The following is a 71,112-nucleotide window of genomic DNA, read 5'->3' on the forward strand; positions in this document are numbered from 1 at the left end:
AAGTTTAGGAGCATGTAACAGCAAAAGTTCGTCCCGTTAGAGAAACAACTGCACCATAGCATGCTGAGTTGCATCCACTAATGCACGCGCTCCTTAAATGCATTCGATCAAAACCCTTTTTTCCCTTTTCTTTTCGTACTGCCTGGGACCTGGGGCGCATATATATCAGTATATCATTAACAAGAAAAGCAAGTCGCAAATACTAGCCCACCAATACCGAACAACAACAAAGACAATATCGATAGTCGTTACTCACTAGAGTACCAGTTTTTTTTTCTTCTGTTATCTTGGCTATGTGCTTTTTATATAGAGATCAGAAGTAGGTTCATAACTATTGTATTAACTCTATATGTAACCGTCTTGAATCAATAAAAGTCTTCCTTAGTAAGAAAACGACTTAACGAAAAACAAGACTAGCTTTCCACTATCCAATGTAGCATCCGAAAACTGATTTTTTTTTCTATATTCATGATGTATCAAACAGAGAGGTAGAGACCCCAAGCGCAATTCTATATAAGACTAGAAGCTAACAGCTTTATCCTAGGTCACTTTCACCACACTAGTACTGCTAGTTTTATTGCCCACACGCACCCTCGCAATAGGAGGCACGCCTCTACCCTCCATAGGCCGCGCTCTTTCTCTCCTGCAGACCTAAAACAGAACCAGCCTTCTCGTGGTCGCAGTGCCTCCCATCCCCTCTCCGGCAACCCTCTACTCTTCCGTCAGTACCACAGAGCTGCGCCAACCTACCACACTACTCTCGACTCTCTGCCTCTGCTACCGTGAAGCTGACCTCCGCACGGATGTTCATGGCCTCATTTCCGCAGCTAGCCCGCTAGAGCTCTAACACCACCATATACATATCTCACGCTCCGATCTCGTGTGTCCCCCCCCCACATCTCTACCCCTCTCTCGCCTCGCTTTGCCTTCCCTCTCTAACACTGAAGCAAAATGGCCTCTCCCTGTCTCGCCAATGCCATACATCTTCTCCTACCGATGATCTTGGCCACAAGCTCTTGCTGCCACGCACAGCCACGTGGCGTCTGCCGGCGCTGCAATGTTAGAGCTGCGTCGCAAGGTCCGACTCCAAGGCGATGGGGGAGGTGACCACCTCGCCAATCTGCTTATGCATAATTTTCGCAAGCACCTATCCGGTATCGATGTCACTCTTGGAGGAAATCTAGTCAGTGACAAGATTGGGAGAGCAAGACCCCGCTGGCCGAACCAGGGGGTCATGCCTCCCAACACAGTAGAAAAGGTTTTAATACCCCTATAAATAGTTTAATTTACAACAGAAAAAGACATTAAATATATTTATCACACTTAAACATGTTATTATATTTGTCCGGTCCTTTTAATCAAAATTACTGGTTCCGTCCACTGCCCCAGATGCACTCGTTTCCATCTTCATTATTAGTTGCTAACCTGCTAATTAATAAGGCAGGGCGAGATCGTTGTGTATGTGCAGGTTGTACTTCACCGAGCTCAAGCTCGGCATGCTAGGAAATGCGTGTCATCTTCAAGTGGACATTGGGACGGGGAGAATGAGTATCAATTGTTTCAACTGCGATACGTGCCAAGCAAAAATGGGTTTGGGGTATACCGCCTATCCCTGTCTTAATGGGTGAGGGTCGTTGTTGTTATACTTGGAGCTAGCATGTACAATTGATAACGAGGGAGCGGACCCAGTACACAAGGAGCGGGGGCACGTGGCCCCCTCAAATTCTAGGTCCATTATTTGTAGCTGTGGTACCAAACTAGCACAGGACCAAGCGCTTGATGGGATTCTTGGTTTTGGTCGATTTGATTCCGCAATTCTGTCGTAGCTCGCTCTTGCATGTAAAGCGAGGAAAATTTTTGCTCATTGTTTGGACACCACTAATGGTGGTGGAATTTTTGTTATCAGAAACGTGGTGCAACCTAACGGTTGCGAAGACGACGGGTTTAGTGCCTAACACGTACCTAATGCCAATTTATACTAGCTAGCAACTAGAACTATACTCTTCTTCTTGTTTTTCCCTCATATATGACACGTTGCCTACTTAGGGCTGATTTGGATCTCTCTCTTTTTAGAGTATGTGTGACACGTTGAAAATTTACCATGCATGTAGATCAAACTATGACGTAAACCTAAACTAATTGATGTTGGTGGAACTACCCTACTGCTACCTCTAGATATTTTTACTGGAAATGAGGTGACATCATTGATAGCGGCACTACATTGGTGCATCTCTCGAAGTTGTATACAAGGCTGTAGCGATAGCAGTATGAAATCTTGCATGCACCTGCATCAGTTCTCACACATATACGGAGTATATATGTGCTTATACAATGCAAATTTATTTTGGATATTATAGCTATTCGATTGACACAGTGATACATTATTATACAATTTTAAGGACTTTCAGTGTTTTCAGCATTTGAAAGGTAAGTTGGAAAGACTGACAAAGTTCTGTAACGTGTCTTTCAAACGGATTGACTTGTTAGATTTTGCGCTCTTTTTTCCACAAATTTTACTTTTGCAGAGTCGATGATGTGTTTCCTAAAATCACGTTCCATTTTGAGGGAGATCTTGAATTGAATAGTTATCCACATGACTACCTTTTGTCTAATGGGTAATAAGACTCGCCTGAATTAGGGGGCAGAAGTAGCACAAGATTTGAGTGACGGTTTTTTACTGAACTGACATCTACATCTATACAAAAGAAGACATATTTTCTTGTAAACCTAGAGTTTGAGTGGGGCACGTGCCCCTGCTCCTTATGTACTCGGGCCCGCCCCTGCATTGAGCAACTCAGTGTTGATATATATTACTCGGATATATAATCTTTGTCAGTGTACATGCACAGTTAATACCTATAACATTTTTCTCTCTGTAGAGTGACTGATATTGTGTGGGGCTTCAGAACGGAGTATCAGTCCAAGATAGGAAGGATATGGTGATATTGGGAGGTAGGAAGGAATTGATGGTTAATTTAACTACTTTTTTCTATTTATTACTTCCAACATTATAGTGTTTTTTCAGATTTAGTCCTGTCAAATAAGGTGGTTGTTTACAATCCGGAAACTCAAGTCATTGGATGGACAGAATACGACTATAAGCTTCTCACGATTTGAATTTTCTCATTTTTTTTCAAGACAATGACGTGCATGATGTCCATAGTTGTTTCTTGTACTGTGATGAATTCTTCGTTACTCCTTCCGTCCTGAACTATAAAGAATCTAAATTTATCTTAAAGTCAAACTATATTAAGTTAACATCTACCACATAAAAGAGGTATATTATAAAAAAAATACTTCAGAATATTTTTAGTTAAGCTAATTTGAAGTCATATGTGTTTTTCTTCTTTTTTATAAACTTGATCAGTGCTACTTATAGTTTTTTTTTACTTATGAAAATATAGATCCCTAATATTTCTTTTTTTGAAAGAAAAGAGCTTTTATATTAAGATATAGGATCATGTTTACAATCATGTTCTAAAACTGCCGACGCGCAGGCTGGACTGTTAGAATCGATGTGTGTACCTCTGTAACCATAGGATTGGGTAAGCTCCTTTACGTTTCTCCTTGCGGCACAGCAACGTAGACGCCGGTGCCGCGGTGTAGTAGGAGTCGTCCAACGCGGTGGAGAGAAGTCCAGTGGCGCCGGTGGTGACCCTGCAGGCGACGGTAGTGGTGGTGGCGGGCACATCCCGTCGCTGGCAGCACGGTCTTTAGATCGGTTTAGGGTTACTGTAGGTGGGTGTGGCGGCTCACGGCAAACCTCGTGGTCCAAGCCCTCACCCCCACCTTTCTTTTATGTGTGCTATGCGACAGGGGCCCGCCAACCGAATTAGGGTTGGGCTCCCCCGATCAGGGAGTAGAGATAGGGCCCAATAGGTCGTTGGGCCTATTGGTGGAGATCAACTAACATTCTCTCCCTTAATCTCATTCCATCTTTCACTTTCATATCATTTGCTTTTGTTCATTCCATTACAGATTAGCTCATAGAGCATGTCTCATCGTCACGGTCCATTGCCGATAGACTTAACAGCTACAACTCACTACTCTGTTCTGAAATAGATACTTATCTTTGGGCCTTCTTTTGTCCAGGAATATTTTAGGCTTTCCCTTAAACCCAAGCTAGCTACATGTTCTCTGAACACCATGTCCTCTGAACATGTTGGGTGGTAAGCCTTTTGTAAGCGGATCCGCGAGCATCCTTTCTTTACTTATATGCTCAAGATTTATGACTTGATTCCGGACTTTATCTTTCACAACATAATACTCCATGTCAATGTGTTTGGCAGCACCACTTGACTTATGTTGTGAGCATCATATACTGCCAGATTATAATCGCAGTATTACTTTAGTGGTCTATAGATGTCGTCAACCACCTTCAAACCGGGTATGAACTTCGTTAGTTAGTTCACCTGCCCGTTGCCTCATAACACGCTACAAACCGTCATACATTGTGGATGATGTAGTGACAGTTTGCTTTGAGCTTTTTCATGAAATAGCTCCCCTTTGCGAGATGATAGAAAATCCACGTCTGGATATGCATTTACTCTCGCATAATTAGAATCTAAATATCCCACCATGTGGAGTGAATTAGATCTTCTATATGTCATCATGAGGCCTTTTGTTCCTTGCAAATAACGCAAGAATTTCTTTATCAATTTCAGTGTTCTATTCCAAAATTCCTCTGGAATCTGCCAAGTAAAACCCGGTAACAAATGCCAAGTCAGGGCATGTTCATACTTGAGCATGTTGCAAGCTTTCGACAACTGAAGCATATGGAACCACTTTCACTTTATCGATTGAGCTCATATTGGTTCCTGGGGCATTTAAAATTCTCATATATGTCGCCCTTGACTATAGGAGCATGTGATAGACTATATTTGTGCATACCAAATTTCTTTAAGATGTTTTCCATGTATGCCTTTTGTGACAGTCCTTATACCATTTTTCTTCTATCTTGGTGAATCTCGATCCCTAGAACGAACGAGGCTTCGCCAAGATCTCTCATATCAAATTTCTTTGTTTTCAGTAGTAGACTGACATCACTACTAGCAAGTAAGATATCATCTACACACAGGACAAGGAAGATAAACCTCCCATTCTTAAACTTTGTATAGACACAATTGTCCTCTACCTTCTCTTTAAAACCAAAAACTCTTTATTGACTGATCAAACTTCAAGTATCACCATCTTGAAGCTTGCTTTAATCTATAAATAGATTTCTTTAGGCGGCATCCCATTCATTCTTTTCCTTCCATGACAAAACCTTTCGGTTGTGCCATATAAACATTTTCCTCCAAATCTCCGTTGAGAAATGCCGTCTTTACATCCATCTAATGTAATTTTCAATCGTAATGTGCCACTAATGCCATTATGATTCTGAAGGAAACTTTACATGAGACTGGAGAAAATGTCTTATTGTAATCAATCCCTTCTCTTTGCATATAGCCTTTTGCCACAAGTCGCGCTTTATATTTCTCTATATTCCTTTGAGAGCCAAGTTTTATTCTATAGACCCATTTATAGCCTACTGTTTTGACTCCTTTAGGAATTATTTCCAAATCCCAAACTTTATTGACATTCATTGTTTTCATTTCATCTTCCATGGCCTCAAGCCACTTTGATGAATGATCACTTCTCATGGCTTCTTCAAATGAGGTGGGATCATCCTCCATTTGAAATTCCTTAGTGTTGTACACTTCATAATCAGTAGGAATAGCTAATTTTCTAACTCTTTGAGACCTTTTAGGGGCCTCCACTTTTGGCACATCTTCTGTTTGAGGCTGTTGTTGCTCCCCCTCATGTGTGGCAATAGGTTCTATAGAATCCTAAAGAACAGGATCCTCATTTTCATTCATTGTTGCCATAGGTAAAATAACAACAGGTGCTGGCACCATAGTATCTAGCACTGTCGGTGCAGCTATAGCAAGTAGTGAGAAAAATAGCTCATGAATCATTGGAGTGGACACATACACCCATTCCACTTTAAGGATAATTTCTCGAGCTACCATGCCCCCCTCATCTTTTCATTCTCTAGAAAAACATCGTGTTTTGTTTCCACAAACTTTGTATGTCTCTCTGAACCGTGGAAAACGAAAACCTTTTGACTTTTCTGTGTTGCCAATGAAATGGCACCTTACTGTTTTGGGATCTAACTTTCCAATGTTTGGGTTAAATACTTTAGCCTCAGCAGGGCTCCCCCCCCACACACGCAAGTGTTTAGTGAGGGTACACTTTCTGTCCACAACTCATATGGTGTTTTGGGCACCGATTTACTTGGTACTCTTTTGAGAATATGAATGAGGTTTTTTAACGCCTCCATCCATAGGCTCAACTGTAAGGTGGGGTAACTTATCATACTGCCCATCATATCCATCAGGGTACGATTGATTCTTTTAGCTACTCTATTCTGCTGAGGTTCACCTAGTATAGAATACTGGGCTATTATGCCATTCTTTTAGGGTATGCCAGCCGTAGTACTCCCCCATGGTCAGACCTGACTATCTTAATCTTTAATATCTTAAATTTATTCAATGCTTCTGTTCTTTCTTTGATTGGATAAATATAGCCATAATGGGAGTAATCATCTGTGAATATTATGAACAAATCATTACCATCCACACTCTTTACAGGAAACTGACCACAGATGTCTGTGTGAATAATCTGTAGAATTCCTGCGCTTCGTTTGTCATCTTTTCTTAATTCTTTTTACATACTTTCCTTTTATGCATTCTCTGCATTGTTCTAAAACTGAGAGCTCTAATGGAGGAAGAATATCATTCTTAACTTGTCTTTCCATTCTTCCCCTCGAAATATGGCCTGAACGATAGTGTCATAATTTTGATAACACATCGTGAGCTCTCTTATCCACCATTTCCAGAGTAACACTCTGTCACCAGCTGCTTTATCAGCTGAGTAGCATATATCTTTGAAGAGCCAGTGAACTGACTCTTTAATCTATCGAGGTACTCAGTGACAGTGTCACACTCTGGGATTGAGTCCATAATTGCAGGTTCAATTATGTTCTTTATCACAGCCAAATATTTCTTGTTAACAGTGACACACTTCCTATGTTCAACAGTCATAGGACATCTTTTGGGATTTAAAATCCCTTTCTTTAGTTGCCCAAGTGGCATCATTCTCTTTTGTCTCCCTCATCGGTGCCACAATCTTAGTGGAACACGGTGAGGTGACTACTCAGTCCACCTTAGACAAGATAAAAAACCAGGTCAAAACTTTTCTTAATATACAACTATTCTTATACACTAATTCCACATCACCGTTGGGCAGAAATAGAATTAATGCATAAATCATTGACTTTCACAATTGTTCTTACACACTAATTCTACATCACCGTTGGACAGAAATAGAATTAATGCATAAATCATTAACTTTTACAACTATTCTCATACACTAATTCTACATCACCGTTGGGCAGAAATAGAATTAATGCATAAATCATTAACATTACAATATTGTTATTAACAATGTTGGTCAGAAAATAACAACATCGTAATTTATGACAAATCTCTTTTTCTCTAATTAAATACCACATTGGTTCAAAATAACTGGAGAATCAACAATTTCTTTAGCAGCGGAAAAACTTTCTTTTTCTCCAATTAAATATCACGTTGGTACAAATTAACTAGAGAATAAACAATTTCTTTGGCTGTGGAAAAACTCTCTTTTTCTTGAATTTTATCCACAGGGAAAAATGCTTTTTCTATTTTCTTTAATCCATTAATCAATTTCCAGGAAATAAACATTTACTGGAAAAACTTTCTTTTTCTCCAGTTAAATACCATGTCGGTTCAAAAACACTGGAGAATATACTTTTTCTTTAGCAGCGGAAAAACATATACTCAATTTCTTGAAATTTTACCCACAGGACAAAACTCTTTTCTATTTTTCTTTGAGCTATTTATCCATTTTCCAGGAAATAAAACCTTTACTAGAAAATGAAAAAAAACGAAAAATATGACTCAAATGTTTCACTGTTCTTTTGGCCCGGCCGCTAAAACAGCCCGGCCCCTCTGCTTTGATGTGAGTACTGTAGCTCCCAGGCTGCAACCTGGGCCTGGGCTGCCAAAGCTGCGCGGTCGCGCGCCCCCCCGTGGGCCGATCGCTGGCCCGTGCAATCTCGGCCGTCCGATGGAGATCGACGGCCGCGCGTCGATTTCGTGCGAACAAAATCACGGCCGCGTCCCTCGACCGAAAACCCTAGGCCATTCACACTCTCTGCTTCTCTCTCTTCTTTATCTCTCAGCGCCGCTCTCTTCTCTCTCAGCGTAACCAGCAGCGACCGAGAGGACACCGAGTGAGCGAGCGGGCGGTGGAGCGACCTTGGCGTCGTCGCCAGCCCCCTCGCCGGCGCGCGTGCTCCCCAACGGGTGAGCACGCCACCGTCGAGCGGCCTGGCCGCGGTGCCCCCTTTGCCGAGCTTGGCGAGCAGCAGCCCCGGTTTGACCTTTCTTCTCCCGCGCCGGCCAAGGGCCGGTTCGGGTGGGTTTCTTCTCCCTTCCCTTTCTCATTTCCCTATTTCCTTTCGATTTGGTTCTTCTCTCATCCGAACTGATGTGGGGAATAGGGTTAGGGTTAGGGTTCGTGTGCCGACCCTGCTCTTTTCCCCTTCCCCTTTCGGATTTGAATCTTGTTCCTCTTTTCCGAAGTGGTTATAGATCTAGGGTTCGGAATCCGACTTGTTATCTTTTCTGTTTTGTCTTTTCTTTCTTTTCTTTTGCTTTCATCCGAATGGGAAACCAGGGTTAGGGTTAGGGTTCCGACCCTTTTCTTCTTTCTTTGGAATTTTCTTTCTTTTCTCTTTTGGATTTATGGTTCGGCTCTGTTCGTCTTAAGGCCGAAACCTTTCTTTTTCCCTTCCTTTAACCCAATTAGGGTTAGGGTTAGGGAGTGTTCAGTTCTTTTCTGTTCTTGCCGTGCGCCGGTGTAGAACAACGGTGCGGCCATCTTTCCCCCCGCGCGGTGGCGGTGGATTTTCTTTCTTCTTTTACCCGGTTAGGGTTAGGGTTCAAGTGCCGAGGGCCCTTGATTTTCTTCTTCTCTGATCCGAACACGGATCTGTTCTCTTCTCCACACGCGGTGGCGGTGGTGACCGGTAGACAGTACCCCGGTCTCTCTCTTTTTGCTTTTACACGGTTAGGGTTAGGGTTACACACTTAGTAACATGTCTCTGGTACCATTGTTAGAATCGATATGTGTGTACCTCTGTAACCGTAGGATTGGGTAAGCTCCTTTACGTTTCTCCTTGCGGCACAGCAACGTAGACGCTGGTGCCGCGGTGTAGTAGGAGTTGTCCAGCGCGGTGGAGAGAAGTCCAGTGGCGTCGGCGGTGACCCTGCAGGCGACGACAATGGTGGCGGCGGGCACATCCCGTCACTGGCAGCACGGTCTTTAGATCGGTTTAGGGTTACTGTAGATGGGTGTGGCGGCTCACGGCAAACCTCGTGGTCCGAGCCCTCACCCTCACCCTCACCCCCACCTTCTTTTTATGTGTGCTGTGCGACAGGGGCCCACCAACCGAATTAGGGTTGGACTCCCCCGATCAAGGAGTAGAGATAGGGCCCAATAGGCCATTGGACCTATTGATGGAGATCAACTAACATGGACAGCTTCAGACAAAAAAAACCAGAAGAAAACTCTTTCCTACCATAAACTCCCAATTCATGGGTTACTCCATTAGCGTTTCGATGACATTTTGAGACTTTGAAACGCTGGAAGAGGCTCAGTGTTCTCTTAGTTCTTCTATGATGTAGCAGTTGGCAGACCGGTTTAAACAAATTTCTGTGATAGCCTGAACAACATTTAAGCAATCTGACTCCAATAAGGTAGGCCCCGAGGAGAATTGAAGGGCTTTGCCAATACCAGACAGTGCAGCTATGCATTCTGCCTCTTCGGCAGATCCACACAGGCTATCGCAGGACCAACCTGAGAAGACCGCATCACCCGCATGATTTCTAGCCACAAAACCTGTACCTGCTTGTCTTTTGATAAAGTCATAGCTGGCATCGACATTTAGTTTTATCCATCCAGGAGGAGGCGGCAACCAAGGAAATTCCTTTTCACAAGCTGGAGTATTTACAAGAGGGGCAAGCGGTTTTTCAGAGGTACAAGGTGATTTCCCTTTAGCTGAAACATCGGAGTCACTTGCCGCACTTGTGTTCAGGGAGACCAGGTAATTTTCCAGAAAAGCCACAGATACAGAAATAGTGGAATCACCTTTCCCAAACACAATATCGTTTCTGTGATGCCAAATCCTCCAGAAAAGAAGCATTAATTTTATCCTGGTATCTTTGTTAACTCTATTTAGCAAAACCAACAGCCAATCCGGCCCTGTGTAATTGAAAGCCGACTCACCAGGAAGGTCCCAAGACTAACGCAGGGCATATCTTAGAGCAGATGCTTTGGTACAGCGAACCATGGTATGATGCCCATTTTCAGGTTCTACTCCGCAGATCGAACAGGTTGCATCAGGAGTTATGTGGTGTTTCAGTCTGTTTGTTTGGACTCCCAAGGCATTAAGGGCCAATTTCCATGCAAAGATTTTTATTTTTTGTGGCACCAGGGTTTTCCAGATTGCGTCAAAAATGTTCTTGTTAGCTGATAGGCTTCTGCCACAAGTCTCAGGTGATTTGGACTCCGCTGCGAGTTTGTAGGCACTTCTGACAGAGAAGATGCCATTTTTCTCAAAGTGCCAAGCAAGGATATCTTCCCCCTCTAACTCTGGGATTCTAATGCCAAGGATTTCCTCTGCTTCATGGAAAAGGAAGGTCTGTCTTATGAGAGTTTCATTCCAGCCCCTGGGGTTTTGAGTCATCCGGTCTGCCACTCTTCTTACTCTAGAGTTCTTAACCGGACTTGAAATTTTTAAAGAGTCAGATCGGGGTATCCAGTTGTCTCTCCAAATTCGGATTCCTTGACCACAATTAACTCTCCAGATGACACCCTTTTTTAAGAGTTCAAGACCATGTTCAATGCCTTTCCAACATTGTGAGGAATTTTTTAGGAAACTGGTATCCAACAGATTGCCAAACGGGTAGTATTTTGCTTTCAGCACATTTGCACAGAGGCTGTTTGGGTATTGTAGTAGGCGCCAGGCTTGCCTAGCCAGGAGGGCTTGGTTGAAGCACCTGAGGTCTCTAAAGCCAATGCCTCCTCTCACTCTAGGTTTAGTAATTTTGTCCCAGGCTAGCCAATGTACCTTTTTTCTTTCATTTTCATCACCCCACCAGAAGTTTCTAATCATTTGTTCAAGATCATCACAGAGACTTGCAGAGAACTTAAAAACACTCATAGCATAGGTGGGAAGGCCCTGTAAAACTGATTTAATCAGAACCTCTTTACCCCCACTTGACAGGTATTTCTCTGACCAGTCATTGACTCTCTTGCTGAATCTTTCTTTCAAGCTTTTAAATTTGCCATTAACCATTCTTCCTTCCGGAACAGGTAGCCCAAGGTACTTTTCCTCAAAACTTCTAGCATGTGTATCCCAGCAGCTAGTGACTGCAGTGGCATTAACATTAGAAACATTGCGGCCAAACAGGATGCTACATTTGTTATTACTGATTAACTGTCCAGTGCCTGTCTCATAGGTATTCATATCTTTACAACCTAGGTGTCGACAAAAGATGCTCGGCAGTCCTCCGAGGGGTATCCCAAGTTAGATTGATCGGTGAGGGTGCGCGTGATAGGAACCGGATGGTGACACAAGGCGTAGAGACAGCAATTTAGATAGGTTCGGGTCGTCTGATCGACGTAATACCCTGTATCATTCTTCATTGCCAAGAAGTAGACTGATTTACCTATGCAAAGATCCATTCATAGGATAGGGCGATGTACTTTTCAAGTGTGTCAAAGGGCAATTGGCCACCAGCTGTGGATGCATGACCACCAACTCCACCTGAAGGAAGTGCCAGCGGCGTATCGTCGGACTCCGGAGGCACGGATGTTGGTTGGACGGAAAGTTCTCCCCCGGTGTCGGAGAAACCCTAGGGGAAGAGAGCAGCGGTAGATGAGCCGACCTAGAAGAGGAGAAAGATGGCGGGTTCTGCTTCCATCAAACTGGGCGGCATCTCGCTTGGCGATAATCAGACCAGTCGAACGCGAAGGACCGCTGTGTTTGACTGGTCGGATGACGATGAAGTTCCGAAGGATCCTCCACAGAGCACGAAAGAGCCTCCACGCAGCACTCCCACGGGGAATCAATCAAGGAGAGGCAAAGAAGTCCCTGAGCCACAGATGAGGGAAGTCCCCGAGCAGCGAGAGAGGGAAGATCCTACACAACAGACGACGGGAGTCCCTGCGGGGCAAACGACGGGAGTCCCTGAGCAACAAGCGGAGGGAAAACTGGAGCAGCAGGCGAAGAGGGCCCCAGAGCTCAGGCAAAACAGAGGTCGGCTATGGAGGAGCCAAGACCTCCATAGAATATGGGAGTCGATCCCACAACTGCGCCTAGGGGCTTGGGCAGGCACCGCCAGTTCAAGAAATTGAATCGGCAGACCAAACTGTAAGTATCCTTGCCTTGGAGTTAATTTGCTGTAAGTTCTTAACTTTTGTGACGATTGATGAGCTGACTCGATGTAGAGCAAGGCGTACGACGGATCTAGTCCCGTCCATCTAGACTACCGAGCAGCTGAAGGCTAGCTCCGAGACAGAGAGAATGCCAGTGGACACCATCCTGGAGTCCCCGGGTGCTCGTCAACACGTGGTGGAGCCAATTACCACCGTTGGTGGACTTGGCGGTGACGAACAGCTGCCGTTGACGACGAACGAGTCGGCGACTGTACCCATGGTGACGGGAGGTGACGCCATGTCCTCTAGAGTAGAAACTATAACTACTAGCATCGCGCCAGAATCTAGAGCGGAGAATCTTGCAGTGCCGAAGGAGCAGATGGCGCTCCCTGAGTCGTTGGAGGGCATAGTCGGACCCGCTATCTGGCCATCGAGCCCCCAGGTGGTGCCTTCAGCTGCAGTAGAGGAGGACGAGGTGGAGGAGATCGAGCGTGAGGAACCTCGACCCTAAGCTATCCGAATCCTCTAAAAGCACGGCGATGACATAGTAATTATCGAAGAGGAGGACACCACTAGGGAGTTCAGGAGACTAGAAACCGCCCTTGCTGGGGTGACGAAGCAAATCAAGGTTAGTACTGCATCTAAAATGCTCCTCTTTGACTTTTGTAATAGGATTTTGACATTGTCATTATGCATTTGCAGGAGATAACGTGGACTGCCGAGCAGCGCCGCCAGCTGATAAAGAGGATGGAGCCCCTCGCCGAGGAGAACAAAAAAACTCAAAGAGGCGGTGAATGTCTCAGAGAGAAACATCCAGAGGCCCTAGCGTGAATGAGACCTTGCAGAGTCCAACGCGCGGGACCTGGAATACTAGAAGGGGGTCCTGTCCAAGCGGCTGGCGGCTGTGTCTGAGCAGCTGCGGAGCCAGTCCGAGCAGCTGCAGAGCCAGTTTGAGCAGCTGGCTGCTGTCTTTGGACAACTGAGGAGTGTCTCTGAGCAGTTGGAACAGAAATCCGAAGAGCTCAGAAGTGTATCCGAGCAGAAAGCAGGTAGAGTATATCAACGAATGCACTTGGTATTGCTGAACAGCCATATTTTTTATGCTAACTGTTGCGCTTGTAGAGCAAGATGCGAAGCTCGGCCAACTGCGCTAGGCCATCGAACAACTTCATCAGGAGAAGGCAAAGGAGTCTGAGCGAGCAGACAAACTGGTCGAGGAGCTGAAAGGTGAATACCTCCTGGTCGGAATTACTGTCGAAGTAGTTTCCTTATATGATGGAACTATGTAACGTGTGTAGGCTACCGTCATAAAGCCAAGGCATAGTTTGATGTGCTGGTGCAGGAGGCCAGGACCCAAAGGGACAACTTCAACACTGTAGTCGCCGCAATTAAACCAGTGCTTGACTGCGTCAACCTGGACCCGGGTATTCAGCTCGACGGCAGGCGGCAACGTTCAGACACCATCATCCAGAGGTGCAAAGCAGCATGGGAGAACTTCAAGAGCTTCAACCGCGACACCGTTGTGTCCGTCGCTACTCATGTCCTTGCGGTGGTTCAGTCCTATTACCCAACCGTCGACCTTCAGGCAATAGGGGTGGGTTCACCGAAGGACTTAGCGATGCGGAGACCTAGAAGTTGGAGGATCAGGTGGAGGACGTAGCAAAAAAGCTGGTCGGCGATATAGACCTGTTCGGTGAGACGGATGGTGATGGTGGAGCTCGATGATCTGTTCAGAGATTATCATCTGTAATATCTTGACAGTGTAGTTAGAACGCGCGAAAGCGCAAAAAACAATTATGTATGTGAGGAATATTACAAGGTGCATGTGTATGCAGTTTGCTTGTAGTTTCGGCGAAAGAAAATCCTCATAGTGTTGACCATGACGTATTTATATGAAGTAAAAGTAGAGTCCGAGCAGTTAGTTCGATATTGACCCCTATGGCCTCAGCTAGCTCATAGTCCATAACATCGAGCGCGGAGCCCATGCACATGTAGGAGGAACAGGCGTGACCAAGGAACCGCAGCCGACCACCCATAACGCAGAGCGCGGAGCCCGTAGCACGTGTAGGGAGAGATTGGAGACTGGATCTTCTCCATAGAGAACAGAGTGAAACATGTGCTGCTCGGTGATTGTTGAAATAACTTGGAGATATAGGTAGTATAAACGGCGTTCGAGCAATTAGTTCTGTGCTGAACTCTCGGCCTTGGCTAGCCCAAAGTCGATAACGTCGAGCGCGGAGCCCATGGACGTGTAGGATGAACAGGCATGACCAAGGAACCACAGTCGACCGCCCATAACGCAGAGCACAGAGCCCATGGCATGTGTAGGGAGAGATCGAAGACTGGGTCTTCTCCGAAGAAAACAAAAAAGAAAGTTTGCTTCTCGCTATTCGGCGCAATATCTTGGAGATTTGGAGCAAAGTGTTCGGTGATTTGGAGAAGACTTATTTAGTGATTTTTGGTGAAAATGTGTTGGCGTTTTGGAGAAATCATTCGGCGACATTGGAGAGAACCGTTCGACGATATTGGAGAGAACCGTTCGGCGATAACGTTGGAGTTTTAGAGAAATGTGGTCGGCGCAGTTATGTCTATTTCGTATTGGAGATCATTATGAAGTAGTATAGAGCACGGCGACCGTGAGTGGGGGTTAAACCACAATGCAGAACAAGTGGAGACAAGTTATGGAGACCAAAACTTTATTCAGCATAAAGTGGAGAGTACATATCTAGAGCATTTCAAGGATAGAAACATATAAGGTGCTCGATATGCCACGAGTTGGGAACATCAATTCTGTCTAAGTCACATAGGCGATAAGACCCTGGTCGGGTGACCTCTTTAACGACGTAAGGCCCTTCTCAAGGGGAAGAGAACTTGTGCATCCCTTCGGTTTTTTGTTTTCTACGGAGAACGAGGTCGCCGACAGCAAATGAACGACCTTTGACGTTGCGGTTGTAGTATCTCCGCAAGCCTTCCAGATATTTGGCTGTGCGGACGCAGGTGATTAGGCATTCCTCCTCGGCCCTATCGACATCCTCTGTCCGAACAGCTGCAGCCTGCTCTTCATCAAAGTTTTCCACCCTAGGTGCTCGGAAGGCAATGTCTGTTGGTAGGATGGCTTCTGAGCCGTAGACCAAGAAGTATGGAGACACACCGGTGCTGCAACTAGCTTGAGTACGTTGTCCCCAGACTATAGCTAGTAGCTTCTTGAGCCATCTGCCTGGGTGCTTTTCTTCTTTCTTATATAGTCTCTTTTTAGGGCATCAAGGATCATGCCGTTCGCCCGTTCGACCTGTCCGTTGGCTCTAGGATGAGCAACGCAGATGTATTTGATGGAGATGCAACGGTCTTTGCAGAAGTCCCAAAAGTGATGGCCTATAAATGTAATTCCGAGGTCGGTGATGATACTGTTCGGGAGACCGAATCTGTGGATGATGTCTTCGAAGAGCTCAACTGCTTTTTTGCAGTAGCCGAGACGAGCGGTTTATACTCAATCCACTTGGAGAACTTATCAATGGTGACATATACGTACCGAAAGCCACCTGGCGCTGGCTTGAAAGGCCCAATCATATCTAGTCCCTAGCATGCGAAGGGCTAGGAAGCTGGGATGGTTTGCAGCTCTTATGCCGGCACGTGTATTTGCTTGGCAAAAAATTGACATCCTTCACAACGTCGTACAAGGTCTTCTGCATTGGAGATGGTTGTGGGCCAGTAGAAACCCGCTCGGAAAGCCTTACCGACCAATGTTCTCGAGGTCACGTGATTGCCGCAGGAACCAGAGTGAATTTCAAGAAGTAGCTTCACTCCCTCTTCTTGGGTGATGCATTTTTGCAGGATCCCTTCCTTGACACTTTTTCTCATCAAGTTGTCGTCTACCAGCACGTAATGCTTGCTTCGTCGAATTAGGCATTCGGTTTCAGTCTTGTTGGTGGGTACTTCGGCGCTGGTGAGGTACTTGATGAATTGTTCCTTCCAATCGGTGACCGGCGAAGGTACCGATAGTACCAGCTGCTCGGCGGGGAAACTTCTTATACTTCCTTATCTTCCTTAATGGACGGCGCCAGGAGATCTTGAACGAAGACCCCCAGTGGACTCGCAGCGCGAGAAGAGCCCAACTTGGATAAATGGTCGGCGAGTTGATTTTGGTCACGTACCACGTGGTGGTAGTCGATGCCGTAGAATTTTCCTTCAAGTTTCCTGACTTCGGCGCAATATGCGTCCATCTTCTCGCTAGAGCAAGACCAGTCTTTGTTAAGCTGGTTGATGACCAGCGCGGAGTCCCCGTATACCATGAGGCGTTTGACGCCGAGCTCAACGGCTATATGGAGTCCATGGAGACATGTTTCATATTCGGCGGCGTTGTTGGAGGCCGGAAAGTGTATCCGGAGAACGTATCGGAGCTTATTCTTTGTGGGCGTAATGAACAGAATGTCCGCACCAGCACCGTTGATGTTAAGGGCGCCATCGAAGTACATCACCTAGTGCTCGGGGCAAGTGGCGACGATGGGCTCTTGGATCTCGGTCCACTCAGCGACGAAATTAGTGAGCGGCTGAGACTTGATCGTAGGCCTGCTCCTGAATTCAATGGAGTAAGTGCCGAGCTCGACATCCCACTTGATGATACGGCCGTTAGCCTCTTTGTTACGGAGGATGTCCCCCATAGGGAATTCGGAGACCACAGCGACCTTGTAATACTCGAAGTAGTGGCGGAGCTTACGCGATGTAATCAAGATGACGTATAACAGCTTTTGGACCTGAGGATAACGAGTTTTGGGCTCGTTAAGGACCTCGCTGATGAAATATACCGGGCGTTGCACCTTATAGGTGTGCCCGGCCTCCTCGCGTTCGACCACAATGGCTGTGCTGACGACGCGGGAAGTAGCGGCGATGTAGATCAGGAGAGTTTCGTCTGGCCGTGGTGCCGTCATGATCGGAGGCTTTGTTAGGAACACCTTGAGCTGCTCGAAAGCTGTATCGGCCTCTTCCGACCAGCAAAAGCGCTCGGAGGCCTTGAGGAGTTTGAAGAACGGTAGCCCTTTTTCGCCAAGGCGCGATATGAAGCGGCTTAAAGTAGCCATGCTGAATAAACACTGCTGGATGGCTGAATGATCATCTTTCGCGCAGACCCCAATAAACCCAAACCTGCAAACCACCCAACCATCTGTTGCTAGAATTGTCCTTTTACTAGGGAGTAAGGAAGCATGTTTCATTCTTCTTTGCTCTGTGCTGGAGCTTCTCCACTTAGGCCTTGTTTGGATGTAGTCGGATTCGCATCAATTCACATGGGTTAGGGTGGATTGGAGTGGAACTTGAACTAAATTCCACTCCAATCGACCCCAATACATGTGGATTGGGGTGAATCCGACAACATCCAAACAAGGCCTTAAGAAGTAGAATCAGACAAGATCGAAAATGTCAATGCTTTAGTAATCCTTGTTGTTGGATGTTTTGGAAAGAAACAAATAACCAGAGTTTCAGAGGCATATGAACAGACATTGCAACTAGCACTTTAGACTAGGAGCTGCAAGAAGCCATTTGTCAACACAAATACACAATCTCAGGCATGGTATTCTAGTTTTTTCGTTATGATGTTGCCATTGATACCTTAGTTTTCATACATGACTAACTATATGGCGGCTCTTCAAACCTCAAAGCAATGTTTGTTTCTTCTTTAAATCATTAATTCTGAACTCAACCACATTGCATCACAGCCTGCCTCAAGCAAGGTTTTTGCCCACTGTTTGAACACAGTGGACTGCGTTGGCATTATTGCTATTGGAAATGTAGGGCAGCTTCAGAAGACAACTAGCTTGGTGAGGTATGTGATAATCTTATATAGAAGCACAGTTTGGTTATAGGGTTTTTGCCCACTGTTTGAACAATGAACACTGTGGATGGCTTTTGGGATGGATTTTTATCTCTACTTCAGTTAGAGCAATATACAGTTTAATTTGGACTAATCACGGTCCTAATATTCCAGTTTTGTTTATAGATGCTGTTTACTGTTCTCAGAGGTTGTTCTTTTTTGAATTTATACATGTAGGCCAAACTACATCGTGAATTTGAGTTCAGTAGCTGTGGCTGGCTCTACACTACAACTGCCTACAGATACTTTCTATGGTGATGGCAAAGGCGCCATGATTGATATCGGAACCACATCTATATATCTCCCGGAGGTTATGTACTAGGCTGTGATGATTGCGGTATAAAAGTCTATCCATGCATCAATTTATGAGCTAAAAGGAAATATGTTGACCAGTTTTTGTTGACCATTGTAGATTTTTTATAAGCATCCAGACACCTTATTCTGGAGTGTCCGGGATATTCTTTATATGAAACATCATGGAAGGTATGTAGTGCTTGCAGTGGGTTGTTAGGTACACTAGCATGTTGTAGTTCTAAAATTTCTGATTGTTTCCAATCCTTCTGTAGAGTGGATGATGTCTTCCCTAAGATCACCTTTCATTTTGACGGAGGCCTTGCATTGGATATCTATCCACACGATTACCTTCTGAACAACGGGGTAACATCTCGATCGCCTAGCTTTTGTTAACACTGCGCCTTGATGCAATTTATTGTCAATTTTCACAGTTAAGATTGCATTTTTCCCTGGCAGAGTGATTGGTGCTATGTTGTTCTGAGAAATGGAAGGTCACAGCCCGAATATATGAAGAACTTGGTGATTCTTGGAGGTAGGCAGTGTTTGTCATTACTACTACCCTTTTGTTTGTTCAATATTTTGATTCTAATTTTACTCGACCTTTGTTCAGACATAGTTTTCTCAAACAAGCTTGTTGTGTATGACCTGGAAAATCAGGTTATTGGATGGACAGACCATGACTGTGAGATACTCGCTTAACCCATTTACAATTTACAATTCCTATAAATTCATGTTCAATTGAGTACCTGTTACAGTGAACTTTCCAAAGTATTGATTTCCACAACCTGACACAATTGAGTATCACTTTTTACAGGTTCCTCCGGCAGTCCGGCGTTGACACCGAAGATGAGTGAGCTCTGAGCCAGTGGTGGTGTCTACATGTCATGAGTTTATTTCAGTATTGCTAGATGCTATAGGTGACGTACATAAAACTACTTTGTTAGATTTCCAGAATGAAGATGAACTGATGGTGACGTAGTTATGAGTTGGAAAGCGTTAATTGATTAGTCTATGTATAGCTTCTGCATTGCATCTGTTCGCGACTGTTCACTGCTGACAAGTAATATACTGTAGACGCCTGAAGAAGACGTTGAGACCATCCATAATTAAGCTGCGATAGGAGAGACCATTATCTGTTCGGATTCTTTTTCTTTTTTGCGAAGGGAAGATTGACTTATATTAAATCTTGGCACAGTACATCCCCAAATTACACATGAAAAAACCTAAAATAAAAAATACATAATAATCTATCTAGATTCTTCCATCGTCTTCTTTCCCAATGGCTTCCCTCGAACGCCGAAGCCAAAGTGCAGTCCTTCTGCCGAATCCGACGACCAACCCCACGACATTGGACATGACGCAAGATCCAATGCTTTGGAACCAGTACAAAACGCATCTAAATCACTGAAAGAATATCGGCAGTTCCATCATTGGGTATGACATAGGATGTAGATTCACCACCTCGGTACCTTGAATTTCTCTCCGCGACCATCGACGATGAGATCGATAACCTGGAGTCGCTTTCCTCGTAGGGGGCTCCTAGAAGCACCACTCCCCTTGCAGATAAAGGCCACAAATTGACCACCTGCCAATAAAATCAACGCCAGCAACAGCAATCTTGTCATGGCAATCACTGAAGTCATCGCAGAAAATACGATCCCGTCCGGAAATCATCAGATTTCGCCGAAAAAATTATTAGAACCAAACCCTAAGCAATTAGATATGAAACTGCAGGAGGATAGGTCATCTCTCCTTCTTATTCCCTAGCAGATGCACCGGAGAGGAAGAAGGAGAGAGGCTCTAGGGCGGCGGTGGCGGTTGGCGGCGGCAGCAGCGAGCTTCTCGGGTCGGCAATGCGTAGGCCTTGGAGGCCACTCCGCTAAGCGGTTAGTGGTTAGTTTAGCCATGTTCGGATTCTTCTTTTGAAGGCAAAGCCATCTGATCTGCGGTGCAATACCATTTAACATGAATTCTTCGATCGTGATGTGGGAGACATGTCAGCAACTGAATCAACCAATGGTTTCCTTTGGGTAAAAGTTTAGCCCTGTCACATCAAATCTGTGAATACCAGTTAGAAGTATTAAACATAGGCTAATTACAAAACTAATTACATAGATTAAGGCTAATTTACGAGACAAATCTATTAAGTCTAATTTGTCCATGATTTGACAACGTGGTGCTACAGTAAACATTTGTTAATTATGAATTAATTAGGCTTAATAGATTCGTCTCGCTAATTAGTCTACTCATGTGCAATTAGTTTTATAATTAGCTCATGTTTAGTCTTCCTAGTGCATCCGAATATCCAATATGACACGGCTAAACTTTAGCCCCTGAATCTGGACACCTCCTTACAGTTTATGAACGGAGAGAGGAATGGCAAGTACATGGAGGAGCAGGGAACGCTCGCATTAGTGATTCCTGTTCTCCTTCATCTGGATATAGATAGAATAGGAGTTACCAAACACTCCTTGCATGAAAACAAGTAATTGTGCGGTACGGATCCATTTGATGATCTGAACCCTTATTCATCAAAAAACAAGTAATTGTACGGTATTGATATGTTTGAACCCTGACTTGTCGAAGAGCCATCGGAAGCGAGACCACATTTGATCGAGTGGTAGGAGACAGTAGACAGACGAATAGCAAGAGTTGGGAGCACAGCACGACACATACACCAAAAAAATGGAAGCTGTTCGCCTGTTCCACACTGGCGCTGGGGCAAAAGTTTCCATTTGATTCCGTGATCCTCCAATCCTGTGCGTCACACTCACACATCAATGTGAATATGTGATGACCATCCTATGAAAGAACACAATGCGTTGAAGGGTTTGTTTGATTTATCAACTCAAAGCACTTTAGATAATGTTTGGCTTGCTATGAACTAGCCGATTATCCAATGCAACCGCTGAGGACTGAAGCCGTCTCAACTGATCCCGATGTAACTGAAATAACGGTTGCTCAGCTTTATTCAGTTTGTGAACTGCAAGAGGAATGGCCAAATACATGCGAAGGGAACAGAGGGTCACTTGACAAGGGAACGCCCACATTTCAGTGATTCCTTTCATCTTCATCCGAGATATTACACAGAAGATTGTGATATAGGCATTTGATCGCTGAGGATTTATACTGAACTGTATATATGACCCATGATCAGATTTCAAATCAACGATGACAGTTACGAAATAAAAATGTGGCTTGGCGATGGGGGGATTCTTATTGCTTGTTAATTCGGACCAATTTGGCCATCACTCGAGGCTTCCTGATTTGCAAACCTCAGGGTCAGCGGCGGGCAGGGCACACAACATTGGGTTATACTCTATCTGGATGCATGCGCGTCACAGCAAACGGAACACAATCATTGATCAGAGGCAGGGATTGCAAGAAGAAAAATAAGACGACGCACTAAAACAGAGGTATTCATGGAAGAACAAGAATTGCATAGATGTGCGCAAACAGCTAACATTCAAGTCATACAAACTCAGACGCAAACCACACAGGCTGCAGTCGCCACACAAATTCCAGATGCAACTCATCTCATCTCAGGAAATAGAAACGGAACGAATGGCTGTCCGGCGCTCACGACGCGGGCTCGGCGGCCTCGGCCTCGGGCGCGGCAGGGGCCTGGGCCTCCTCGGACGGCGGGTCGGCCTTGGCGTCCGCGGAGCGGGACTTGACGAAGTCGAGCAGGCGGCGGCTCACCTCCTTGGAGTAGAACTGCAGCGCCTCGATCCCCTCCTCCACGGAGGCGGCGGGGCCTCCCGTGGCGGCGGCGGCGTCGAAGGCCTCGGCCTCGATGGCGCGCGCCGCGGGGTCGGCGTCGGCGGCCGGCACAGCGCCGTAGCGCTTGCAGAGGATGGTGTCCCCCGCGAGCGTGTCCACGAGGCGCCGCACCACCGCGTCCCGGGTGCGCTGCGTCGGCGGCCAGATGCTGAACGAGAAGGCCGGGGATGGGGCGACGGCGGCCGGAGCGGGAGCGGGGGCGGGGGCGAGCTCGTCGGTGGCCATTTTTGGAAGCGTCCGGAAGAGTTGGATGGAAACCCTAGGGTCGGAGCCGGACGGAGAGTAGGACGGGGAGCGGGCGAGGTGGGGGAGCTCGATCCGTTCGGTGGCTGCGGGGATTTTAAAGCGGTGGCGTCGCTTCGGTGGACGGTGGTACATCGTTGTAATTGAGGATTTGTTCGGGTGTTGGTTGCGGTGGCTTCAAGAAAGGGAAGTGCGATGCGATGAGGTGGCACTTAACAACGAAACGGCTACCAATGTTCGGTCTGTTCACCGATTAGTTTCTGAGCTAGTTTAAATTAGCTGTTATTAATTTGTTATAAGAGAAAAACACTATTAATTGATTAGTTTAGGCTGGTCGAAATCAACAAGCGAACAGGCTGTCCTGTACTACCATTATCAGATCGGGTGGCGGGTCGTATATGCATGCTCATTTGCTTTGACCAATTGTTTCCCCCTTTTTTGCGATTTGAATTTGAATTCCAACGTCCAGATGAGGTCATCATCCGCCAGGAAATCGGAATGGTAGGAAGTGTGGATAAATGCCGGTGGATGCTACTACATTCAGTGTGGGATAGCAATGCATACTCTTGACTGTTCGATTCTCCTCGCTGTCATTTGAGTTCGAATTTGTAACGTTCCATCCGGGAACGGTAGGAAATCTGGATAAGGGTGTGTTTGGAACGCAGAAATTAAAAACACGGGAATAGAAAAAACGTATGAATGTGATGAGTGTGTAGTGGTAAAACAGAGGAAAGAAAAAACGCGGAAAATAACTAGAAGGGGTGTTTGGAACGCAGGAATTCATAACACAGGAAAAACACATAAAGTAACATTATTTTTTGTTTCTCTTCTCTTTCTGTCTCGATCTTCGTGAATCCATTGGTTTGGACTGGATGTTTTGTTTCCCGTGAAATGAATGGAGGTAGGAAACTTTCCTTTATTTTACTGTTGAAGTTTCCTTCATTCCAAACAGCATTGCTAGAAACATTTCCAAAGGAATGGATTCCTATAAATTTCCTTTAAAATTCCTTTGATCCAAACAAGACCTAGATGCGAGTAAATGCTGCATTGAGAGGGGTGGGCAGTAAAAGCACGGTGCTTTTGGATTCACGTCCATTCCATCATTTCCTTTCCGTTCTCGTTAGAGCAAGGATAGTCACCCCGTTCGCTTATTGGTTTTAGCCAGATTTATTCAACCAGCCAACAGTGTTTTCCTCTCACAACAAACCAGCATCAGCCAGCCCAAACCAGCCCAGAAACCAACCAGCAAACACGCCGAGTAATCTGTATTAGCCGGCTGAGACAAGTACACGTGAACAGAAAAAATGGCTACGTTGGAGAGAGATTACCGAGCGGGCGCTTCCCATCTCGCCGGTTGGAGCACAAGGTATGAGAAAATATTTACTCTCCCAGCCCGCGTATGAGCGAGAAACTGCCTGCACTTGATATGCATATGTAAATAATAAATATCGGCCCTGTTCATTTGGGCTGGTTTGGCTTATAAACCATGGTTGAAAGTACTATTGACGGGTTTGGTGTGAAAGAAAAATATTATTGCCAGATATGAGCAAGCGAGCAGGCTGCAAGTCTCCTCTACCGCCAGCTCTTACAGCTAGCCTATTATACAGTAGGCTGTTAGTAAAGGCTTCTTGTGACGTGGAATTGGTATAACGCCTTCTGCTGGCTGGCTTATTATCCTTGCTCTTAGGGTGTGTTTAGTTGAGGAGTTAAAATTTTTTGGGTGTAACATCGGATATGTCGGAATGATGTCGGGAGAAGTTTTTGGATACTAATAAAAAAACAAATTACAGAACCCATTAGAAAACTACGAGACGAATCCAATGATACAAATTAATCGGGCATTAGCACATGTGGGTTACTGTAGCACGTAAGGCTTTTCATAGGCTAATTAGGCTTAAAAGATTCGTCTCGTGATTTTGTCGAGAACTGTGCAATTAGTTTTTTTTTGTCTACATTAGTACTCTATGCATGTGCCCAAACATGCTCTTTTATTGTAGGAGACAAAAAAAAAAAAAAAAGAAACTAAAATGGGCCTTAGTCGTTGGCCTAGCAGGAGCGGCAACACGCGTAGGACTGCCTGGCTGTCAGCCGGCGGCGTGCTTGCTACGAGCCGAACCTTCCTGAACTGCACTTGGCCTCCTCTCGATGCCCCGCGCCGTCAGGATCCGATCACGGACTTCTCAGTACAGGCCGTGCAGCTCGCGAGCTGCATCAAAAATTGCCCGAACCGAACGGTCCATCGCTCATTCGCTCGCCTGCCGCGTCGGCCTTGCTAACCCACCCATGCGGCCACTGACCCAGCGCCACGCCACGCGCAGGCTGCAGCTGACGGAAGCGTCGAAGTTTTGTCCTGTGGTGGTGTCTTGGTGGCGCTTTGGCTCCGCGTTGAAGTACCTCTGCTGCTCCGGCATGAGACCGCATGAGCATGAGCATGAGCATGAGCATGAGCATGAGAGCATTACTATGCGCGTCCATATGTGTGTTCTCCGTTCTTGCTTGGGTTTGATGCTAACAAGTTTCTGTCACATTTTGTCCTCTTCGCTTGAACTTATCGGTCCGATTTATCAACCATACTATAATGGTTTTCTCTTACAACAAAACAGCATCAACCGAGTTATCAGCCGCAGAAACCTTCAGCCAAACAGCTTTGTCCGGCAAAGCTGAAGGTTCTGCTGGTTGCTTAGAGCATCCCAACGGTAGGCTCGCACTTGTCCAGAGGCACTCACATGAGCCGTGTCTCCTTCTCTCTGTGCACTTGCCTCGTGTGCAAATTCAGCGCAGTATGGTTGGCCGGTGGTGGGTCCCATGATTGCTTTCCAAGATACGTGTCCAAATATTTGATGTGACATGAATTTTAGGAGGTCCCGTAGAAACCAAACAGGCCCTCATATTGCTGGACGGATGAAAGCGTATTGGTAGCTAGAAGTGATGTGTACTTGTACTAGCTAGCAAGCTAGCTAGATTACTGGGGACGCCCTTAGCAGTGAGCATATTCCATGGGCTGCCGTGCTGGCCACCTGACCTATTATTGTAAAACATTTTGTTCGTGGGATCAGAGACAGACAAAACATATAGGAGCAGTGCAAACTTAAAATAGATGTAAACATACAAGCTCCTTTAAAAAGCATATAGTTCTATTATTTGAAAAAAAAAATAAAGAACATCCATAGTGCATCCTTATACTTCGGGATTCTCCATGAGAAGAATATCGACCGTATGGATATCAGGATACTGTATGAAGTGGCGAGTAAGAATAGAGCACATGAGATGTCTCTTTATGGAGAGATTGGAGACTCCATTAACACGAATCTTGACTTCAAACTTGATGATAATAAGAATACCAGGAAGGAGAAGATCGACCCAGGATGACTCAAGTGAAGAAGAGTAGGCGTATGCTCCCCCAAACTTGGCAAGAAGGATCATAACTACAACCCAAAAAGAACAAAATCAAACCAAGAAAGTTTATGTGAGAGGACAATGCTACAATTATGGTGAAGATCCTCAGTGATAGGGGCTCACATACCGACAGTAGGGGGCTCAACCCATGGGTGCCGGCGAAGATCATGCTTGTGTGGAGGTCGATGAGGTGGTTAGTGCCCCGCCACCATGGAGCTAGATCTTTCCATGGAGCTCGAACACGATGCTAGCATATGCCACATGGCCTTGGGAGAGAACTAACTAAAGTTGTGGCCTAGATCAACCACTATATTGATAACTCAAATGTCTTACAAAAGAAAAAAGAATACCATAGCTATGCTAGACTCCTAAATACTACTTTCGGAGCCCAAGCTTAGTTCGACTCAACTATAACTCCCAACTAAACTAGCATGAACTAAAGAGAGCTAATGAAAGTGATTCCTTCCTCTTTTTCTTGTATTATGTGTGGAGAGTAGCGCTCAGGCCCTCCATAGTGTTGGCTTAGAGTGGTGTTCTAAATGGACAGAGAGGGTTTAAGCACCACTTTGTACACTGCAACTACCAGTGCCCAAGCTAGAGAATTTGAGAGCGATGAATATACAAGCTTGACTAAACATATGAAAAATATGCATGGTTGTCGGGGTTATAACCCCGGGGTATCTCAAGGCATCGACTAGATGGCGGGCTACGTAGCTCACAACGCAACAGCAGACAAGGGCCCAAACGACCGAGGCCCAGCAAAAGCTGAACAGGCCAGGCCAGGCACTGAGGTCAGGGTTATCCACGACCCCTTCCACCTGCCTTGGTCTCACCACACTCGCAAGGCGTATGATCTCTCTCCATCGCAACCTCTGGTAGAGATAGAAAGAGGTCGCGTCTTGCCAAGCAAGCCTACCCTGACAGGGGCAAGCATGCCGCACTAACCCCGTAAGGACCAAGGTGGCAGTAGTCACCTCAGCCCGGTCAGACGCCAACCCTGCACCATGCTGCACGGACAAGACAACACCGCCTCGAGACGGTAATGACGGGTACGATGACCGTCGACCGGGTACGACCCACTAGGCAGGTATACGGCCCTATCCACCATCAAATGAAAGCCCCGACAGGGGTCTCAACGCAGAGGCCGACCATGCCGGATGAGCCCAACGATCGGGGTCGTGGCCCTCAGCCCCACGAAGCGACTAGGCAAGCAACGACCCAGAGACGGCTACCTACTACGGGTACGACGCCCCAGGGGGCCTGGAGATGACGGCAAAGACCATGACGGATGCCGCGTTGCACAGGACAGCTGACGAACAATCACCATGGCTACAGTGCTGCCACGACTAGCACAGTAGCACCATGTCAGCCTCTGCCACAACGTGGCCACAAAGACCATGACGATAGCCACGCCCGGGCAAGCATCAGAAGATGGCGTACCTTGCAAGCCAAGTTAGCTAGAATCTTCTTCAGGCCCTCGACCCTTCGGTCGGGGGAACCTCCTCTTTGTAACGAGCCTAGGCCCCAAACTCTATATAAGGGCAGTCAAGGCTCTCATCTTGGGACATTCTCATTCATCGTCCTCTACCACTCCATCCATTCACCATAGCAGTAGGGCTCCTAGAGCTTCTCTTCAGGCTGCCCCTCGACTAGCATAGGTTCTACACCTCTTTCATCATTCTTGCACCTCCCATTGTAAGAACTTTAGAGCATTCAAGCGAGGAACACTCACTTGATCTCTCTGAGACTGGACGTAGGACTCCGGTCTGAACCAGTATAAATCATCATATTTATTAGATGCTATTATCGTCTTTCTAGAGCAGCGCGACAATCGTATAAGTTTATTGGTCCGGTTTACGAAACACCGACAATGGTCTTGATCTCCCACTCTCTCGAGCCAACATTGCTGTTATTGTTTATCTATTTCACCTGTATCGTGGAATCTAGCCAGCAATATCTACCACTGCAGTTCAAAATGAGTGATGCGCATTCTCTTCTGTGGATCACTTTTTGTTTCAAGCATCGCTAACACAGTATAACACCCCTATTTTATTTATAGTGAATGGAGCAGAGATACTTACAGATAGATGAATGATTTTATTGGATTAAGAAGAAAAATATTTATATGCTTCCGCTTGAGACGTCCTTTTGGGCCACGTTTAGTTGCGCCCGGAATTGGCGCCGCCGGATGTCCAGTGACACTGCAGCGCGATGTAGCATTTCGTTTGTATTTGGTAATAATTGTCCAATCGTTGACTAATTAGGCTCAAAACGTTCGTCTCGCAAAGTACAACCAAACTGTGCAATTAGTTTTTGATTTCGTCAGCATTTAGTACTCCATGCATGTACCACAAGTTTGATGTGACGGGAAATCTTCTTTTTACATAGTGTCAAAGTTGAGAGTTGGGGTGAACTAAACATGACCTTAGCTTATAAGACAAGAAAAACAGTATTGGTCCCACTGCTGCAATTTTCTTTATGCCGAGAAAAATGTGTCATCGAGGGTCGTCTACAAATGGAGAACTTTTGCTTATCCAGGCCTTATTTAGTTGGCGAAATTTTTTGAAAAATGGTATTGTAGCACTTTCGTTGTTATTTGGTAATTAGTGTCCAATCATAGTCTAATTAGGCTTAAAAGATTCGTCTCGTGAATTTCGTCTAAACTGTGTAATTAGTTTTATTTTTTATTTATATTTAATGCTTCATGCATGCGTCCAAAAATTCGATGTGACGGGGAATCTTAAAATTTTTTGCAAACTAACGGCTTGTTCGGGAGGCCGTAAACGATCGTGGATTATTTACTACTGGCTGGTTTGATGTGAGAGGAAAACACTGTTTCCGACTGAAAATTAAGGCTGTAAACAGGCACCCAATGGTTACGGTTCCCAAGTGCCGCATCATCGCATGAATTCCTTGATCAAATCGTACAGTACTACCCAGATCCATCATGACAGCGTTTTTCCCTTCGTCCTAACACAGTACTCCGCCGGAATATCCTAAACTCCAGGCGGGATATTCCGTGCAAGCTCAGTCATCCGCCACGTTCCCTGACCGTTATTATCGGCACCCAGAAGGAAGCTACCGCTCTGCTGCTGCCCCTCGAGGCCTCGGCCACCGGTATCCGCGCCAATTCAGCCCCGCGCCCGCACCCCGGTGCGGCACGGATCCCACCGGGCGCGGCGCACGACCTCCACAAGTCAGAACGGCCACTGCCTGCCCGGAAGTCGCCCGCCTCCGCTCCGCTGCGCTCACCACCAACACACACGCTCCTCCCGCCTCGTTGCCCACCTCCTCCGACGTCTGATCGGCATCGCCTTCGCCTCCGCTAAAAAGACCCACGGTCCACGCTCCCCTCCAAATCCCATCCCATCGCCAATAAATCTCGCCACGCCGTCGCCCGCGCGCGTCTCTCCCTTGTCCCTTCCCCCCACCACTCCGCCACCGGCGCCGAAGCAGAGCAGCCATGGCCGGCTCCGAGCAGCGCATCGTCGCCGTCATCATGGTGGGCGGCCCCACCAAAGGTTAGTGCTGCTAGATCTGCCCGACACCCCCCCCCCCCCCCCAACCCCCCCCCCCCCCCCCCCCCCCCCCCCAAGAGAACCCCTCGGCCCTCTCGTCTGATCGGTTTGCTCTGGTGCTGGTGTCGGGTGCAGGGACGCGGTTCCGGCCGCTGTCGCTGAACGTGCCCAAGCCGCTCTTCCCTATCGCCGGCCAGCCCATGGTGCACCACCCCATCTCCGCCTGCAGCCGGGTAAGCCACCAATTCCTGCGCTCCCATCTCCTTTGTGGACGAATTGTGGTGTTTGTATGTTTCAGTCTGCGGCTCGTATGAAACAAGCTTTTGGATCCCATTGCTGCAGATCCCCAACCTGGTACAGATATACCTCATCGGGTTCTACGAGGAGCGGGAATTCGCGCTCTATGTCTCGTCTATCTCCAACGAGCTCAGGATCCCTGTCAGGTTTGTTTCGTGCCCTGATGATGTTTGCTTCTGCGGTGTTGGGCTGGGTGCGCTAGGGAGATTTCAGAGCCTCGCCATTGACAGGGTCTCGCCAATTTTAGGTACCTGCGAGAGGATAAGCCTCACGGGTCAGCTGGAGGGCTCTACAGCTTTAGAGATTACATCATGGAAGACAGTCCGGTAATGACTTAGTGCCATAGCCTGATTGTCAGCTTGAATTCTGAAATTGGATTAAGTTGGATATTTCTAAAGCTGCAGTAATGCAGTGGATTGCTTCATCCACATCTTTTTGAATAGTGTTTGCTTATTCAGAACACATTCAGTGGCTGGGTTTTGTAGGAAACTACTGCATTGCTATGTCGGTTGGATCAATAAAGTTTCATCCTCTAAAAGTCCGTTGCTGTTTTTGCTTGCCGTTTTGCAGTCACACATAGTTCTGCTGAACTGCGACGTCTGTTCTAGCTTCCCCCTTCCAGACATGCTGGGTAGGTTGCCAAGTGACTGAAGCATACTCTTCTATCTTGTTGGTTCGATTTATCAGTTTGGTGATGGTGTTTCATAATCTTAGACACAAGCATGGCTAGTGTAATAATTGAACATCATGAGGTTGTTCTTTGCTTTGTTGTTTAGAACGAATGATAGTGTGTCCACTTATCACTAGTTAGAGTAAGTGGAATGGAATTATGGAAGCGTAGTTGGTTGGTATTGAATCCAAAGCTGAGCTTGTCATTAGTAGCTTGTTTTTGTCATATTCTTGGGTTCAATCTTATAGAGATGCATCCGCCTCTAATGTACGGTATTGTACATAAGGTCACTAAAAATTATATCACACGCTGTTCAATTCGTGCTGTGACGGGTGTATACTTTAAAGTATTGTTAGTATAGTGCATAGGCAACAACGAAATGATCGACCATTATGTGAATCAATGGTAAATAAGTCTCTATCAATTTGAAGTGTTCTGTACATGGACGCTTCACTCCAAAAGAGTGTTTTAAGGATAATTTAGATGTGCCGATTTAATTTATCATTGGACAATAAGCTCTTTTTCACAAAAGGGTAGATTTTACATCTCCATTCATCCAAATTCTTGGGTTTCTATCTCTGACATAACTGAGAGTATGAAACAGATATTTTAGCTTCTGAGTTATTTTTTGAAATATTGATAGAAATCAACCGTTTATTCCCAGATACTTTGTCATTCCTTTTTTTTTCATTACCTTTCTATATTGCTGCACAATATGCATCTGAACTTTTTTTGATTTTCCACCTATAGTTTTGTTGATTAGAGAAATAGGAGATTTAAGTCAAACTTGCCCAACAATAGTAAGTGCTACACTTTTAATAAGCACCTTTTTGTTGTAAAATATTAAATAACTCCATCTGCATAGCTTCTTGTTGGATACTAACAGCTAAATGTATCACTGTTTTCATCATTGTAGAGGCCCATAACAAGTATGGAGGAATGGGTACTTTACTAGTCAACAAGGTATGCTAATACTATTCGCAGATTAATCTTGTCTTTCTCATGCATAATTTGTTACTCTTAACATCATCCCACCTTTAATATTCTATATGCTAATACTTGCAATCAGGTATCTGCAGAGTCAGCGAACCAGTTTGGCTGAGTTGGTAGCTGATCCTGAAACAAACGAACTGCTGCACTATACGGAAAAGCCAGAGACTTTTGTGAGTGCAGTTCTGCTCTTTGTTGCTTTATTTGCTCGTCTATATTTTCAGTTGAGACTTTGCATGCCATATTTGGCTCTGAAATCGATTGCAGTTTTCAGAAGTAATGGCTCTCAATGAGTAATTTGCATAGCTGATAGCAGTAATGCAGTTTATCTATTTGTAGGTGAGTGATCTCATAAATTGTGGAGTATATATATTTACTCCCAATATCTTTAGCGCCATTGAGGATGTCTTAAAACAGAAAAAAGACAGAGGTATTGTCCCCTGTTATATTACGACGTTTTTCCTTTGAAACATGTGTTATTGTTTAAAACAAAACATTCTTTGTTTATTCTATTGCTTCAAATGTCAACTTCTCTTAACTAAGTAGATGTAAATGCATTCTTTACTTTTGATACAAGTCACTTGGAAAAGTTTTATTTGCTTTGCCTGTATTCATATTCTTAATATTAATTCTGAAATGGATGCTCTAAAATGTATTACTTGTAGCCAGAGGCAAAGCTACAAGCAAAATTTACCCTAGTGCGCTGTCTAAATAGCATATACAATATTACCATAATATACAGTAAAGATGAGTCTACTAAGTAGTAAAAAACATTTTTACCATGGTGCCATGGCACCAGGGAACTTAAACGTGGCTTCGCCCCTGCTTGTAGCAGATATTCTAACTCGATCTTCTAGTTCCCTTGATTAACAGTTTATTTTACCAGCACAAGTTTAATCCCTTTAAATGCTACTTTTCAGCAAATTTGCGGCGTGTATCTAGCTTTGAAGCTCTTCATTCAGCAACCAAGTATGTATTTGTGTTATATTCTTCATGTTTTTTTACAAATCTTGTTTGGCCTGCAGTTATCCTCTTTCTCTTCACCATTATGTGGAGGTTCTTCCAGAAACTAGCCAGTATATAATTGATAGCACTTCTGTTAATTCAACTACAAAGTATTTATTATTATGTAGACCTTATAAGCTTAATATCAACAGGGCGCTTCCACCAGACTTTGTTAGGTTAGATCAAGACATTTTATCCCCTCGAGCAGGAAAGAAGGAGCTGTACACATACCAGACGCTTGATTTTTGGGAACAGATCAAAACCCCAGGGTATACAGATATTTTTTCATGTTTTTTGTAATATATTGGAATTTCTGACAAACTATTGCTTCATCTTGAGTAGGATGTCTTTGAGATGCTCTGGGTTATATCTTTCTCAGTTCCGCCATACCTCTCCTCATCTTTTAGCCTCAGGAGATGGCAAAAGAACTGCCACTATTGTTGGCGATGTGTATATCCATCCATCTGCCAAGGTGCATCCTACTTCAAAGGTAATGTCTGTTTCGTCTAACTATTTTGGTCAGATTATGATGGATCATATTCAGTTGGTTGTTGTTGACTGATAATGAAGTGCTTAAAACTTTTAAATAGGGGAATCTATTGAGAAACAAAATGTAACTAATCATGTAACTCTATAAACAGATTGGCCCCAATGTCTCTATATCAGCAAATGCACGCGTTGGAGCTGGTGCCAGGCTTATCAATTGCATAATTCTGGATGATGTTGAAATTATGGTTAGTTTTCTCTATCTCTGTATGAAGTGATAAACCTCATTTAGGAACATGAATATCTCATTGTTGTATTATTTCTTTCTTTTTCATTTGTGTATCAGGAAAATGCCGTTGTTATACATTCAATTGTGGGGTGGAAGTCATCCATTGGAAAATGGTCACGTGTGCAGGCAAGCTTTTCTCTTTACCATTTCATTTTTATTCATTTCAAATTTAATGAATTCTCATTCCATATGAAGCTTAAAAACTTCGCCTTAGGACTCTTTGTCAAGTTCAGTTCAAGCAGCATGATTGCATGAGCAATGTCCTAGTGTTACAGTGTTAATTCTTGCTCTGCCAAGGTTATGTTTCTGAAATCTGAACGGTTCAGCACATCTAGTATTCTTGAAACAACGTTTGGTAGTTCCAATTGCAAAGCTAATACATTCCACAGTGAGATTTGATTGCAAATAGTTTAGTTATGACAGTCAAAATTGGTGCGACTGTACATGCCTGCATGGTCTACTTTTTTTTCTTGGCCCATCAGCTGGCTTCATGTGATGAAACTTTTGTTCTGAATTCAGGGCGAAGGTGATCACAATGCCAAACTTGGCATTACTATTCTTGGTAAGACCCAAACTTAACGATTTGCTGTTGCTTTCCCACATAATTTTTTGTGATAATTTCGTTTCTGGAATTAACATCCTATCTTAACACAGGTGAAGCAGTTGATGTTGAAGATGAAGTAGTTGTAGTTAACAGCATCGTGCTCCCAAATAAAACTCTCAATGTCAGTGTCCAAGAGGAGATCATCCTATAATAGCCATCATTTTTTTTGTTTTATTCCAAATAAGGTCTCAGTACCAATCACTAGTTTATGCTTATTCGTTCTCACCATGTAATCTTGCATTAGATTGATATTATTAGTTTGTATCTATACCCATCTTGCAGCATGACACTGCACAATATTGACTTGCTATGCTGCTTTGGAAGCGAGCGTGGTGATGTAAAAAATGTACAAACAGGTGACACCAATTTTGTTGAGAATGACTTAATGAACACTTTACATCAAATGCGAGTTCAACTGCGTGTTGTATTTTTTTTAACGAAAGAGCATGAGAAGTTGAGCACTACTCTGTCACACAGGAGAAAGTTGTTGCAAACTCAAGGGGCTCAGGAAGTGAGCCTAGCTTCAAATTCTCTCTTCGGCTTACAACAATGTTGTGACTAGTGTTCGAACAATCGATGGCAGACACGGAATGACTTTCCGATTATGATAGGATTACATCAAGGGTCAGCTTTGAGTCCATATCTGTTTGTCCTTAGTGATGGATGAGCTCACAAGGGACATACAAGGGGACATCCCTTGGTGTATGCTTTTCACGGACGATGTAGTGCTAGTTGATGAAAGTCGGACATGAGTGAATCAGAAACTGGAGTTATGGCGGGAGACTTTGGAGTCCAAAGGTTTTAGACTCAGTAGAACTAAAACTGAGTATATGAGATGTGACTTTGACACTACTACTCGGGAGCAGGAAGATACTAGTTTGGAAGGTCAAGTAGTGCCTAGGAAGGATACCTTTCGATATTTATGATCAATGCTACAGAGAGACGAGAATATTGATGAAGATGTTAGCCATAGAATCAAAGCAGGGTGGATGAAGTGGCGCCAAGCATCTGGTGTCCTATGTGACAAAAGGGTACCACAGAAGCTAAAAGGCAAGTTTTATAGGACAGCGATTAAACCTGCTATGTTGTATGGTGCAGAATGTTGGCCTACGAAAAGACGACACGTTCAACAGATAAGTGTCGCGGAAATACGTATGTTGTGTTGGATTTGCGGTCATACAAGAAGGGATCGAGTTCGGAACGATGATATACGTGATAGATTAGGGGTAGCACCAATTGAAGAAAAGCTTGTCCAACACCGGTTGAGATGGTTTGGACATGTCCAACGGAGACCTCCAGAGGCACCGGTGCGTAGTGGAATCCTAAGTCAGGATAGTAACGTGAAGAGAGACAGAGGAAGACCGAAGTTGACTTAGATAGAGGCAATAAAAGGAGACTTGAAAGGATGGAATATACCCAAAGACTTAGCCTTAGATAGGAGTGCTTGGAAAATAGCTATTCACGTGCCTAAACCTTGATTGCTTCTGTTAGGTTTCAATTCTAACATACCCCAACTTGTTTGGGACTTAAAGGCTTTGCTGTTGTTGTCGTCTTGTCTTAGTGAAAAACTGCCTAGGGCTCAACATTTGAGCTTAGTACGGGTCTAAGACTGTCTCCAATGGATGATCCATATGAAGACCTAAACCCTAAAATGGGCCGTGGATGGTACTGTATCAGCCTCTAACAGAATACCTATATGCGAGGACCCATTTTGGGTCACAGCAGAGGCACAATCCCAAATATGAATATCCTCTCTCCTATAGACTCATTTACAGAAAGGGTTCTCTTTTTAGTCCTGTTGTTGGAGAACGACTAAAAATAGGATATTGAACTCTTTGCCTATAGCACTAATCGAAACGTAAAATGGATCTTATATTTTGGGATGATGTTGTCGGAGATAGTCATCTCTTATCTCTTTTGTAAGGACGAAGATCTATACCGGCGGTTGCAGTTTTTTCAATTGAAAAAAATCAGGCTGCTGTTTTGTGCTCTCATGGCGCAGCAAGGTCCTTGACCGGAACCTTGGCCGTATGGCTTGTCCAAGATCTCGGACTCAACAGGTAACATTATTTTCAGTCCTGCTACTATAATGTGAACTAGTACGTAGGCTAAGTTTACTTCCATTCAGATAAAAAAATGCTATACTGTTATCAGCGCTTTCAGAGCACTAATTGTTGGGTAAAACGTGCATACAATGCTAAGAAATAAGCTGGCTTGTATTATTATATATATAATTTACATGTCATGGGTTAGTGCTAACTGATAACCCCTGTACAAAAAGCCTTCAATTGCACATTGTACCAAAATACCAATGCACAGCATTGCCAATGGGATGGAAACTGAGACCAGTACCAGCAATCTACAACGCTGGGCATGGCACATTCCCGACCTATTTAAATTATCCTACCATCAAGCTAGTTTCTGCATCGCCTGCAGCATTCTTGCAAAAAACATTCTTCAGAGTCCAGACTTCACTTATGGCAATCTTCAAGGAAAGATGTAGGGATTTCTTGAGGTGAAGCCATTGTCGACACACGCCCAAACTGTAAAATGTTCAAGCAAACAGATTTTAACAGAATACAAATTGTAGATTATAGCAACAAAATGGAGAGAATGGATGTACCTTGGGGTCCTTGTACTTCTCTCTGATGGCTTCCTGCTCTGGGCACCTTATTGTCAACTGCAATTCATGTATGACATTAATGGATTTCTGCAGATCAAAGACTTTATACCCCGTGTTTTGTTCAAGTGTCAAGTTCTGCAGAATTACACACTAAAGTCAGAAAAGAGAACCATACACACTGATGTAAGAAAAGCCTACAGCTCAGATACACCCCCGGTCCCAAAAAATGTCATCCTAGCTATGAATCTGAGCAAATGTTTGTCTAGCTACTAGAATGATATTTTCTTGGGGGACGGAGGGTGTAGTTAGCAAGAAAGGCCATGTTGTCTTTACCCAAGGACGAGTCTTTGGTTGGATTGTGAATCTGGCTACAAACAGGCATGCAGCAGCAACTACTGAGGGTAGGTAGCTTATGCAGTCATAATCCAGCAAGCTCAATTCCGCAAGGTAGCTACACATGGACTCCAGTTTTCCTCTGTTTATACTCTGTATTTCAATTAAAAAAACAGATTATAAAAAAAAAACATTAAGAGAAGTAAATGCACGTGCTCCAAAGTACCACTTACATTGCCTCCACGACACGAAGCTATGAATTTCCTAAAACAGACAGTTATCTAGCATTAGACTCTGAACCTTTTTAAGTCCAATAGGGAAATAATTCTCATATGGTAAGCATTTTACATACAAAGGGAAGTTATGTCAAATGCTATTCTCGAAAAAAAACTGATAGAGAAGACATACCGTAGAAATGTTGTTACAGTGGGACCCCCCATCTCAAACCTAAGAGATTTCAGTAAGTCAGCCTCCATCTTCACCACCTGTGTTGCATACAGAATAGAAGTGTGTATCTATCTTCTACGGTCCAGGAGAAATAACTATGCAATTGAAAGTTCAGCTGAAGAAAGGCTACTTGTTGCTTGGTGTAAGTGTCATCCGTGATATCAGTGTATCTGTTCACCTTCATCTTAGAAGACTCAATTTCTTCATACTTGCTGCGACATTCGAAATATGCAACTCAAAGAGTAGTTTTAAAAGATGAACAAAAGGGAGGAAACAAACAGTTGAGTCCCCTACGCAGCAACGAGCATTGCAGTGACACCCAGTAGTTGCAGCTTGTCCCGGGTAACGACATTCATTGTGAGGAAGCGGTCGACATAGGAAACCGCAAGGTGAAGAGTTTCTGCGTGAAGCTTGAATTCCTCAGCCACCTCCACCAACCAGTCGACAAGGACAGCCCTCATTTTGGGGGAGATGTATTTCTGGACCTTCTGAAAATAGTCAGGGCTTGGCCTCCTCAACGGTTCAACCTAGCAGTTTCAGAAAGTTTAGAGACAAGTGGCACCTTAAAGGCTTAAACTCACACATCTCCATACAAAAGCTAAGATAATTGAATTGAGCTCCAAAGAGTCAGTTTTCTTTTGTGAAGGTGTCGCGACCTGTGAAACTAGCCATCACAAGTCCCGACTAAAATTAAAGAGTACACATGATCCCCACTAAAATCAAACTGGCCAAATCTCAGCACTCAAGCGTACAACGTGACCATGCCTACAAAATGGCCCCATTACAGGCATCGTCTACAACTACGATCACACATTCACACCCAAATCAACCAAACCCGAGAACTAAACACGCCCACGCGCAGGTTCCTAGACCCAGTGGAAAGGGTGAGATTCTCGAGATGGTTCTCACCTCCAGCGACCGGAGGTACCGGTCGATGTCCCCGACGTACGGCGCGACCGCCGCCTTCGCCGCTTCGGCGCCAGGCGGCCTCGGGTCCAGCGGTCGGCCCAAGTCGGCCCCGCGCGCGGCGTCTTCGGCCTCCCGCCGCTTCCTCGCCTCCTCCGCCTCGGCCTCCATCCGCGCCGCCGACCGCGTCCTCGGCTTCGACGGCCGCGGCGCCGAGCAGTGGTTTGTGTTCGGTCCGGTAGGACGTGGGGAGCTCGGCCAGGGCCTTGCGCTTGCCGCGTGGCCTATTGAGAGGCGGCGCCGAGTGCGCGGAGTTCTCCTTGCTCTCCATCGCCTCCGACTCCGGCCTCCGCCTCTGTACCCTCATGCTGCTGCCGACGGACGGAATGGACTTGCGGATCCGTTCCTCCGATTGCCTTGGCTAGTTTCCGCTGGGGTTTGCAGGGTTTGGTTCGGGTCGGGCGATGAGTGAAGAGCCGGCGTTCGTTTGGGGTCTTGGGGAAGCTTGACGCGGTTTGAATTTTGAGATGGCCTTAATGGCGGGCATCTGCAGGCCGAAATGCATTAGTATCACTATCACACACATGCAGTCACGTAGCCTAGTGTCACCGACTCGTGGGACCCCATACGAAGCAAATGCGAAGCGTGAAAGTTGTGGAGGGGTCCTGCAGTTTTTCCACCCGGAAATATCGATTTGACAGGTGCTAGTGCTACCGGCAGGTCCTGCAATTCTTCTTCGCATTTGTGCAAAACTGCAAACTCGGACGATACGTGTGGATGTGATCGTGTCCCCGTGTGCATCGCACTCCATGACACGAAGGAGATGGTGGACGTCCATGGAGATGCATTGAGGCTGTGCTTAGTTGTAGGAATTTGGATTTTGGGGCTACCGTAGCACGTTCGTTTTTATTTGACAAATAGTGTTCAAACATGGACTAATTAGGCTCAAAACGTTCGTCTCGTAATTTCCCACCAAACTGTGTAATTAGTTTTTCTTTTTGTCTACATTTAATGCTCCATGCACGAGCCGCAAACATTCAATGTGACAGGTACTATAGCAACTTTTTTAAATTTGGGGTCCAACTAAACAAGGGCTGAAATGCAGGGGCGGAACCAGGATTTGAGGTAAGGGGGGCAAAGGACAAAGCAAAGAACTGATAGTCACGTGAGCGGGTTTTAGTCACATATAATGATATAATAATAGCATATTTCACAAGTCTTAACTAAAATAAAATTACATATCTATCAACTTAAATTTAGCTCTTCGACTAGCAGCAAGATCGTACGTTGTAATAATATCATTAGTGCTGATTGATGCAGCCAATTCCTTCTCAATATAAATTACCAAATAATCTCGCAGAAAATCCATCTCCCATTGTACATAGACGTGTCTTCGCAAGTTTCATAGCTGAAAAGCATGTTTCAGTGGTTGCGGTTGATACTGGAAGAGTTAATACTAATCTTAATAACCTGTCCACCATAGGATAAGATGAATATTTTCTATTTTAAATAGTCCACTTGTTAGAGCAGCAAGTGTTGATAATTCCTTTAGTTCTGGACTGTTGCATACATCAATTTAAAAATATGGCAACGGACACTCCAATTGAGCTCTTTCCTTGAGAAATCAGCAGGATAATATTTTTCTCCCAGAGTGCATATATTGTCTGTGTTGAATGTGTTCAACCTAGGATCCAAAGAAGCACAAAGGGACAAAAGCTCTGTCGCTTGAGAACTGAATCGATCTTCTAACTCTGCTGGTCGTTGATCAATTGCAACATTAAACACATTTACTTTGTAATGGTGAAAGGTTGTGGGTGTTGTCATTCTTGTTTCGAGATTTAGTCACATCAACATACCTACAAATAGGAAGATATGGATTGATTGATGAACAAGTACAATTTTATAAAAGAATAAATAATTTGGGGAAAACATACTTCTTACTCAGATCTGGAATATCAATCTCATGCTTTCCACAAAACAATTTGACATCCTCAAGAAGAGGTTCTCTGCCATTATTTCGCAACTCACCAAGCAACACTTTTGTGGTAGAAACATAATCCACCACATTTAAGATATCAATGCTATTCTTTTGAAGTGTCTGGCACCACACATCAGTGATCTTCATAATCTTTTCCATTAGGAGTAGAATAAACACAAAATCAAATGTGACAATGATCCGTAAGGCACCACTGGCATCTCTCCAAGAATACTTCGAAATTGAACGATCATTAGCAATGCTGCGTAGGACTGAAACTGTGGCACCAAACATCTTCTTTAAGCTTAGAATAGACCTATAGTGGGAACTCCATCTAGTGTCTCCCTGGCCTTTGTAGGGAGGAAATCTAATTTGCCCTCGCCATGTGTCAAGCTCTCCCAATTCAATTTCATGGGCAATTTCCTCTGCTTGTTTTGCTAGCAAACTCATCATTGCGCTTAGGAGAAGCACTAAAAACATTTATGATGAAATTTGCATGCTGAAAAAAGTTGTGTACCTCATGTACCTCCCTTGATGCTGCTACAAGGGCCCACTGAAGCTGATGAGCCATGCAATGAATATAATATGCATATGGGCACTCATTGAGAATTAGAGCTTTCAATCCAGTTTCACTCCCCTCTCATGTTACTGGCCCTATCGTAACCTTGACCTCTTATATCTTGTGTGCTTAGGCCATTAGCTGAGAGGACAGCACAAATTAACTCTTAAGTGTCAAAGTTACAGTATCACTAACATGAATCAAATCAAAGGAAACACTCCTTTATAAGGCCTTCCTTGTTGACAAATCTGAGGACTATCGCCATTTGCTCTTTTTTGGACTCATCTCGAGCTTCATCAACCACTATGCAAATTTGCTATTGCCAATTTCTTCTCTAATTGATTTCTGCACTTTCCGAGCAAGTATGCTTAGAATTTTCTTTTGGACATTAGGTGAAGTGTATTTTGCATTTTTGGGAGCATTTTCCAACACAACCTCATTAACCTCCGTGTTATAGGAAGCCAAAAGCTTGACCATTTCAAGGAAATTATCCCATGTTTAAGGAATCTAGAGATTCATCATGGCCTCTAAAGGGACAACCTTGGAATGTCAATCACCTATAAGTACATAAAGAAAGCGAGTTAAATTTAAATACTGCAGAAAGACATGAGAAATTGATCTTATTACCTAATGCAATCAATCGTAGGTCGCAAGCCTTCGTCTTCCTTTTGCAACCATTATCTCTTTTTGCTTAACAATCACATTGTCAATTTAAACCATTGTGTTCTTAAGATTATTAAACACCGAACATGAATAATTGTGGGTCGAGCCGACATCTCCCATGTGTTTTAGAAAATAACATTCATTTCCGCAATTAACTTTCTTCCAGTTCTGAACCCCTTTACTATGAATGTATCTGATCCAACTTTCCCAATTGGCTTCTTGGAAAATAAAAAACATGGCAGACAGTAAGCACGAATTTGTATGAGGTGAATATTCCTAGCCAAGTAAATTGCTTCAACCAAGTTACTCTGAAATCGACGACGATGAGCTAATTCACTGAGTGGGTACTCTGCCAACACAGGTTGATATGGACCCTCTGAAATATAAAATATCTGAGCTTCATCTTGTTGATCAGCTGGCAGTTCCAATATTTGAACACGTTTACCAAGGGTCTCTCTCAAATCTAGTAGCAACAACTGGTGGATGCTCGGCAACCTTCGGCTTCGATTGGTTCAAGCGGTAGCAGCAACATTACTCTGATTATTAGGATTTTGTACATGATCATTATGAGTTTCCCCTTCGAGATTAGGAACTTCCACTTGCACGTTACTCTGACCGCCTCAAGCTTGCAATGGCTTCAATACAATTAGCACTTGAACCAATCGGCTTAAAAAAGCTATTGATGGTCTTTCTCTTCTTCATATTGTCTAAAATTAGAAAGTGAAATTTAGAATCACTAGTGATTGTTAATTAGATAAGAGAATATCACTGGAGAAAGAAAAGAACAGAACTCAGCAGTGATAGATAAAAAGTTTGGAGCAAGAATCCATCCGCTTTTGAGACATTCAATTGGATTGGAAAGAAAATCATCTGTACATGCATCATGAAACACATAAACAAAAAATCCCCAAGATCTATAGCCTAGAAAAAGTAAAGATAGGAGAAAACAAGTTAGAGAATAACACAGAATCACCAAACGAACCACAAGTCCACAGAGACGCTGCTGCGCATGGCTCCATCATGGCATCATCCTTGTCCTTTTTGACTGGCGGCGGCGAAATACGAAGTGACACGAAACGAAGGGGCGACTGGCGACCTGCTACCGTGCGTCCGTGCTACGTAATGATTCCAGGACCAGAGTTTCAGACTTCAGAGTCTCAGAGGCTTCTTAGTTTTTTTATTGGGCCAGGCAGCCAGGGGCAAGGGTGATAGGAGCCCAAGGCTGCCAGGAGGTGCCAGGCAGAGCCGCAGAGGCCTAGGCCACCAGGGGGCACTGCAGATGCCGCAGAGGGGCAGGGGGTGCCAGGCCCCCGTGCCCCCCTCCCTCCGCCACATGCTGAAATGGGCCATCAAGAAAAATGACTCCCTCCGTGCCCACATAAAATACAATTCAAGCATAGTGTTATGTTTTAATACCTTAAGTTTGACCAATTATAGATAAAAAATATCCAATATTTATAGTATATCAAATAAATATCATTACATTAGTTACGAAATGTAAATTCATAATTAAATTGATTTAGAGCCATAAATATGAATATCATTCACTAGAAAAACTTGGTCAAACATGAACTACTTTATCTGACACGCAACAAGTAGTTGTATTCTTTTCGGGGACAAAGATACCTCTACCTGAGTCTAACGCCCCTTACCTTCTTTAGAATGCTGATCTTTTCTATGATTTTTTTTTATATTTTTTATGCATAAATATATTTCTATAAAGATTATGTACGGTTCTTTGATGCATTTCTCAAGAGCGGAGAAAATCGCGCACACTTGAGAACGTGGTGACAATGTACAATTGATACAAAATACAATCCATTGAGGTGGAGAAGCTGAGACCCCATCATCCGAAATTTGAAAAACTGCACGAGTAGTAGGCCGGTTCCAATGACAGTAAAGATGGATGATGTAATACATCAGTAAAGATGGATGATGTGGCACAGAAATCATGAGAGAAAGTAGATAAGTTTCATATGGCCGATGAAACCCAGGGCACATTTGTTATCAATGTATTGGAAACTGTATGAAACTCCACTGAGACGCATTGGAAACAGGGTGGAACTTCATTAGAAATATTTCATTTCATGACATCAGACTAAGCCTGGGCAAAATACCCGATACCCATTACCCGTACCCGAATTATCCGAACCCGGATCCGAATTACCTGAACCCGAGGTACCCGATCCCAAATTCGGATAGCGATTTTGATTACCCGAAATTAGTTTGGGTAATTCGGGTAATATCCCCCGGTACCCAAACTACCCGAACTACCCAAAGATTTGTTTTTGTCTTTGTATTTATCATGTGTTGTTAGCTGAACCATTTAACTTATCACTTTATTAGAATATAATTCTCTCTATTTGAATGAGTGACTGTAATATATTATTCTCTACAAATTGCTATTGAAATTCTATACAAATTGCTGCTGAAATTATGTATAGATCGCTACTGAAATTTAGTGTAGTTTGTTGTTTTCTGTAAATTTGGGTATATCGGGTAATACCCGAACCCGAATTATCGGGTACCCGAATTTGCGGGTAGTGTTTTTTCGGGGGTAATATCGGGTAGCAATTTTCATTACCCGAATTTTGAATTACCCGAATTACCCGACCCGAAAAAATCAATATGAATTTTGTTTCATTTTATCACCCAGTTCGTGATCATTGTCAACATTTATACACTAAGCTGCTCTCAATATATCAGCATCAGCTGCGTCACCATTATTAGGCTTGGTTTCATCTGAGCGTTGGGCCCTTGGCACTCTTCAGGTGCCAGTCAACCAAATTGTGCCATCTTAGTTACAGTTAACCTGGCAATAGAACTTTCCTGCTTGACAAGCTGCATAAGTATCTTTATCCTTCTAAATGCAACATTGCTCGGGATTTTGCTCTCAACCATTTGACAGAAGCACCTCTCAGCGTCCTCCAATTTCCCCTTATCACATATCAGGTCAAACAGCACATCTGATGCCAACATGGATGATCCAAACCTGTTGCTGACAATATCACTCCAAAGCTCAACCATTGGATGAATCTTGAAACTTGAAAACTTTCAGGGAAGGCATCGGAGTACAGAACTCAGAAAAAATCATAAGTGTTGATCTAGTCAACAAAAAAAATTATTGCCATTAATTCATGATCATCATCATCCAAATGTATGCACTAAGCTGCTCTCAATATATCAGCACCAGCTGCATCACCATTACTAGGCCTGCTTTCAACAGGGTGTTGGACTCTTTGACAATCTCCAGGTGCCAGTCGACCAAATTGTGCCATCTTTTCAGTTAACCTGGCAATTGATTCTTCCTGCTTGGCAAGCTGCATAAGTATCTTTATCCTTCTAACCGCAACATTGCTGGGCTTTTGCCCTAACTCAACCATTTGACAGAAGCACCTCTCAGCGTCCTCCAACTTCCCCTCGTCACACAGCAGGTCAAACAGCACATCTGATACCAGCGTGAATGATCCAAACCTGTTTCTGACCATATCACTCCATAGCTCAAGTGCCTGTACCACCTTCCCGTATCGGTGGCACAACCTGATGATGAACATGCAAGACTGCGTGTTTGGGAAACATCCTTCAGACCGCATACGCTCATATAACCGCCATGTGCTGCCAACGTCAAAAGCCCAGTAATAGCACCTGAAGAAAAGGTTATAAGTTGTGGGATTCGGCATCAGTCCCTTTGAGGCCATTTGATCCATCAGTGCAAATGCATCTCCAATCCTCTTCGCTATAACAAAGTTCCTTATTGCTGCGTTGTATGCTGGGACATCTGGGTAGCACCCTAGCTCATGCATCTCCTTGAGCAAATCTTTTGCCTTGTCAGGTTGGCCAATCAACCCCAGGCCACCAATCAAGCTTGTGTAAGTGATAATATCAGGGGAAATGTCTTTCTCCCGCATTTCGTCGAGCAGCTTGTAGGCCTTCTCCACGTCCCGGTTCTTGCAGTGGCAATCGATCAAGCTATTGTAGGTCACCAGGTCGGGCTCCACCCCAAGCTCCCGCATCTCGGCGACGAACGCCTCGGCGTCCTCGGCCGACTTCCAGCCAGAGAGGAGGATGTTGAAGGTGTGGTGGTTCACCCGGAACTCGTACTTGAGCGCGTGGAAGACGTTGCGCGCGTCGGACATGCTCTTCTCCTGGCAGAGCGTGCGGAGCAGCGCGTTGAAGAGGCCGGCCGTGTCGACGGCGCGGAACATCCGCGCGAGGCGGCGGAAGGAGGCGACGGTCTCGTGGACGGAGCAGACCTTGGCGACGCGGCCGAGGACGATCATGGCGGTGCGCGGGGTGACGGCGTCCGGGCAGATGCGGCGGGTGGTCGCGAGGAGGTCCCACATGTGCGGGAACCGGCGGGCCCGGCCGAGCACGTAGAGCGCGGTGTCGATGGTGTAGGGCGACGGCGCGACGCCGCCGCGGTCGGCGGCGAGGGAGAGGAGCGAAAGCGCGCGGAGCGGGTCCCCGTGCGCGAAGCGGAAGCGGCGCATGACGGCGTCGAGGAGCGGGGACGAGAGCGGGACGGCGGACGCCGCGAGCGCGGACTCCATCGCGGACGGCGTGGCCGCGGACGTGACGATGCGGTACACCTCGCCGGCGTCGGCATCGGACGCGGGGCCATCGTGGCTGGCGGGGGCAGCGGATGTGGCGGCGGGCGGCGGAGGCGGTGGCTTGCGCGACTTGTTGGAGATGTACTGGAAGAGCCGGGGAGCGAGGTTTGGGCGGCATTTTGCGCGATCGCGAAGCGGACGGTCGTTCGCGGGTATTTGGCGTCAATGAGTCGGCGGCGTAGAGGCGGGGGGAGCGGCTTCAACTGCAGCCGGCGCCCGGCAGCTGCAGGGGAACTGAGGAGCAGAGGGTCTGTACTTTACCTGTAGCGGGCCGGCTGGAACTGATGGGCTCAAATTTAGCTGCGCTTCTTTTTGGGCCTCGCCGCTGGTGAAATTCTTCCAGGCCTTGTGCGGATATGGGCCGCGCAGCACAAGGGCCGAGGATATTGGGTTGGGGTCGACTTCGACGGGCCGCTGGCGCTGATGGGCAGCATCGGCCCAATTTTTTTTTACAATTCGGCCCTTTCTTTGAATAAAATTTACGTTCGGATCCCCTAAGAGACTTAAACTCATCTTTAGGACCTTGGAGGTCAGGCGTCAGGACTTCATGGCGCCGAGGTAACACTGTCTCGGCGTCACAGATCTTAGGCTCCAAGGTGCTTGACCGTGCATAACAGAGCATCCTAGGTGGCATTGACATAGCCGATACCTCGACGCCAGAGATCGAGCGCGGTGGAGCGGGCGGTGGAGGTCGGCTGAGGTTGACTGTTCACTAGGTCACTGCTCACACGTTGCATTTATGTTGCTCACCGACCAGAGTGTTCGGTGGTATGCATTTACAGGCGCATCGACGAGAGTGTTCGGTGGCATGCATTATTGAACTTTGGAAAGGTTTGCTTAGCTCATCTTTTTTTCCCCCGGTTATGCGTAGCTCATACGAGTATTTGCTAGCTAGCCAGCACTAGCATCAACAAAAACTACGATTAGAGGCAAACACACTGTGCCGCAATAATATGATTAAATAACAAGCACTTTGTGCTACAATCTTTGCTCACGCACGGCACGAAAGTAATACCAGGTACCACTATGCAGTGATCTAGTACTAGGCTGGTACACTCACTGATGCTCTTTATTATTACCCTAAAAATTTTCACCAATGCTCTTTAATATTTCTTAACACATAAGCAATGCAACTTAAAGCCCTGCCAGCTGCCACGGTACAATACGCATATATTAATCGAAAATGACACATACTGTTTCTAGCATTTCATTCCATGCAGATAAAATTATTGGGTATACGTTGTGGTCAGTTTTTAATGTTATCTCATCAGTCGTGACGCCATGCTCCAAGAGAACCAACTAGGGCATCTCAATCTAATTACAGTAGAATTAAAAACTGATGAGATAGATCATTAATTTGTCGAGAAAATGCAGTGGCCACCTGTCACCGATCCCCGGGCATGCACATCGACCTGAAAGCTTAGTCAAAATTTCACAATTCAAGTTTCAAGTAGCACAATATCAGTTGCTAGTTAATTGTTTTTAAGTAGCACAGTAATTTGTTCTTGCTGCTTCTTTGATGTTTGCTCTGTGCTGCTTCGCAGAAGGTAAAGCGACCAATCGTGCTTCTAGGTCGGCAGAAACTGGTACTGTGGTAGTCGTACTTATGGGGGTCAGTTATTGCTTGCAGCCTGTGAGCAGTGACCTAGTGAGCAACATGAATGCAACGCGTGAGCAGTGACTAGTGAGCAGTCAACCTCAGCGACCTCCATCGTCCCGCTCTGCTCGATGCCAAGATCTATGTGGCGCCGAGCTCGGCGTCAAGATCTGTGGTGTCGAGCTTCGACGCCATAGTATTCTGGCGCCGAGGTATCGACCACGTCAACGCCACCTAGGATGCCCTGCTATGCACGGCCAAGGCACCTCGGAGCCTAAGATCTGTGGCGCCGAGACGTGTTACCTCGGCGTCATAAGTCATGACGCCGATCCCTAGGGTTCCAAAGATGAGTTTAAGTCTATCAGGAGATCCAAACGTAAATTTTGTTAAAAAAAGAGCCAAATTGTAAAAAATTGAGCCGATGCTATCAAAGATGAGTTTAAAGTCTGGCAGGTGACCAAAATGTAATTTTTTTTTAAAAAAAAGCGCAAATTATAAAAAATTAGGCAGCATCGGCTGATGGCTGGAGAAGTGAATACCAATAGGACCGCCGCCGGCTGGTGCACGCGTCGCCATCACGATGTCGACATGATTTTCACTCCTCATCCGGTGGCTGCGTTCCATACAAAGTGAGCGCAGTTTTCTTCACTCCTTTGCTATCCAGATGACCAGATCCTTTTAGATGATGGTGTATCGGATACGTAGGACCAGGGATAGCCTCCGAGCAGCCTTTTCGTTTGGCTGTGTTTGTTCGTTACTCGTAAAGAAGTATTGTTAGCTGATTTGGTGTAAGAAAAAATACTATTCTAGTTAAAAATTTACGATCCTTTACGGAAAATAATCCCAGTCGAAAGATTGTCGCATTTGTACGACCAATCCAAACTGAGCAGCCTTCTTCTATTGTACTGTATGTGGTGCAGCCTACATGGAGCATGCACGAGTAGGATCGCGGTTCCCAAAGCAGAAAAACAAAGCAACAACGTCCGCTTCCTCTGACTTCCTTTTCGACGATGGAACCAAACATAAAGAATTATGGGCACGACAAGAGTCCGTTCCTGTCACGCCTGCCATATGTGGCGTGTCCAAACAAACTCTATCAGCAGCCGACGGCGACGGCGATTGGGGTCAAGATTGTCTCCTCTCATCGTAATTTGAGTGCTCCTGTACTATACAACAAGAGTGCGTTCCAGTCACGCCTGGCGTACGTGGCTTGTGTCAAAACAAGTCGCGTTGCGTTGCACATGGTTTGCTTGGCTTACGCTGCTAGCCATGCGCCATGGACCTGCACCCTGTTTGGATGGGGCTGAAATAATCGTATACGATCGTGGATTATTACTGCTGACTGATTTGATGTGAGAGAAAAATACTATTTTAACTGAAAATTTACGATCGTTTACGATCAAGCGAGCATGCTGCTAGCTAGTGGGGAGTATATGCTGTTGTGTTGTGCCGATCCGTTCACCGGAAAGGTATGAATAGATGACAAATTAACAAGTAATGGTGTCGTTGAAAGTGCTCGAGAACGATAACCTGCAGGGGACCGTGGTGGGTGACCAGTACACGGGACAGTATGATGAATTAACACGACTGTCAGTGATACTGCACATCCATTGCAGTTGTTAATTGTTATATGGGGGCACTATAATAAGACTTTTTTCCCCTGGCCATACCGAGCGGCACGTATCAGTACCGTACTCCAGCATAAATTACTTGGGTTCGACTTTATTGTCCCGTAGGTTGCAAAGCTGATATTAGTTCATTATTAGTTGTCTCCAACTGTAAAACATCATGTACTAGCACAGAAAAACTCAAGAAAGTAGTAGAATCCATGCCACCATGCATACGGCGACTGGACCAGATGTTACTGCGGCTGCCATCGCAGTCTTCCAGATTCGGGCGCCTGTAACTTGCATCGAACTGTGGAACAGTGGAAGCAGACCACTCGTTGGGGAGAACACAAAACAGTTTCAGGGTTTCCGGCTTTCACGGCAAACTACCAAAGTACCAATTATAGGCACGCGCGTACTAGTAGATCAGAACAGAGCCCAGCGGATCATTTGAATCAGAGGAGAGCGGGTCAAAGTACTCCACCGAAGCCAGGACACGAGGCGGTCCCCTGGTGCCACGCCGCCGACACGGTGAGGCCGGTGGCGGGAGCGCTTGCCTTGCGGGCGGGGCACGTTCTTTTGGCGACTCCACGGCCGCTGGTCGCCGGGCCCCAGAGGGAACGCCTCGTCACGTGTATCTGCCACGTCGTCCGTTTTGAACTGCCCCGGAGGCCATCCTGCCATGATGCCCGATCGGAAGTCCTTGCGCAGTCTAGCGCGATGATGGAACGGATTTGTATAGCCTACCATACCAACCACGATGCAGCATTATTCAATCTTCAACCCTGCACTACTGGCTGTTCTTCCTTGTTCGGATCGGATGACGTCTCAACGTTGAGCATGCGCTCGTGTTGTCGGTCATCTCCATCTGCTTGTCAATCTGTCAGGCCATTGGCACAACGTGGTTTTCTTCTGCATACTTCCGTATACTAAAAATTTACGCTCTATCCCATCGAATATTTGAACATATGTATGTAGTATTAAATATAGACTAAAAAATAACTAATTATCTAATTATACCATGATTTGACAGCGCGGTGCTACAGTAATGCATGTGCTAATGACGGATTAATTAGACTTAATAAATTTGTCCCGCGGTTTATTGATGGATTCTGTAATTTGTTTTTTTATTAGTATCCGAACACCCCATACGACACCCTATGTAATATCCTAAAACTTTACATCTGAAACTAAACGAGGTTCATGGTAGGATTGCTTCGCCGTATCTGATCGAGACTATGCCCCGTTCGGCTTGTTGAAACTTGGCTGAAAGTGACTAAAAAAAACGTTGTTCTGACTAAAATGTTGTGAGAGAAAAATACTGTTCCGACTAAAATAAAAAATTAAACAAACCAGATATAAGTAAGTCGAACGGGCCGTCGACTCGATCAAGTTTTAGGATTGCTCGGCACTTTGGCAGTTTGGCGATACCTTCTGCTGTTTGGGTGGAAACGATCGAGTCATCTCCCTCCCTGGGGCGCGCGGGATAAACGAATCCCTCTCGGCTGCACAAGGCTACGAACTAGCGCAAGATACGTGTGTGCGTGCGTGTCGCGGTAGTATGCAATAATCCAGGCGATGGAGCCGCGGCTAGGTGCGCTGGTGCAGCACAGGTGCCGCCTTTATACGGGTGACAACCGACCCAAGACTTGGGCACTTGGCACTGCTCGTAGTTCTGTGCTATGCCGAAAGTTGCTGAAGGCTGCACGGCTGCACCACATCTTGAAGGGGCGGAAGACGAGAAAAAGAGGGATCTCGGTTTCTCCTTGTTTTGCATTTTTCTTTTTTCCTTTTTCTTTTGCAAGGAAAATGTTATCTGACCCCACGATTCGTGGTCGTTAACACGTTTCCTGCCAACAAGTCCCATGGCTCTTGAAACTGCTACCGTTTAGTTGCATCCCCCAAGGCCCCTACACTCACGATCACGATTGATAGTCATATTTTCTCAAACCAGTTCGAAACAAAATAGAAAAGTTTAAGGCCATTTGTTCGACGAAACACGCAATGTCCAGGTACTTCAGAGTTCAGACCATGCCAAATTAATTTGTGGGTTCTACTCACTTTGTAAAAGACATGCTCCATCCGTTCCAAAATTCTACGGTTTCAAGTTTGAAACAAGTCAAACTTCCTAAATTTGGTTAAGCTTATAGCAAAATTTGCTATGAGAAATGTATTTCATAACTAATATAATGATACCTATTTATACTAGAAATGTTAGTACATATAGTATTTGGTTAAATTCAAAGCTATTTGACTGCTCAGCAAGTGAGAATTATATATTTTTTTAGAATAGAGTGACTAGATTGCTAAAAGCATGAAAGAGTTATGCGGAGATAGATTGTGGAATTGCTTTAATATGGGTTAGAGATTGTTAAAATCTGCTAATATATTTGGATTCACTAATTTTGTGGTTAAAAGCCGCATAAGGCAGTTTGTTTATTAGATCAGCTAAAGCTTTTTTTTAAAAATTAAATCTAATAGGGTCTAAGGACATAGTTACATATTTAAGATGCAAAAAGCCATATGTCTATGACCAACCGGAAAAAAGTATATTGACGAAAGCGTCACCTATCGTTGAAAAATTAACACGGTTAAATTTTAGAATAAATTCAAGAAAATAGAATCACTTATGTTAAGTCGAGAATTTAAATTCGATAAACAAGCTCAGCTATATTCAGTTCCCCTGTATACTATTAATCTATTTCCCCACTTCAGATCAAATGCAAAAAGAATCTTTATAGATTTTGATTTTCAATTTGTTACAGCTGCTTTAAATCACCACGAGTATGAATCTATATTAATACAGTTTTGTATTAAACGACAGCTTTTCTATTCTAATCTATTTTCATATTTTCTTCATGGTGTACTCCGGTAGTATACAAAATGTCCATTATCGATGTAATGACAACTGACCTGACCAATCTGTCATCAACAAAATAAAAAACTATTCTGGTTTAAATAAAATTAAATAAAAAAGAAAGTGTAGTATAAATTGTTGCAGAAACTATCGGACCCATCAATCCTGATTCCAGGAGCAACTCCCCATCCTCACTTCCCCCACTCGCCAACGCGCGCATCTTCCCCATGGCGTCCCGCGACCTCGCCGAGAGCCTCCTCCCCGGCGGCGGGGGCGGAGCCTCCACCTCACACGACGAATACGAGGAGCGCGCGTACGACTCCGACGACAAGATCTCCATCGCCATCTCGGATTCCGACGGCGAAAACGACGGCGCGCCGGCGTCGCGCCCAACCTTCTCGTGGCGGAAGCTCTGGCGCTTCACGGGCCCGGGTTTCCTCATGTGCATCGCGTTCCTGGACCCGGGCAACCTGGAGGGGGACCTGCAGGCGGGCGCCGCCGCGGGGTACCAGCTGTTGTGGCTGCTCATGTGGGCGACGGTCATGGGCGCGCTGATGCAGCTGCTCTCCGCGCGGCTCGGCGTGGCCACGGGGAAGCACCTCGCAGAGCTCTGCCGCGAGGAGTACCCGACCTGGGCCACGCGCGCGCTCTGGGCCATGACGGAGCTGGCGCTCGTCGGCGCCGATATACAGGAGGTGATTGGCAGCGCGATTGCCATCAAGATCCTCTCGGGGGGCACCGTGCCGCTCTGGGGTGGCGTCGTCATCACCGCGTTCGATTGGTAAGTTGCTTTGCTCTCGTCGTCTGTGCTTACGGTTGTCTCTTTACTTTCGGTTTTGAACCCCCAAAGTCCAGTGGATTATTTTTCCTGTCCATAATCGTTGAACTGACCTGCTTTTTTTCTTCTTGTTTTCGGGGTTTTGATCAGTAAAATCTACGAGCAAGTTTGTCAATTTTGTTTACTGCTTGGGGGGATAGCAAATTCCTTCCCTGTACATGCTTTTCCTCTAGTTGATTGAATTGGATCTCTCTGTCTGCTCCTCACTGTTCTTCTCCTGAACTGAAAGTTATAAATTTCTGTTGCTGTGTTGATGAAGCGAGTAGAATTATTTCTTTATTGTGTTGGGCATCAACGGATGGCATCTCAGGAATGATGGCTGTTGGCACGATCAAGTGTTTTTGTCCGTTCTTTTTACCTTACTCCTTCAGGCATCGGATCTCTGTCTTGGATTCTTTTGGTCCGGTCTATTATTTAGGTAATATAAAGTTTCGCGTCCTTTGGTGTGGCGTGCTTGGAGACAATCGATTTTGAAAGGGATCACTCCTCTTGTTGGCTTTCTGGTGTTCCTTTGCTGCTTATGGGAGCATCGTTTTTGTTTCTCTGTTCAATTACCATGTTGATGATGGGCATGATGGCTACCGTGTGCTATTGGGATAGTATCTTTTACTCTACTGAATACAACTGTTTTGGGCGCAGAAAAAAAAGTACGAATGCATCCCTTGGATTAAAATTTGCAGTTCTCTGGTGATTACAATCTGCTCCCTGATCAGCTAAAACCTGTAGCACTTGTCCTGGTTTGGTGTAGCTTCTGGAGATGCTAATGTACTGCTCGCTGATCGAATTAGGTTGCGTCCTGACATTGTTGCTGTTTGCGTCCTCTGCTTGTTCTCTCATCTAGTAGAGCATGCTTCATCTGTGGTTTAGTCGATGGCAACATGATTGGGGCCTGCAGGCTGCATAGTATTTGCCAACGGTTGCTGCAATCACATCATTTTATGCCTGGTTTGGGTATTTATTTATGCTTATTGGTCGGTTTGATACTTCTTTTCTCTCTCCCGTTAGAGACTTGTACGGTTATTCATTAAACTATGGACATATCCTTGTCTACTGTCCGTACGCTACTACTTGCTGCCTATCTGCTACCCTGGTCAAAGCCTCCTACCTTCAGCATTATTGGTTGTTAAACAAGGTTAGGCGCTTTTAGAATATGAAATTAGTAACAATGAAAGTAACAGAAAAAATTAAATATAAGAGTTCTGCCAAATAAATTGTCTAGTGATGATGAAATGCTAATAGTTTGTCTTTGTCTGGTACTCTATGGTTATCTCTTTTTCTATTGATTGTCTATGACTATCTGATAGAACTGTTTAGCAGAACTGGTGCTTGTTTAGTTTCCAAAAACTTTCCCAAAAAGTGCTACAGTAGCCATCACATTGAATCTTGCGATACGTGCATGGAGCATTAAATGTACACGAAAAAAAAACTAATTGCACAGTTTGGTTGGAAATTGCGAGACGAACGTTTTGAGCCTAATTAGTCCATGATCGAACAATAATCGTCAAATAAAAACGAAAGTACTACAGTAACCAAATTCCCAAAATTCACAAACTAAACACAGCCCTGATACATTTGACTCATACGGTATTTCCCTGATGCCAGCTTCATCTTTCTCTTCCTGGAGAATTATGGCGTGAGGAAACTGGAGGCATTTTTCGCTGTATTGATTGCAACTATGGCTGTTTCATTTGCGGTTATGTTTGGTGAAACAAAGCCTAGTGGCAAGGAACTTCTGATCGGTAACTCTCACTATAACATGTCGGCAAAATCCTTTCCTTTATGTAGTATATCCTTGAGAATCTAAGGAGTTCGCTCATTTGATATCTTATACAGGTTTGGTGGTTCCAAAATTGAGCTCAAAGACAATTAAGCAAGCGGTTGGAATTGTGGGCTGCATCATCATGCCTCACAATGTTTTCTTGCATTCAGCACTAGTGCAGTCCAGGAAGATTGACACAAACAAGAAATCTCGTGTTGAAGAAGCAGTTTACTACTACAACATTGAGTCAATTCTTGCACTCATTGTGTCCTTCTTTATTAACATCTGTGTCACAACAGTTTTTGCCAAAGGATTTTATGGATCTAAACAGGCTGACAATATAGGTCTTGAGAATGCTGGGCAGTACTTACAGGAAAAATATGGAACTGCATTCTTTCCCATCCTCTATATCTGGGCTATTGGTTTGTTAGCATCTGGGCAGAGTAGCACAGTTACTGGCACATACGCAGGACAATTTGTTATGGGAGGTTTCCTTAATCTTCGATTGAAGAAGTGGCTACGAGCAATGATTACTCGAAGTTTTGCCATTATTCCAACTATGATTGTGGCTTTATTTTTCGATACTGAAGATCCTACTATGGATATTCTGAATGAAGCACTCAATGTTCTTCAATCCATACAGATTCCATTTGCTCTAATTCCTCTCATCACCCTCGTTTCAAAGGAGAAAATCATGGGGTCGTTCGTAATTGGTCCCATCACCAAAGTAAGTTTTTCTTTGAGTTTTGTTTATGGAAATTCATGTTCACAGAGAGTTAAATAATGATCAACTGACTGTTGCTACTTGAGACCATGGTACTGTTACTCCATTGCGTCATGGTGTGTCAACATCTGAGAGAACTAGAAGCTGGAGTCTTGAGTTTATTTTCTTTAGAGAAGAATCCTTAGTTTCAGTTGTCTGCTCCGCTTTAACTTACAGATATTACCAAATCGAGATGCCTTCACATGATTTTTTAGTGTTTCATACCATGGAACTTAGGCTACCTATTGAGTATTGACATATGACATGTCACTCGGCGTCCATATTGAGTATTGACATATGGTTTGCCTACCTATGAAACTATTGTAGATGTAGGTTGCTACTTTGCTATAATTTCTCTGGTGATATGAAGCTCCTTAGAACTAGTATAGTAACACTGCCCATCCAAGTTTGCTGTATTGAAGCGATTCTAGATGTTTTAGTTTGCTACTTTGCTATAATTTGTCTGGTGGTATGAAGCTCCTTTGAACTAGTCTAGTAACACTGCCCATCCAAGTTTGCTGTATTGACTCATTTTACGCTCTCCTCAGGTGATTAGCTGGATTGTTACGGTATTTCTGATGCTTATCAATGGGTATCTTATACTGTCTTTCTACATTACTGATGTCCGGGGTGCATTTCTTCGCTCAAGCTTGTGTGTTGTGTTGATTGTTTACCTTGCATTCATCGTCTATCTTATTGTGCAAAATACTTCGCTGTATTCTCGCCTTTGCTCATCAATGTCGAAGAGCTCATGAGCGTTTCAGCATCGTCATCTGCCGCCGTGATGGGGGAACAGTTTGGATTATACCGGAAGAAAACTGTCCATCCATGCAAAGCTTGTGCTGCTGCTTATTTATTGGCAACAGAGAAGCATATATATATATGCATATCCCTTGTATGCTTGTATTTATGGGATATTGGTAGTAGGGCTTTTCCTATAGGATGGGCTAATGCACCTCCAGTCACATACAGTAGCAGATCGATTTCTTATTTCTGAGGATTATGGTGATGTGGAAACACTATTGACAAAAAATGGCATTGCCAAATAACTCAGGTGCCACGATTTCCTCCTGGATCTGAGCAGACGAAATTTACCGAATGATCTGTAAAGTTTGATGTTGCAGTCCTGGATTCCAGGAGCCCAATGCATATTCCGCTGCAGCTTGAATGGAATATCGTGCAATATATGAACGAGCTGTACTTTGTGATCTACATTAAGGTGACAGCCCTGTTCCAAATTTAATATTAGACCATAAACTTATCTTCAAGATATAATACTGATACACATATTGCTTGCAAACATATCTTTCTTTTCTTTGTACCAAACAAGTCTTCAAAATAAGCATTTAACCTTTATTTCAAAACCTCCTTAGCTCTGATTTTCTCTGGCAAATGTAGCGAGAGCCAAAACATCAAAGACTAAATCATACATATACAAAAAAAAAAGGGTATGTATCACGCTTCAAGACTAAGTAAGGTTAAGGGTGATACTTTAGCTAAACTGCTACAAATGATTCCTAAGTTAATCTGCAATGGAGATAGGGTCAACTTCAGTTTATGTGTTGACGTTAGAACCACAAACAACTCTCGAGTAACTTGGATACTGAACCCACTTTGAGTAGGATTATAAAAAAAATGGCATAACGAATACTTTATAGATTATAAGAACTATATTCCGTAAATGGAAATGATATAAATTAAAAGATGGGACAACAAACAATCTAGATTGACTAGCCAGGGCCCCGCGCGGTGCCGCGGGCGATAATAGTGAGAAATATGTGCAGAGAATGTATTGTTCAATTTTTCGTACAAAATGAATTGGCCTGCTTTGATATGTAAAAGAATTACATTTTTTAGGACAGAAATGGTCTAACCTAGTATGGAAAAAACATTAGCTGTTTGGGAGTGTCTAGCATTGAAAAGGAAGAGAGCAAAAATAGGGAGAAAACAGAAGTAAGTTAACAAAAAAAAGCAGTACGTAGCATGAAGGAAGAGAGCATTAGGAAAAGGGGAAGAAAAGGGAAAAATCATTCGCCTGCAGAACTCGGGGTATTGTATCGAAAGGAAGATGGAGCATGGGTTGGTACAGTAGTCGAGTACTGCTTATTAAAGACTGCTAATGTTTGAAGGATACGTGCTGTTGTTAACGGGTAAGTGTTTTTTTGGAAATGGGTTTATATTGTTGCAAACGGATTAAAGAGCCCTAATGGTTAACGGTACGTACTGTTGTGTGACGGGCAACACTGTTTATGAACATGCAATACTGTTCATATCGGGGCGGGGCTGTTCACGGGGCTCGGTAGCTGTTTATTTCTGGGGCGATACTGTTCACAAAAACCGTCACTGTTCATATCGGCGGTTACTTGCTCTGGTACAGTGATATGTGAGGGAGGGGATAACTTTAGGATTATAGGGGAGATGCCTTCCAAACCTAGGGTGAACCATGTGATCATCTGGACAGCGGCGGGCCTAGCGGGTAGTCCAGATAGGCCCAAGACTACTCTAAAAATTGACCCAAAATACTACTACTACTTATCATTTTCAAGGCCTGGACCAAAGAAAGCCCAACACAGGCCTGCATTTCGTTCCTTCATCCATATATCTAGATATGAAACAATCTCAAATTGGTGATCAAAGAACTCTCGATTAATGATGATTATGGTTTCAAACTACATTAGTTAAGACCAAATTCAATTTCTAAAGGAAAAGTAATCAAATAATTGATAAATATTATTTTATGACAAAAAATCTGAAAATAGTTCAAATATGGACACATGAGTTATGACATTACTTTTTAACTAAAAATAAACAAAAAGAGAAAGGTAGGTTCATGTGAAATGATAAGACTGGAATTTAAATAGGTTTTTGCTAATAAACACGATGTCATCAGAGTATGCTTTGTCAAATAACAATCTATGCAAATGTACAACGACCTGCCTCAAGAGGATGTGTATCCGAAGAGGTGTCTTCCTCAATCGCGTGCCATTGGTAATTGAATTGTAGGCAAGCTCAATTTTCTCATTTGTGAAAAAAAAGTTATAATGATCTATTTTCCTTCATCAACACTTGATTCTCTCTCTCTCTCTCTCTCTCTCTCTCTCTCTCTCTCTCTCTCTCTCTCTCTCTCTCTCTCTACTTCTAACGAGATTCACTCCCTCTCTGCTCTATCTATAGTGAGATCAAGTTTCTTCTATGGGTTAGATTTCAGATATTTTAGTGTTAAGAGTTGGGATTATCGGTTTTTGAGTTTCGGATGGGGATTTACGTGAAAGAATGAAGGAGAAGAAAGGTTACCCTAGTGGTGGGTTAGAAAGTAGGCGGAGTAATGAGGCGACTAGAGAGGCATTAGTCAAGTGAGCACTATAAAGAGAGTCAAAATGGCAATACAATGACCACCCATTAAAAAACAAATTAGTAAGGTGATGGGGATTGAAGTGAGTGTGCCAAGTTGGCTTGTCGTTTGTGGAGGAGAGCATGACGGAGCATAATGAAGATGTGGAAGAACATAATAGAATGTATATCAGATCATGATCCAATGGTGAAAATAGGGTATTCTTTTTAGATAAAATAAGTCTAACCTACCGGTATTCTAAGAGAGAAAACATGTGGGTAGGTGTTGTGTGTTTTCTACACACAATCCTATATACAAAATTGGGCGACATAAATCGCATCGTTATTGTCGGAACCTGATGCGACAGCGCAAACACAAATCATTCCCTTGTGCGCACACGCACAATCTCTCATCCAAATTTGCACTTCCATTTCAAATGTGGGTGGACAAGCTCATGAATACACAAAAGCCTTGCCATTAGTTAGGGCCAGGGACGGATCCAGTGATGGGGCGGGCGGGGCTCTAGCCCCCCCTACCAGCCGCCGGACCGATGGAGCCTCCCCCCTAGATTTTTTTTGCCATGGATAGACCTTGAGGAGAGGCTCAAGCTGTCTAGAGTTTGAAGAAGGCCCCCTAACATTTATCTTGGATCCGTCCCTGGTTAGAGCTACCTCCCACCCCTTGTAGTTCCTCTGCTTGGCGGTGCTCTCCATTCCCACCTCCACGAAAATCGTGTCCACTTTCTGTTGTTGGTGCTCGTCGGATGGAGGTCCATTGTGCACTTTTCGGCTTTGCGGTTCATCTGCTTCACCTACATCGGTAGATCTTGGATTCTCTTGCCTTAGTCTTCGATCTTTCTTTTGCGCGTTCTGGTTGTGGTACATGTTTCCATTCATAGAGCTCTGCATGGATCCTCATTTTATATTATGAGCTACCCTAGTCAATGGTAAAAAAAATCTTGATAAGTCAAATTGATTGTGTTGATATCAAAATTTCATTGGTTTGGCATGAGAGTTGGAATAGATGCATGAGTGTTTAATACACACACATCTAAACGACATGCATACATAATAATAAAACCTAGATGTCATTATAACTACTTTATTTCTTGCACAATCTGGAACAAAATTGACCGCCGCCATGACCGGGTTTGAAGAAGGGATCTATGTTCTTGGAAGCAAAGAAAAAACTTCGCTATTTTGGACTTAGATTTTTGCTCTGTAGGGGCTATCCTTTGGCTGCCACTCGATCATAACCTAATTTCCTCCATATGAAATGACTAATAATCTTCATGGGCTGGCTTCCCCAATCAGAATCTCCCGCATTTCGGAGTAAAAAACCAGAATTATATTTATGTCTTCTTGCCTGGTCCTTTTTTAGTAAAAAAGTAGTTATCCCTCCTTCTCTCCTCTCACTCCATCATGAATATTGTAAGGTTTGAAAGAGCACATTGTAAATACACATGCTCCCACTTATTCCTCGTCTTGGAGGACTAGTCTCAAGGGATTTCTTTTCCCTTGGTGCGATCTCGTCTTTAGCCCCACTCATCTCTTGAAAGGGCAATGGCAACCATTAGATGTCATCAGGGTATGCCTCGTCGGATAACAATCTATTGATGTACAAGAATCTGCCTCATCAAGATATGTGTATCTGACGATGTGGTTTCCTCAGTCACACACCATTGGTAAGTGAATTCTTGGCCAAATTTTACTTTATTCGTTTGTGAGAAGTTTATAATGATGTATTTTGTATTCTTGATCAGTGAATTTTTCTTCTGCCGGCTTCATCAAGCTCTAGTTCAGAACCACCTCTTTGCTTTATCTTTACTCTCGGACCGAGTTTTTTACGTGGGTTGGAGTTGGGTTTTCAGGTTTTGGATTCTAGATGATGGGCATTTGGATGAATGTATGAGGGAGGAAGGTTGGTCTAGTGGTGGATACTGGAGACACACAAAGTGGGCAAAACAAAGAAGTGACTTGGTAAAGCCAACACTACGAAGAGAATAAAAAAGAGACGTCACAAGGCATAAAAAAAAGAGACGTATGATGACCCATGAAAACCAAGTGAATATAAGATGACTATGGCCTTGTTTAGTTTCTCTCCCTGAAGTTTAGTTCCCTATTACATTGTATGTTTAGACACGTGCATTGAGTATTAAATATAGACTAAAAAATAACTAATTACACAGATTGTGACTAATTTGCGAGACGAATTTTTTAAGTGTAATTAGTCCATGATTTGACAATGTGGTGCTACAGTAACATGTGATAATGACGGGTTAATTAGGCTTAATAAATTCATCTCGTGAATTCCTGAGGACTTCTGTAATTTGTTTTATTATTACTATCCGAAACACTCGGTGCGACGCCCCCATGTGACATCTCTAAACTTTAGCCCCTAGATTTAAACACCCCTATAAATCGGTGGGGCATGTCTTAGCTTTTTACATGGAGGAGAGACTAAGAAAGAAAGACGTGGAAGAACACAAGGCTCGATTAGGATGTATGTCCGATTGTGGCATCCATGAGATCCAGTCATCCAACAATGACATATGGTATTCTTTTCTAGAAAAAAATACTTTTAAAATAGATGCAGATACCCGTGACGGGTCGCGTCTTCTTCGCCGCACGTTCTCTCCCTCCGCCTTCTTCCTCCTCTCTGCCGCCCACCTCCCGCTCCTCGCCCCTCAACCCCGCCCTCCCCTAACCTCACTACGACGCGCCGACGACGAACCTCGTCCTCGCCCTGCCCCCGCCCCCACCACCGGTGGTCGCGCACGAGCCGCCTCGTCGTGCCACCCTCAACCCTCCCCCGCCCCTCGACCCCGCCCTTCTTAACCCCATGGGCAGGGCATTGGTGAGCTCGTCGTGGTGCCCCCACCACGACCAGGCCCGGCCGTCTCCATCGCCGCTAGGGCCCCAAACCGTCTGGCCAGCCTGCCTCCCCCAAACCTTCCTTCTAAGCCCGTCAGGGAAACCCTAACCCCATCGGAACCCTACCGCCCACGACCTCCTCGCCTTCGGTGCGGGCGCGGGGCGCAAGGTGGAAGAAGGAGGAGGTGCGGCGAGAGGTGGAAGACAGGTCGCGCGTGACCCTAGCTTAATTGAGTTTCGGTTTTAAAATATTGGTGTTTTATAAGAGAGACAAAATATACAGGTACAGGGTGTGTTGTGTGTTCGCTACACAAGTACATCTCTTTTTTTCCTTACTCCCCCGCCGGTCCTGCTGGGCGCTGCTGCTGCGCGCTGGCTCCTGGGCGCCTCCGCTGCGCGTTGCTGCTGCATGCGTGGCCAGCTCCGCTGCTGCGTGCTCCGCTTGGGTGCTGTTGCCGCGTGTTGGCCACCGCAGTGGCTGCAGCGCGTTCTGTCGGCGCTCCACGTTAGGCGCCGCCGCCGCGCGCTGGACGCCGTCGTTGCTGTTGTGGCTTGCCTCTGCTCACTTATGGAAGTGGGTTCGAACGAAACAATTTCTCCGATTCAGAGGAACCAAGCGAAGCCAACCCAATCCACCTGTTCTCCAAAGCCAAACAGCCCGATCCGATCCGATCCGACCCAACCCAACCCCAAACCAAACACACGCTAGACCTCCCACCCACCCATTTTTTTTTGCAATTTAGCCTTTTTTTTGAAGAAAATTTATGTTTAACCCCCTAAACGACGTAAACTGATCTTTAGACCATAGGGGTCGGCGCCGAGGTAACATGTCTCGGCGCCGTAGGTCTTGGCGCTGAGATGCCTGGTCAGGAAAAATGGGGCATCCAAGCGGCGCTGACGTGGCAGGTAGGTCAGCGCCACGGATCCTGGCGCCGAGGTCAGAGCCACATATCGTGGCGCTGAACTCAGAGCCAAGATCCCTGGTGCTGACCTCGGAGCCACAGATCTTGGCGCTGAGGTCTTATACCTATACCGCGCGTTGTCTTCCTCTTCCTCTAGACTCTGGCGCGAGCTCTCTCTCTCTCTCATCGTTCCGGCCACTGCCCGCACCAGCACCTCCGGCCGCCCATGCCACCGCAACAGGCTGCGACACCAACTTCGAAGAGCTCCGCGCCCCTGTTCGCTCCCTCGGTCGCCCTCGTCACCCCCGCCTCTCCTCGACGTCCCCGCCGACCGGCGAGCCGTCGGTGGCCGCGCCTAGTGGCGCCAACGCCCCCCCACCGGCCGCCCTGTGAGGCTACCCCTCTCTCTCGGTCGGCCGTCAGCCAACTCAGGTAAGGTAAATTTTTTTATTTTCTATAATTTCATTTTATAATTTAGTTAGCTTAGATAGTTTAGTTAGCTAATTTAGTTATATAGTGATGTAATTTAGTTAGTTAATTTAGGTATTTAGTGAGACAATTTAGTTATGTAGAGGTTATGTCGGTGCGAAATATGGTCAACAAGTAAATATTTGTAGTTTTACCGTACGTTGCGATCGGATATGGCCTAGCACTCAATGACACACGATTTATACTGGTTTAGGCAACGGGCCCTACGTCTAGCTGAGGTCAGTTGATGACTTTATTCCTAAGCCCAGGTGCTCGAAGTTTGTTGTGGGGTTACAAACGAGTAAGGAATAAAAAGGAGGTGTTAGAGGCCTGGTCGGACTCTGAACCGAGTGGTCGAGAGTGACGAATGCTCAGACGTATGCTAAGTATTGGAGTGTATGCTCTGTGTGTCTGAGCTTATCAGTTGTTGAGAGCATGTAGACTGTGTAGCTGTCGAGCTCTAGAGCTGTTTTGTTGTCGTCTCCTCGAGTCGTCTTGTCGTCGAGAGAGAGCGCATCCTTTTTTATAGTTGAAGGGGATGACCTTACAAGTCAAGAGAGAGAGAGAGAGTGTGTGTGTATTCGGGCGCTGTCTAGTCTTGTTGCCCACGCCATCAGGTATCGGATGACCATCATCGCTCGCCATACTATTTACGCCGCCATCGTCCACCTTATTGTTCATGCTCTGTTGTATCTGGCAGGCTGCACAGTGTTTGCCTGGTACGGCAAACATCGGCGCCCACAACACGGTTCATGCTCTAACGTGTCTGGAAGACTGTACAATGTTCTCCTGGTACGGCAAACGTCGACGCCCACATATACTGTTCATGCTCTAACACGTCTGGCAGACTATACAGTGTTTGTCTAACATGGCCCGACATCGCCGTCCTATAGGTGCGCAGGGCATGGCAGGGTACGGTCCTTAGTATTATGGTTGACTTGAGCACCTTATCTTATCTGCTCCACCTGCTCTCCAGACCCACACCGAGCTAGCATCCATGGTCGGTCATTCCCAGTCGGCCCCGACCGTGTCGGTCAGGAAAGAGCAGCGAGCAGAGGCCCGTCATATCCTCGGTCGAAGAAAGGGGGTTGGAGTCGGACTATGGTCCCACCACTGGCCAGGCCTTCCAGTTAGGGCTCCAACTAGATCTCCTGGCCGAAGGTGTCGCACAGGGACCGGATTGTGGTCTTGGCCTGTCATTGTGTATCTGGGCCGGCCCTGGCGCGTGCTGTCGCTGTGCCGCCTGCTGGGCCAAGTTTTGTAGGGAAACAGGGTCCATTGGGGACCCCGGGTTTATAAACCCGATAGGAGCCCCCAAGCCCCTTTGGGGCTTCTATGAAGCCGTGAAGGGGTTGTTCACACACGCTTTGCGTGATATTGTAAAAGCCAAGGCTTGTGTTTTTAGCTTAATGAAAGCTTGCATTTGCTTTATAATTCATGTGCCCATTGTGCCGTGGTCCGTGGAGGCAGGGCTATTATTGGAACTTTGGTGTTTTTCCCCCTTGGTTTGTTGTACTGCGTAGGGTAACCGAGTAGGATTTAGACACCCTAGCCTCCAAGTGGAGGACTAGCAAAGGCCGTGGAGGCATGCAGAGTGGATACGAGCGCCCAACCTCCATGGGGAGGACTGGCGAAGGCCGTGGAGGCGCGTTGGAGGGATATTGGCACCCAGACCCTAAGGAGGGGACTGGCGAAGGCCACGGAGGTACGTCATGTAGACATAGGTGCCCAGCCCCTGAGGAGTAGACTCGCTGGTAATCCGTTTTCCACCGAGTGCACGCGAGCGCACCTGGTGGGTGTAGCCCCCGAGCCTACGGTCGACTGGGGAGTCAGTCGGAGACTAAGCACCTTGGTACTCTTTTTTGGGGCTGTAGACTCATGTGTTTCTTCCGGTTGGGGTGTTTGCCCATGTCCGTTCCGACCGCAACCTATGCGGTTGGTCGGGTTCCCAAGTCAGGATCTAGTGGCTCGAGCCCCTAAGCCACTAGGGGCTAGTTGGGGTCGGTCTCATGATTTCCTACATCACCCCATCTATGGTTTCCGCAACCAGAGGGGTTGAGTTGACGCCACTTGCCTTGATGGCTCGAGTGGCGGGCTTCAGTGAGCTTGCTAACGAGCATGTCTGAGTGGAATCCAGGGTCCATCGTTCGTAATGGGGTTGGCATAGCCCTCATGTGACACTCCACTTCTCCTTAACCCGCCTCCTATTAGATGCCCGAGTCATTTCGAAGAGTGACTCAGGTGGCCCGATGGCCTCCCCTCGATGGAGATTTTATGGGAATGGCTTGAGGTCAGGATTGAACGAGAAGGTTGAGATGACCCTGTCCGTTCTTGAGCGGGTCAGGCGAGGGTTGTTGGGGCTCATCTGTGTTTTCTTCCCTAGCTCTGTTTGACGCAAGGTAGCCTCAAGCCCTTTGTGGGTCGGCCTTCGAACCCTGGTCGGTTGCCGCTCATATTGAATGAGACAATTACCTGCTTCGTCACGTGACGCGAAGCGTTTTGATGCAATGATTGCATATGCAATGATTTGGATGTATGAATGCCTGCATGAGAATGGATGCTTATGTACTAGAAAAGTAAAATAGGGGGTTGGTAAAGTTACCTCAATGGCTCGAGTGACGGGTTCGGGGAGCTCCTATTAGATATGTTAGAGTGGAATCTGGGTCCATCGTTCATGATAGAGTTGGCATAACCCGCATGGGGCATCCCACTGCTCCTTACCTATCTCTCGGTAGCCGCCCTGAGCTATCCGATCGACTCGGGTGACCTGCTGGCCTCTCCTCGATGGAGATTCTATCGGTGGGCTGCTCCATACCCTGCCTGGGAAGGCGGAGGGTCGTTTACATGTGGATGCACCTCGTTTCCTATGCTCGGGTTGCGGAAGTGGTGGGCCCCACCTAGGCCATGTCCTATTAGCTAGGCGAACATCCCATCGGGCAGGTCGCGTCCCGTCAGCTAGGGCCACATCCCACCGCATGCCTTTCTGCATTAAGTAGGGGAAAGGGAGATGGTTTTCCTCTCGTTCTTTCGCCATTCTTCAACCACTACCGTTTCTCCTTCCTTCTTTTTGTCAAGCATGTTCGTGTGCCACGTTGGTTTCTAGGAGAGAGGAGGGCAGAGCTAGGGAGAGGAAAAACTTATAGATCTGCTCAGTAGATCTATGGCATGACAGTCGAACTAGAGGCCTTCCAACATGGATGAGGAAGTGTTGGCCGCCTTCAGCTGAGAAGGAGCTGCTCCTATCGAAGGAAGTGGCGTATTGGAGGGTCGACGAGGTCGTCTCCTTCCTTGCCTTCCATGAGCGTGGGCTCCTATACCCCACGCACTGGTTCCTATGCGGGCTCCTCAATGAGTGGGGCTTGGTGTTGTAGCACTTCAACCCGACTAGGGTGCTGCACATCACCTAGCTTTATCACCGTCTACTGAGGCCTTCCTTAGGATGGAGCCACACATAGACCTCTTCCAACGGATCTTCAGCGGGCAGGCCCTGTCCGAGGGGAAACCACCCAGAATCACTTTGGTCGGTGGATTCACCCTGCAGAAGTGGCCTAAGCCATTGGTCCCCTACTCGACGTACTCCCCTAGTGACTCCAACCGGGGATGGCACGATGAGTGGTTCTACATCAGGAACCTAGTGGAGGTGCCATTCCCGATGTTCACCGAGGAGAGGCTAGAGAGGAGGAAAAGCTAGTCATGGGTTCCTATCCATCGATAGAACAAGCTAGAGATCATCAAGATAGAGCTTTGGAGGCTCGTGTGGCATGGTCTCGACATGTTGTGGGTCTTCCATACCTTCTTCCGCCATCGGGTCACCATGTTGGCGGAGAGAACGTGACCGATGTGGGGATACTCTGACCCGATGGATCCCGACCATGCATCGCCAGAGGAGTTGTCAAGGGATGAAGTCTAAAGTTGTCTCGATCAGGGTGTTGCAGTTGGGGATGATGAGTTGCTTGAAGGGATGCTCGGACCTCTCCATGTCGCAAAGCTGTCCGATCTGGTATACTCCTTTCTCATGACCTTTTTCCTTTCTGTTTTGATCTTTAGATCGATTTTAAGCCGCTTGTTTCATAGGGGCTCGTGAGGTATAAATCCTGGCCGCATCTTCCGAGAGGGGCAGAAGGCGTTGTAACACCCTTGGTGTTACGAGCTCGTTTAGCACCATAATTTAGTCCTAAGTCAAATTTTCAAAACGAGTTTCTCAGAAATTTTTATTTAAATATACTTGATGTGATAAGTGAATCCGGTGACCTAGTTTCGTGGACTCAAATAAACACTCAAGTTAAATTACGCCATGCGTAGAAATATTTATGAATCTCCAATAACGATGCTAGCAAACGGTTTGTTCTGTTAGATTAAGCATTTAAAGCAACTTTTATAAATAGAATGAAATCCATTAATAAATAGAATGATATATATATATATGCTCACGGGTTTATTTTGATAAGCACGAGCTGACGAGAGAGAGAGAGAGCGCAGCAGTTTTCAGTTTATTTTTCCTGGCGTACAGCGTACTCGTCGCATGGCAATTATTCACTGTCTCGTTCTCGTCGTGGCTCTGCACCCCGACACATCCGTTTACCTGTGTCTCTGTCTTTCTCTCCATCGCTTGTGTTGCATCTAAAATTTTTAATGGGAGCACGTGCTCTGTCATGCTCATGTCCTCGCTAAGTGCCACCGTCGATCTACCTGCTTTGTCGCATCATCTCTATCTGCTTTGCTGGACTTACTGCTGAGCCTTGCGCTGCTCCACTTCCTCTATTTTTCTGTGGCCTTGGTCTTGTCCTTGCCTGCCTTACTTGTCTCTATGGCCTCGGTCTTGTCCGTGCCAACTAACATGTCCTGTCCGGCCACGTTGTGTCACGTCGTGCCAAGACAAGTTAGGCCGAGTCAGTCCTGCCTCTCCATCCCTCTCTTTTTCCTCTACCACCAAGGTCGACGCTGCTGCTCAAGCGTTCTATAGCTTCCTGCAGCGATGCCCTCCTTTTCCTCTTCGTGAGCGCGCGTGAAGCTCCTTGGTCCCATGCTGGAAGTAGCAATCCTAGCTCCTGCTTGCCTTCCCTGCCATCGCTGCCCCGCCGTTGTAGCGTCCCGAGCACGGCTCCCTCCCTGCTCCCCATCTACCCCCTGTTTTTGAGGACAAAGCAAAGGGTATGAATCCAAGCAGAAATATTATACAGGGTCCTCAATGCTAAATATGTGACTCAAGTGAATAGTGCTTGTGTCATGTGGGTTAGTTTTAAGAAAACGCAGGGGTGTCTTCGCATAATGGCGCCACCGCTGGGCCTCCCCTCTCGGGCCGGCCTACTCGTCGGTTGGACTATGCGTCCACCATCCTAGGCCAAGTCGCGCTGCCGACCTGTTGCCGACGTGACTAGGCCTCTCGCGCCGCACCCGCCTGGGTTCGCCACGCCGCTTGGGTAGGCCTGGGCCGTGCTATGCACTATGTCGCGTGTCCGTGTGGGCTGGCCTCTCTCGGCTGCTGGGCCACCGCCGCGTCGCGCTGGGCCATGCAGCCGCATGGGCCACCGGTCTCCTCCAGACCACGTTCGCGTTGGGCCAAGGTCGCTGACGTCGGCCTTGTTGGGTTGTGAAGCAGGTTCTAATTTAGATTATAAGGCAAACTTGTAAAATTAATATAAATTTATGTAGTAGGACCAAAAATTATGAAACTAATTTTGTTAGTCTTCTAAAATCATGATATACTTGTTAGTATATTTTATTCACATAGTTTGATAATATTCTTGGAAGCTATATAATTAATTTAAGGTACTTATTATTGTAAAGATATAAATTTGTAGGAATTGTTGTGATAAATTGATGATAGTGTTGAATCTAAATTTTTTATAGTAGGCTCCTAGCAATATTAGGTACTCACTATAATTTTTGTAGCTCCTAGAATAATTAGTTGCTAGATAGGTAATGATGTCCTATTGCAAATAAAGAAACAACTTGGGTTTATATAACTAAAATAATTATTGGGACATAACGCCTTATTCATGGATACGTAGACCAGCGTTAAAGCTATCTCGTTAACTTGTGAGGCGTGATCAGATTTCTAAGCATTTCGGCTGTCGTTGATTATTTATATCTATGCATTTGCATCGCATTACATATCATATAGGTACGATGATGAATCAACGTATCGATTAATGGATGATTGGGAATCCGAAGATGGTGTAATAATATTCTCTCTAGGAGATGATGCAATGGGTTTTCTAGTCAGTTGATGGTGGATGATCTGAAGATGCAGATACTAACTTTTAATATATATCTTACCCAGAAAAGCCCCGATGCATAACCCCTATTTTTCTACACTTTAAATTATATTTGTGCATTAAGTTTTAAGGAGTTGAATGAAACCCACTTGTATATATATATATATATATATATATATATATATATATATATATATATATATATATCCTATGAGTCTTACTAGTTTGATAGGATCACGTAGAATGCTATGCTACAGGACTCCAATAGAAGTCGAGTGATGGCTGTCACTCGCGAGATATAGAAAATATATTACTATATTATTATCACTTGGAATATATAAAAATGGTGGAAAGGAAAAATGGTGACCGGGTAGGGATATGGTTTGGGTATTGGTGGGTGTAAGAGGTTGTGTCGCCAGTGGACGCGGGGCATGGCTTGGTTACACTGTTTTCCCTGTCCATGTTGGTTAAGGACCGGCCATTGCATAAGACTCTAGACAAGTCACAGACTTATTATCCCGAGCACATACTTGGGTATGAGCGCTTGAAAGACTTGTTGCTCTCTTGTCGTGGATCTGGCTCTTTCCGAACTGACTGTCTTGGTGGTTTTTGGGTTAGGAGGTCCTTGCACCGCGCTGAGTCCGAGACTCAGGGGCAGGAGCTTAGAGTCCTAGTTTAGATGGGGACCTAGACACCTAGGACAGAAGGATGATGGGTTGGTCCTACTTGTACCTTAGGTACAAGTGGGACGTGTGTTTTCGGGGTACCTAGCTGGGGGCATTGATTTGTGAATCGCCGGGCAATCTGGTACGGCTTGTTTTGGGGCCTAGCACCATAGTAAGAACTGAAGATGAAAGATGGAAGATGAAAAAAGAAATCTGATTGCTTACCATCTGCTTGAAAGTATCACAGGCTGCTTACATAGAATGGTTAGTTAATAAACCAATGCGGCTGTTAATAAAAATCAAATATAAGGACGCACACTTAGTAATGCTTCCTGCAATTATAATAAACCTATAAGCTAGATAGCCTTGCATATCCTTAGAGCCTTTTCTTTACTCCTATCGGGTAAGTCTTGCTGAGTACAATTGAGTACTCAGGGTTTTATTCCCCCTGTTACAGGTGACAGATGGACGGTAGAGCTGACCCTTGTGTGTGGATACCTCCTGGTGGGCTCAGCGAGGATTCCTTTACGCTGCGATCGTAGTTGTTACTTATAACTTTCACCAAATGCTTTTATAAATGAAAGTTTCATAATATGTTGTCGTAGTTTATATATCAATACTTCATCATGTCATGATTAGATATTTATTTCTGTTGTAATTCTGATCACATGTTTATATTCCGCTATTCAATTAAATTGTTTATAACTCTGATAATATGATTACATTCTGCTATTGTAATAATAAATATTATACTATGTTGTTGTATTAAAAGTGATGTAAGAAATGGTTAAGAATGATATAAGCTTTATTTTCTCATTTGTGATCCTCATGGCAAAAATGTGGATTTTTGGGTTCTCCCTTGGGGTGTGCCCGACAGAACCGAGTAATTTAGTGTTCTCCCCTAAGTGCTTAGTGTCTAATGGAAGACAAGCACTCCTGGGAGGCATTAGATTAGGTAGTTCTATCATAGGCGTGGCTCGGCAAGCCGCCCAGAGGGAGGTCACGCTTGCCAAGAAGAAAAAGAAAATTGAGAAGGTCCGGAGGAGGTTTGAGAAGGAGAAGGAGATCAATCGGTGATTGCGCGGTGGCGAGCGCTGAGAGGAAATGGAGGAGGATCTTGAGTCAGAGGACCCCACAGAGTCAGGCGGCGAT

The 71,112-nt window shown here is 45.2% G+C and overlaps 4 protein-coding genes and 4 pseudogenes across 15 annotated transcripts; 4 read left to right on the plus strand and 4 right to left on the minus strand.

Annotated features, from left to right (window-relative positions):
• LOC136467907 (aspartic proteinase 36-like) overlaps positions 1 to 3,117 on the plus strand; it is a 20,403-nt pseudogene extending 17,286 nt beyond the window's left edge.
• A 6,730-nt stretch (positions 3,118 to 9,847) lies between these two features.
• LOC136550402 (aspartic proteinase 36-like) lies at positions 9,848 to 19,829 on the plus strand. Of its 12 annotated transcripts, none has more exons than XM_066541994.1 (9): positions 10,447 to 10,644; positions 10,760 to 10,837; positions 18,237 to 18,343; positions 18,569 to 18,728; positions 18,804 to 18,874; positions 18,958 to 19,048; positions 19,142 to 19,217; positions 19,296 to 19,367; positions 19,500 to 19,827. In XM_066541994.1, the coding sequence occupies exons 4-9, from the start codon at positions 18,720 to 18,722 to the stop codon at positions 19,544 to 19,546; spliced, it is 366 nt and encodes a 121-aa protein (XP_066398091.1). In that variant the 5' UTR covers positions 10,447 to 10,644; positions 10,760 to 10,837; positions 18,237 to 18,343; positions 18,569 to 18,719; the 3' UTR covers positions 19,547 to 19,827. The 12 variants fall into 12 exon arrangements, 8 of the variants coding, with proteins under 8 accessions (XP_066398074.1, XP_066398066.1, XP_066398104.1 ...); XR_010782283.1 differs by lacking the exons at positions 10,447 to 10,644; positions 10,760 to 10,837 and adding exons at positions 11,759 to 13,156; positions 13,231 to 13,755 and having other exon boundaries at positions 19,500 to 19,829; XR_010782284.1 differs by lacking the exons at positions 10,447 to 10,644; positions 10,760 to 10,837 and adding exons at positions 11,759 to 13,577; positions 13,651 to 13,755 and having other exon boundaries at positions 19,500 to 19,828.
• Positions 19,830 to 22,078: 2,249 nt separating this feature from the next.
• On the minus strand, positions 22,079 to 22,861 carry LOC136504453 (MFP1 attachment factor 1-like). The gene has a single exon (XM_066499397.1). The coding sequence runs from the start codon at positions 22,844 to 22,846 to the stop codon at positions 22,265 to 22,267; it is 582 nt and encodes a 193-aa protein (XP_066355494.1). The 5' UTR covers positions 22,847 to 22,861; the 3' UTR covers positions 22,079 to 22,264.
• Positions 22,862 to 29,195: 6,334 nt separating this feature from the next.
• On the plus strand, positions 29,196 to 34,370 carry LOC136504463 (uncharacterized; annotated as a pseudogene).
• Positions 34,371 to 36,174: 1,804 nt separating this feature from the next.
• Positions 36,175 to 38,762, minus strand: LOC136504471 (G2/mitotic-specific cyclin C13-1-like; annotated as a pseudogene).
• A 975-nt stretch (positions 38,763 to 39,737) lies between these two features.
• On the minus strand, positions 39,738 to 44,499 carry LOC136467913 (uncharacterized; annotated as a pseudogene).
• Positions 43,756 to 46,202, minus strand: LOC136467922 (putative pentatricopeptide repeat-containing protein At1g02420; the record flags this gene model as incomplete). Its single annotated transcript, XM_066466739.1, has 1 exon — positions 43,756 to 46,202. A coding segment is annotated over one exon (1,566 nt), but the record flags the coding sequence as incomplete, so codon positions are not given.
• A 6,095-nt stretch (positions 46,203 to 52,297) lies between these two features.
• LOC136550453 (metal transporter Nramp2-like) lies at positions 52,298 to 56,574 on the plus strand. Its single transcript, XM_066542036.1, has 4 exons — positions 52,298 to 52,924; positions 54,584 to 54,720; positions 54,815 to 55,467; positions 56,052 to 56,574. Exons 1-4 carry the CDS (start codon positions 52,371 to 52,373, stop codon positions 56,256 to 56,258), a joined length of 1,551 nt encoding a protein of 516 aa, XP_066398133.1. The 5' UTR covers positions 52,298 to 52,370; the 3' UTR covers positions 56,259 to 56,574.
• Positions 56,575 to 71,112: the final 14,538 nt, after the last annotated feature.

Source organism: Miscanthus floridulus, chromosome 1 (genome assembly GCF_019320115.1).
Source record: "Miscanthus floridulus cultivar M001 chromosome 1, ASM1932011v1, whole genome shotgun sequence".
Taxonomy (NCBI): Eukaryota; Viridiplantae; Streptophyta; class Magnoliopsida; order Poales; family Poaceae; genus Miscanthus; species Miscanthus floridulus.

Excerpts from the sequence above, each read along its gene's own strand:
- LOC136550402 (XM_066541977.1), top strand. Across the intron at positions 18,875-18,957 it reads TATATGAAACATCATGGAAG|AGTGGATGATGTCTTCCCTA; the intron begins GTATGTAGTGCT and ends ATCCTTCTGTAG. Across the intron at positions 19,049-19,141 it reads ATTACCTTCTGAACAACGGG|AGTGATTGGTGCTATGTTGT; the intron begins GTAACATCTCGA and ends TTTCCCTGGCAG.
- LOC136504453 (XM_066499397.1), bottom strand. The coding sequence starts at position 22,846 with ATGTACCACCGTCCACCGAAGCGACGCCACCGCTTTAAAATCCCCGCA.
- LOC136550453 (XM_066542036.1), top strand. The coding sequence starts at position 52,371 with ATGGCGTCCCGCGACCTCGCCGAGAGCCTCCTCCCCGGCGGCGGGGGC. Across the intron at positions 54,721-54,814 it reads TGGCAAGGAACTTCTGATCG|GTTTGGTGGTTCCAAAATTG; the intron begins GTAACTCTCACT and ends TATCTTATACAG. Across the intron at positions 55,468-56,051 it reads TAATTGGTCCCATCACCAAA|GTGATTAGCTGGATTGTTAC; the intron begins GTAAGTTTTTCT and ends CGCTCTCCTCAG.